Genomic DNA, 72,089 nt, shown 5'->3' with positions numbered 1-72,089 from the left:
CCCCCCCCCAATTCCAAGGGAACCTTCACCACTCTGCACAGGAACTCTGAGTTGTCTAATGCAACTAGTTGGTGATGAACATGGGGATCTATCTGCTCTTCAGACACCAGGTGATTTCTCACAGTAGTCATGCTGGCTCCTGTGTCTCTCAGAGCTTCGACCCTTTGTCCATTGATGGTCACCCATGGCCTGTACTTTAGTATTCTCAGGCACAAGGGTTCTCTGGACCATCTTGCTGTCCCCTACTGAGACAAGGGTCAACTCAGCTGGCTCCCACCCACCTGGAACCAACTCCTTCACAAGCTCTACACTGGCCATACCCTGTGGCTGAGCACCAGTGGGTGCCGGTGTCCTCTTGGGACATTTGGGATTCCCCCCTCACAGGACCCACCTGGTCACATGCATAATGTTTGCGGGGACCCCACTCTCCAGGTTTCCCTTTAAAAAACCATGGCTTCCTTTCAACTGGGGGCTGGGAATCCTTACCCTGGGAACTAGGTTGGGCGCTTTTAGAAAACTCTCCCTGTTTACTCTTACCCCCCCACTTCTTCTGAGACGGACTCTGCCCACCATTGGCGTGGTCTCACCATACCTCTTTTGGACCCTGGTGCTTTCCCAGTGATCCGCTTCCTGCACAAGCTTCCTGGGGTCAGTCAGCTTGTTGTTAATCAGGTGCTGGCGCATCTCTGGAAAACAAAGACTGTACAGGTGCTCCCAGGCAGTTAAGTTGTAAAGCCCCTCATTAGTTGTTACATTACTGCCCTTCACCTAACCATCCAGTGACCTGCAGAAAGAGTCAACACATTTTAGCCAAGTTTGGGATTCTTTCTTTTTGTAGGACCTAAACTTGTCCTTGTACTTCTCGGGGTGAGACCATACCTTGTGAGTAAGGCATCCTTCATGATACTGTAGGCGAGTCCCTGAGGATCCCATTAGGATGACAAGGTGCCCCTCCCTTCTACCACAAGTATAGATCATCCTCCCTCTTGTAATCCTTAACTAGGTCTTTGGGAATGTGCACCCTCCTCCCAGGCTGCACTGTGATACTGCTTCCACCATCTCGTCTGGCTCCAGTGATCTAGTTTCTTCAAACTAAGCTCATGAGCCAAGAGCATCTTTTTCTCCTCAATGGCAGTACAGGTACCTATACTACGCCCTAATGGCTGTCTTGCACCTCCTCGCCCTCAATCTCCTCCTCATTGTGCCCCTTAACATCCATGGCTGTTAGGCAGGCCCTCAGTGCCTTTTGCAGCTCCTCCTTCCTGGTGGAGCTCCTAATGGGACAGGCAAGCTCCTTACTGAACTGTTTCAGTTGAACAACTGTATAGCTCTCTAGCTTCTCAAACCCAAAAACATCTCCAGCTGGTGTATCCCCGGATTGAGACATTATGGCAAGTCAAAAAAGTGCAAAGTTCCAAGGCAGAACAGAGTTCCCAATGAGAAGTTCAAAAGTCATAAAATGAAAGTGGTATGTGGTTACGTAGTGGTCTGCACTGAAAATAGTAGTGTACACTTAGTCACTGTATGCCAAGTACGAATACAAGTCCAATCCTCACTTCTGAGCACCAATGTTACAAATGGGGTCTTTGGTTGGCAGTCAGGATGTCCCCTGTCCAAGCAAGAACCCTCAATCTAATCAGGACAAAGGAGAAACACACCCGTTAATCCCCACTCACCCCCTTGGTAGCTTGGCACGAGCAGAAAGGCTTAACCCAGAAGCAATGTGTGAAGCATTTGGACCAACACACACAGTAATACAGTGAAACACTACAAAATGGACATCACATATGTTTAGAAAAATAGTACATATTCATCTAAATACACAAGACCAAATATGATAAAAATCTACAGTGCACAATTAAAAATATGACTTTAGCAATTAAAACACAAAAAAGGTGCCTAGAAGCATCAATGCTGCAATTTAATGTTAAGTGGCGTCATGAAGGAGTTGTTTCCCTCAATGCAACTCCACTGGTGCTGTTTACGGAGTCACACAGGTACAGTACCTTAGCAGTAGTGTGGAAAACAGGCCGGTGCACAGAGTCGGGGAGTGAGGAGTCACCGGATCAGAGGCGGCATTGGTACCGGTGCTGCGAGGCGAAGGAGCTGAGGCATCATGAAGAGGTGCCAGATCCTTGCTGCGGAGTGGATGAAGTGAGGTGGCATCTATTGCGAGGAGTCGGACCTTGGGCACCTCAGGCAAAGTCGAGGTCCGGCGATGCTACGATGCTGCAGGGCAACTTCACGGTGTCGCGGTCACAACACAGGGTCACCGGTGCTGCGATGGAGTCGGGTTTCACAAACGTCAGTGATACGACACTCTGATCTTGCCAGTTCTAGGGATGGCAGCGGCATCTGTGACGCAAGGCCTACGATCTCTGAGGGGTTATCGCGCTTCTGCGAGGTCCACGGCTTCAGGTGCAGGCAGCGTCACGGGTTCTGTGCAGCGCATCCACACGAAGTTGCACGCGTCATCCAACATTGTTTCACAGGATTTTACCAAGAATTCACTCTCAAGGGCCCAGGAAGTGGAATGGCATCCTGTAACTAGCTAGAGACCACAGCATGCAGGCTCAGAGACTGTTTGGTGAAGCCTTTGCTGTCACTGAGGCTTCAAAAACAGGAGGCAAGCTCAGTCCAAGCCCTTGGAGATTCTTCTCAATCAGGATGTACCACAAAGTCCAGTTTTTGTCCCCTTTCACAGGCAGAAGCAGCACTGCAGGATAGCCCAATAAAGCACAGTCACAGGCAGGGGTAGAACTTCTCCTCAGCTCTTCTCCTTGGCAGAGGTTCCTCTTGAATCCAGAAGTGATCTTGAAGAAATCTAAAGTATGGGATTTTGGGTCCACTATTTATACGGCTTTCTGCCTTTGAAGTTACCCAACTTCAAAGAAAAGTCTCTGTTATTTACAGGATCCTGTCTTGCCCAGTCCAGGCCACATACGTACACCAGGGTGTTGGAGACTGCATTGTGTGAGGTCAGGCACGGACCATTCAGGTGTAAGTGGCCACTTCTCCCTCCACTCTAGCCCAGATGGCTCATCTGAATATGCAGGCTATACCCCAGCTCCCTTTTTGTCACTGTCTAGAGGAGATTCACAAACAGCCCAATTGTCAGTCTGACCCAGACAGGGAATCCACAAACAGGCAGAGTCACAGAATGGTTAAAGCAGGAAAATGCCTACTTTCTAAAAGTGGCATTTTCAAACTAACAATCTAAAATACAATTTCACTAAAGGGTGTATTTTTAAATTGTGAGTTCAGAGAGCCCCAAACTCCATATTTCAATCTGCTCTCAAAGGGAAACTGCATTTTAAGAATATTTAAAGGCAGCCCACATGTTAACCTATGACAGAGATAGGCCTTGCAACAGTGAAAATCGAATTTGGCAGTATTTCACTGTTAGGACATGCAAAACACATCAGTACATATCCAACCTTTAACATACACTGCACCCTGCCTATGGAGCTACCTAGGGCCTACCTTAGGGGTTCCTTACATGTATAAAAAAGGAAGGTTTGGGCCTGGCAAGTGGGTACACTTGCCAGGTTGAATTGGCAGTTTAAAAACTGCCCACACAGACACTGCAGTGGAAGGTCTAAGCCATGTTTACGGGGCTACTCAGGTGGGTGGCACACTCAGTGCTGCATGTCCACTAGTAGCATTTGATTTATAGGCCCTACACATCTCTTGAGCACTTTACTAGGAAATTACAAGCAAATCAAATATGCCAATTATGGCAAAGCCAATTACACATACAATTTCACATAGGAAGCACTTGAATTTTAGAACTGGTCAGCAGTGGTAAGGTGCACAGAGTTACAAAAACAGCACAAACAGAGTCCAGCACACAGCAATAACCTGGGAAGCAAGGCAAAACGTTAGGGGAGACCACGCCAAGGATGCCAGGTCTAACATAAATATACCTTAAAGTAATCCACCCAGAGGTCATTGGGGCCTGGGGTTTTGCACAAATGGAGTTGCAATAAGACCTCCCCAGCTCCTCGCAGGTGATGTCCTTGTTCAGAAAGTACCGGTCTTGGTCTGACAGGAGACGCATGGGCAAGTCTCTCACAAAGTCTCAAAGGGCTTCAAGTTTTTCCATGTGTGGTCGATCCTTAGCGGCATGTAGTAGGCAACAAAGCATTAGGACAATAGCCGCATCCTTTGTGTGCCTGACTCCCATGTCATCCGTTTTATATGCAATAGATGTGGGGAGTACCATGTTGGTGCAGAGCCAGTAGATGGTCTTGGAGGTCTTGTCACCCTACTGACAGATAGGGCTCTGTATAGGGAGCCAAGCCATTCTGGCCTCATCCATAAGCAGTTGGCAAAGTACTTCTTGTTGGTATAGCGAGTCCCTCAAGATGGTAGGGGAGTCGGACCCCACTTGGGCTGCCTCCAGCTTGGCTATGTGGGTATCCAGGTCAGTCATTTCTTGTCGGTGCTTCTCATGTCTTCCTGAGACATAGCAAATAATATTGTCCCAGAAGTTCTCCAGTGACTTTACCATATCTCTATTAGTATCTATGTATCTCTTTATGTAATATGGCTGTGAGTCCTGGCCTCAGCGTCCTGAAGCCACAAAGCTTTAGTCGCCAATCCAACCATGAGGGCCGTGGATCAATATGCAACTGTAATTCCAAGGATGAATGGTCTAAACGACCACAAGCATGTACATGGATGCCTTGCACCCTGTGGCACTCTGAAGCAGGTATAAGGAAGTAGTTGAGTCAGGAAATTACTCTGAGGGCTCCAGAGTAAAATGTATAGCCCGGTTCTTCTTGATGCAAACCTTACCACATATCTACCAGCCCTATGACCTCAATAAATTGAGTGAGGAGGGTTAGCGACTGGTTGGCACCTCCTGTTCTAGAGATCTGGTACAGTCCCCAGTCGGCCACTCCTTTGAAGTCTCCCCCAAGAATCCAGTACATTATCTGGAATTGTATCAGTAAGGTCACCAAGATATGTAAAAAACGTATTGGTGAGTGATGGAGAGGCATATATGACAACTAATGCAATGGGGTGTCCATTGAGAAGGCCCGATATTACTAGATAGCAGCCTTGGTTATCTTGTAATATCTTATACACCATCCTAACATGACACCAATGCATTAGTATGGCCATTTCCCGTGACTGTTCCTCTTGACCCCTGAACAAAGCCTGCAAGGAACACCTGGGTGCATCCTATATGGGCAAGGAAAGGGCACCTAGTGCCCATTAGGTGGGTTGCTTGCAGAACGAGCATATCAGCTGTATAGCAAGTGGCCCATCTCAATACCATACCATGCTTGAAGGGGTCCAGTATCCCATTAACATTTTAGTACAAAAGACTAACAATGGAGTATCAGTGTCAACCTGTGTTGCCATTGGGACTATCAATGCTGTGTCTAAGGTCAGGTGGTGTAGGCAGTCTGGGCTCAATGTCGGATCAGTCCATGTACGTCTCTGTCTGGTGTAGGTGTAAAGAAAACAATAAAACAGTACCTCTTGAACATGAAGTACTTGTCATGGAATAAACTAAGAACTGTCACCAACTGAGTGACCAAACCCCAACAGTGTTCCTTTGTACCATTCCCTCAGCATCCCCAAACAATTACTCACAAATGAGAAAAATGAACGTAGAAGGAAACAAAGGTCGACGTGGGACGCCTCATGCCCCATCCTCTCTTGTGTCAAGATTGTAGTTCCAAAATGGGCCCAATTATTGAAAGAATGTCAGGGGACTGGGTTTCAGATGAAGCTAGGAAGCACCCGATGCGTTAAGTCGGGGTGCAGGGACCTCAAACGGTAGGGCTCCAGATCATCCTCCAGTCCAGCTACAGGATGGCGCCTTCTCCTCATGCACCGAAATCGACGCAGCAACTGCCCCATCCCCAGCTCGCCCTTCTGCACTGGAACATGTGGGTGAGGAGGGCACGGCCCATGGGGGGTAGGCTTCACCTCTGGCCATGTCCACTGAAATCAAAGAAAATCATTTAATTTTGAAAAATCACTTTCTGCCATGCCAGAAAGAACATCATGTATTTGATCTGCTGTGCTCACAGTTTCTGCTTAGCTGCAAGGAAATTGCATGCCTCTTGTTGAATTTTGAGCATGTAGTCAGGGAAAATCAGCACACGGTGTACTCGCATGTCACATTATACTGTAGCCAAAAAGCCTTAAGAACATTATTCCAGTCACCAAAGTTAAACATATGGGGACCCATGGGGGGATACAGGGCTCCCAATGTCGGTGTTTGTGCCAGGGACCTGTGCCTCTTTTTTGCTGCAAAACAGGGAGACTGCTCCTCCTTCACCACCCAGGTTTTCAGCAAGCTAATCATAAATTGTGTGGTTGAGGTCCCCTCCACATCATCAGGGACCTCCACAATTCATATGTTATTTTGTTGCGATTGACCCTCTGCATTTTCGATTTAAGGTGATGCACAGTTTTATGGAGTTGCAAAACAGTGGTATGTAGGGTATGAAGCTTGTCCTCTGTTGTCAAGATACTGCTTTCAGCTTCTGTTACTCATGCTGTAGCATTGCGCAAGTCTTGCTGTACTTGGGAAGCATCCACTTTTAATTCACTCATTATCTTTCTGGGTGTCACTAGCCCTCAATTGTTTCTGACCAGAATTGTCGGTCATGGCAAGGGTTCTCCCTTTGCAGATCAGGTTGCCCCTTAATCCCTTTGTGATGGGCTTCAAAATAGAATCAGGGGTAGGCCTCCCCCACTCGCCAATGCAGTTGAATGTCACATTGGCCCCCTAGGGCACAGCCTCCCCTTCGGAGTCGGGCAGCTATTGCTGTATCTCCATTGATATTTCCAGCACAGCCCCAGGTGCCTGAGGGTTCACATCAATTTACAGTGTCTCTCTGTGGCAGTCTACCAATGAGAGCCCAGGGCGGACGCCCACAATACTAAGTCACTACCCAGGTGAGTTGTCACTTCGATCTCCAGGGCTTTTAGGGCCTCCTTGTACCTCACCTGCAAGCATTGTTCCTTGGTCGAGAGGCCTCCAGGCACATCTGCTCATTTGACACCCAAGGCCGATTTCCAATCGTGCATATGCCAGATTATACATCATGCCATTGCCCTGTTCCACTTTGGGCCCCTTTGTCGATCCTGGGCCTCAGCCCCTGGCCCACCACCTGGCTGTCTACCATCTCTAGAGGGGTGGGGTGGGGGCTTCTGTCCTGACTCTCCCATTCTCTTCAGGCCCTTTTGTCATGGGCCTCAAGGGTCACTGCTGCCCCTGTGATGCCTACCTCTTATTCAAGGGAGGCCAGCTCGCCGGTGTAAGGGCATCACAGGCAACACTGCTTTAAGACTTTAATCTGCATAAGAGAGTAAATTAGGTACTATTTCTAAAAGAGTAAAAACAGCTCAAGTGCCCATTGTTGCAAAGTTGACAAAAAGGCAACAACAAAATTCAATGTATTATTTACAGATTTTTGTGCTTTTGATTTTTATAAATAATTCACAAGTGGCTCTGCCTCACACTTTAAATACCTAAGCAAGGTTACTGATGATTTAGATTTGAATTGATTTTGTACAGCACAAAATAGTATCATCTAACAAGCATTAATTATGTAACTTGAAGTCTTGATCATTCATACACCTGGTTTTGTTGCATTTCGTGGCCGGGTTTCTGTATTATGTATACAATGTTTAAAGAGAATGTATGGACAGTGTTGAATGAAGTGTTATGTACAGAAAATGTGCTTACTTGTTGTACAGTAGGTTTTGATTTTTATAGTTGGACAGCCTTGATAATGTGGAAATAATTCAGTGAGTGAAGCAAGTATCAGCTGTTAGAATTTATAACTGGTTTTAAAGGAATATAAGGACTGTTGCAGGAAATTCTGCTTTTCTGTTTGGTCACTGCACATTTATCAAATTTTGCTGGACATTATATTTTTGATAGTTTTGAAAGTCTGTGCCCTCTACCCCTAGTAATCAGTAGTAAAGTACCTGTGTTCCTCCCACTTAACAATGGTCAAATTGGCATATTCCTCACTGGTATATGAAACTTATATATGAGTCCCCAGTATAGGGTTCATGTACCCATGGCTTGTAATTAAGTGTCACTATTGGAGTGCAGCCCCTATCTCACCATCCACTAGAGTGACATTGCAAAATATGGCTTCAGACCTATGATTATAGCTTGGTTGTGGCAGTGTAAACACTACAATATGTCTTGGCAAAATAAACTCTATTGACAAGTTGAAACCTCCCTTTTAAATTTTAGTAAGTCACACCTACATAGGCCTTGTAGTTCACAAGGCATGTTGCATGGTATTTGGTAGTCCATTGATCAGTAGTAACTGCATTCCCTGAGGGCAAATTGTGGGCATAAAAATGGCAACCTTGTAATCCAGACCACAGATCACATCTGCACTGGAAAAGAATGGAAGAAGGACTGCCCTGTTGTTCCCTGGACCGGGCAAAGAGAGTACTACACCTGCTGCTCCTGGGCTAGCAAAGAGAGATATCTGAGCCCCAGGCAGAAGATGTGACCTCTAAGAATCAGTCGGCTGACTACTTGCTCCAGCACCACAAAAACTGAACAATCCGTCTTGGCAGAGTTGGTAGCCACAACTGCTTGTTCACCGCTGCTCATTGAGGCGTACCCTGGTGACAAAACCCTGATGCTCAAAAGTTTTTCCCAGCCTGCTGGACCCTGGAAAGTCGTCAAACTGCAGTATGGCTGCTCAAGATAGACACTAGGCGCAGTTATGTGGAACCACTGGTTTCCTGTGACTGGAGATGAGTAGAACAGTGACAACTGTTTTTGGCTGGACCTTGCCTGGGCTTTGAGGAACAGTGACCTCTTCGCCAAAGCTGCCCCACCAAGGGGAAGTCCAGGACGACCCCAGTCGATCAGATCAGCATCCCCAGCATGTCACACTAGAAATGAAAGGAAAACAGAATGTCAAAACAATTCTTTTGTATCCACTGGCTTATGGCTGGGAAAACTTACATTTGGACTACCAGACGTATGTCACTGTTTTTACATATAACACTAGAGGCTCACATGAAAATAAATGGGATTCCTAAACAATTCTTGAGTATCTACTGTCTGGCTGCTGGATAACCCTACTTCTGTTATGACAGAATTCTCTCTCAGTGCTTTGTGGGTATAGTGACTGCCCCAAACTGGATTTTAGTGTTAGTTGTGGGAGGACAGTAGGATTACCATAGGACGCTCCCCACATGCACCCCCAATCATCAGATCCAACCTTTAGTGTGGCAGCAATTTTTGCCATCTTGAAAATGCCCAACGTGAGTAGGGTCGGCCCCAGGAAATTATACCCCATTTGTTAGGATGGGCCCAGGAGTCATTCTTACCTACTAGTCCATGTAAGGCATAAATGTGCCATCTCTAGGCACCCACTTTAAAACCCTACTGGACCTGAGGAAAATTAGAAGAGGACTGACTTGCAAAGATTGCTGAAGGACTAGACCTGCTCCCTTTGGACCCAGGCAAAGAAGTGGACTCCAAGCATCATAAGGCTGACCTTTTGTTAAAGCAACAGGAACACAATAAGTTACAAGAGACATTTTCCTGCAGCTACCCACCTAACCAGTGGCTACGGGACCTAGCAGAAATCCAGATGTTTAGATTGGGACTTAAAGGGCTAGAGTCAGAAGGTAAAGTCTTTGACCACGATGAACCTGGCGGATGTATCTGACCAGTGCTCCATCACAGTCAGCGTTAAACTGCACCTAGGTTTCAATCTACTGCGATCATTCACAATCATTGGCACTTTATGCTTCTTTGTGCTGTTTATACCTAAAATTAAAACAAAATCATGTCTCCAGTTTCCAATTATTAGATTTTTTTCCATTTTGTTTATTAAATTTTACTCTATGTGTCTAGTTTGCTTTTGGATTTTTATTATTTTGAATTTATTACTGTTTACTGTTTTGGTACTGTCTAAATTCTTTACACATTGCCATAGGTTAAGTCTGTCTGGTCTGTGCCACAGCTACCAGGGATTGAACATGGGATGATTTAGTAGCTTTGAAGCATCACCTTCACAAGGGCTGTAAATATCATTTCGGGAGGCTGACTATCTACCTCAAATAATAATCTAATTTCTTTCAACCAATTTGGTTACACAGTGCCTCTAAAAAAATTCCAATTGTTCTTTATCTAATTTGCACTTCAGTGGGTAAAAGGTGCATCACGTGAGTAGTTGAAGCACTGGGCAGTTGTGCTAAGCATTGCCCTACACACTGATTAGTTCAACTCAGCCCTAGTAAGTTTGTCCAACCTTATAGTAAAAAGGTCTCAACTTAAAGGTTTTTATATAATGGAGATGCTAAACTCTCACCAAGATAGCGTGGTCTGCTTCATAATAGAGTCCTCCATCTAAATGAAGCTGTAGAAATTCCTGTTTGTAAACTGCAAGCTGGGACAAATCCTCCTATCTTCAGGAAGCTCCTAGAAACGTGGCTTTCTAACATCTAGCCCTACTGTCACTCTTCCTTTCATGTTTGTGTCATTGGCCTTAGTCTTTTATATATTCTCACAGTGCCAAGTAGCTCTGTGTATCTGCACTGAATAAACAAAAATAACCTAACATAATTCTGGAAATCCCATCTAGGTTTGGACCTATATCACAGCAAACTCACCACTTTATACATATTTATCTTTAGGTCTGTGGTGTATATTGAAGAAATATTAGCCAAATTCCACATTGTACTAAATCTCTGTGGTGAGCAATGAACCAGAAAGATATACACAGACGGAACTGGAGTGACACTCATAGGTCACTTTCCACTTTAAAAATGTGCAAGGGTAGACTTCAGATACATTTTTATTCTGCTTCCCTTTCATATTATTGAAACTAGATAGGAGTCACTATGTTGAACTCTTTGTGTCAATTTGGTGAACCTGTTTCTGCCACAAGTATGAGCCTACACTGTTCTTCAAAATATCTACTGTAAATTATTGTAGTTGTTATGTATTGTTTCTTAATAAGTATTCACGAAAAATAATAATCTGGTTTGTATCTGATGTGCACATAGATCCCACTACTTCAAAACATCATCCAGGAAATACAAAAACAGAGGTTCAATATTAAGGAATGAAAACATTTTCAGTCTATCAGAGTGTGGCATGCACATAATGAACCCTGAATCGATTTTTGTTCTTGGTTAATTAACTAGAGGGAAAAAGTAGGGTCAGAAACCCATCCAAATAAAAATATACGCCCATATTTATACTTTTTTAGCGCTGCATTTGCGCCGCTTTTTGACCCAAAAATGGCAAAAACGTACAAAATACAATTGTATATTGCAAGTTTGCGCCGATTTTGCATCAAAAAATGACGCACATGCAGCGCTAAAAAAGTATAAATATGGGCCATAGTGTTCCTTCAGTTAAGTTTCCCACCCTCATAGGGCTGACCTAAAACCATCTCACATCTTTACATAATGAAGCATGCTTATGCTTTATAAACATAACCATGCATTATCAGGTGACAGCACATGAAGATCTCTAAATATGTCTGGTGGTCAGCTGCCAGGGCCATGGAAAGTTATATAGGAAACCCACCAATTTTTAAACAGCGTTAAAGTTTCTGCTCTGAACTTTCTTTTTAGACACTTCCCCTCTATTCAGAACCCTCGGGATTAGGACTTCTGTCCTTTCTAAAGAACCAGACTACTGTCTCATTTCACTTAAGAAGAAGACCTAGTTTTAGAAAATGTGGTATGGTCATCATTATGATTTTCTAATATGCAGAGCAGAGATGTTCACTGGTAAAGTATCTCAAAGAACTAAGGGCCAGATGTGTCAAAGGATTTTACCCATTCTTTGTCTATGGGAAAATGCTTTAGTGCATATGGCCCTAAGCTCCTTCTTAGAGATCAGCTAGTCAATGGTTTGAATTCTGACAGACAACTCAGTCTTTCACCCTTTTTGATCAATTAAACAACATTGAGGTGTGTAATAAAACATCTTTCATTCAAGCACCTAGAGATAATTCAGTTGGTGGTGGGGGCTTTATGAATAGTAACAGTTTTGTTCTAGAGTGTGGTCCTCACAACAGGGGCAGTACAACACTTTACGACAAATTAATTAAGAATAAGCAATAGAGGGGGACATTTACAATTTGTTCATACAAAGCAGCACAGCAAAGGAACTTGCTGTGCTGCCTTTCGTGAGAGGGAAAAAGCAGAAATGCTCCATTTTTAGGAAGGTGTTGAGCATTTCTGCTCTCTGCTTGTGTTGATGCACTGTGTGCTGTGTAGCACCAAAGCTGAAACCCTTGCACAATAGTGTAAGTGTGCCTGTGTTACAAATGAGATTGTTTTTATTCAGGAAGGGGCACCTTCCTGCACAAAAACATTCCCTAGACGCATATTTGATTTCTATGTGCACCACACAAAAATAACATTATTAATATGCATGGATCAAACCATTCAATTATTACACATGCAAATATGACATTTGCACTCTATTAATAGATACTGATTCTACTGTTTGAGTTTTCTCTTATAGGTGGCGGCAAAACATGCGCTGTGAGTGAAGCACTGGAGAAGAAAGACTAGGGGCCTGATTTAGATCTAGGTTGTATTACTGTCAAGCCACGTTGGTGGCAGGACCGAAACAAACATCAAGTCAGCAGGTATTTAGATGTACTGCGGCTAAGAAAAAGACCACCACAAGGAGTGTGCTCTGTCGTGCCAGCTGCATCCCACAAACAATGCAGCAGATTTCAATGCCAATGAGTAGGCCCTCCTTCGCCGTCATGACAGTAACATCCCGCTAAACCTGTTTAGATCATACGGTTGTGCTGGCGGTATGTCAGCAGCGGGCCCATGATGGCAGGAGTTCGTCACAGAACCTGTTCGGTATAGTACTATTGCTGTGGCCATTGATTGGATGCTAGCACCGCACACTTGTTGTATGTTGGACAAATCTGAACACCTGCAAAACACACTATAAAACACACTCCATTTGAGACCATGGTCCTTTGCCATCACACTGCAGCACAGTTTCTTTTCTGTGTTTCTCTCCCTCTGTGTTATTTTGTCAATATCATATTTAATGGATTATCCTCCATCTTTTTGGGAAACTACTTTAGTTTTTCACAATATTTCACTACTGAAGGGAGGCAAAATCCCAGTTTTTCAGAGGGAGAGTTGTCTGTCATGGATGACATCATAAGAGTAGAGCAACAATAGTTTGGAACACAAGTCCACAATACTACCATACCCCAGAAGAGGAAAATTTGGTTTAGATTAGTTGACAGAATTAAAGCTGTAGCTAACAATTTGCGCACACAGGAGGAGATTAGGAAGAGGTTGAATGATCTGTGGGGGAAAGTCCGTTCACTGGCCTCCAAGCATTACCTGGGGGCCCAGAGGAATGGTGGTGGTTCTCCCAGTGTCCAATTATAACTCTTTCCCTGGGAGGTGAAGGTCTTGCAGATCCTACATCCTGAAGGCTTGACTGGCATCCCTAGTGGAGTGGAGTCTGGTTACACTTAGCAATGTCTCAACAATCATAAATGGAGCCCTGCCCTTAAGTGTGATGTTTAGAATGCTGCAACACCCTTAGCAAAACAGATATATCTAAACATGACTCCACAAAATATATTGTGTCATACCAATTACTAGCATCATGGTTATAGCTCTCCTTTTAACAATGTCCTATATGTATAGTCAGATTGTGTGTAGTTCCCAGTAGTAATTCCTTGCATTGGCTCTGCCCCTTGCTTTCTATCAGTGTATGCTGTTGTTCAAAAACAGGTCCAAAGCTACATCCATTTTCACAGGAAAGTATAGTCTTTTTAAGTGGTATTTCCTCCTATTCACATCATACTCATATGTGTGTTCATGTTGCAAATGTGTGTTCATCTCCATTATAGTCATTGAAAGTTATATGTTTAACTTACTTTTCAAAAAAGTATTGTCTATGGTGTCAACAGATGGCTACAACTACCATGATTCTCTGACTCTGAAAAACAATAGTGCAATGTAATGTTGTTCCACCGAAAAAAGTCACAAAAACTAGTGCATTTGACTGCCACCATGTCATGCTATGGATTAAGATGTCATATCATTTGTATCCCCACCATGCTGACATCTGCTCATAGCTACATTGAATTGATGGGAATGCTTACATAATTCATTGTATTTTGAATCCTAGATTTCCAAAAATGTGTTGTGGCATGCTGAATAGAAGTAGTAGCCACACATGTTAATTTGTACTGTCCATATAATGACCAATTACAGTTTTATTTGTAATATGAACCACTTTGAATCCAATGTATTGCAGCCTGCTAGGTCTTGGAATGGTCCACTACTCCATTATTTGGAATGGTCCAGTACTCCAGCCTCCTTACCACTATGTCTATCACACGCAACCTACAAATCTGAAATAACACATTTGCATTTCTGGACATCTCTACAAGGTCAGCCCTGAAGTTGTTATCTGTGTAAATCAGGCTGCATGTGTAAAATAATAAACATCAAACAAAGGACTAAAGAGTTAATCACTCTCTTTCTAGTTTTTAGGTTGGCCCTTTTGTAGAAAAAGACACATAAAATGCACAATCTATATATTAATTACATATTCTTTGCAACCTTCATAGGTTCAATGACCCGCCTGCCAGCCAAGTCACCTTCACTCCAGCCTAGGCACAAGCCGTCAGTGAGGACTCCACTGCTGTAAGTCCGGATGATCAGGAGCCAGCTGGTCCATCTGATCCCTCTGGCCAGATAGCTCCAGTGAGTTTCCCCTCGCCCCACACCCACAATTCCCACCTCAGCTGTAACAGCACCTCAACATGAGGACACTTTCACTCCCTGTGTTCCAAGGAGATACACACCAATCCTGTGCCCCACAGTCCTGGCTGCTTTTGAGATATCAACAACACAGTCCCCTGTTATGCTGGGACCCAGTGGGATGGGAAACACTGCTTCAAGGGCACAGAGTAGTGAGAGTAGGGGTTGTGGGAGAAAATGTGTGGGGCAGTCAAGTGAGGCCACTGGGGTCTTTGTGAGCCAGACCACCATTGACCAAGTCTTGGAATAAGTATAACAGTCCCAAGACAGGTTGTAACTGAGCTCTGGGCAATCAAGGAGGTTCAGAGGGAGCACATCTTAGAACTACGGAATTACAATAATAGAATGAGCTCCCTGACTTTTGTGTTTTTTTACATCTATCACCATTTGTGCAGGGCTTTTCCCATTCCATCTGCCCCTGTCTGTGGTCCTTCCACATCTGCCAGCCACAGACAAGGAGGCCCTGCCACATGAGGAGCCTGCTCCTCCCACCCCAGTCCCTGCATCTATGCCCCCCTCCTCCTCAGAGGGGATGGTCACCCGTACCAGCTGGAGAGGATGGCAAGACTAACACCTCCACCTCCAAGAAATGCAGATCCTAATTTCCTCAAGTGTGTATCTACCATTCACTCTGTGGACTTTTTTATGGACACATTTACCTATTCTGAGGACAGTTGGATTATTTGTGGTCTTTTATTTGTCATGTCCTTCTTCCACCATCGTGTTGTCAAATCTTGTGAACATTAATTTGCCAAAAGAAATTAGAAATGACAAAGAGGTAAAGTGTTATCCTATTTATTCAAAGAAAACAAGTTCAAATTAGAATGGATTTGGAACTTACATATGTTGGCAACAAGTCCTTGAAGAAATTACATATGGGTTTCAATAACCGGGCCTAACCCCAATGGTCTGATCCAACCAAGACTTTGCCACTATGGAGAAAAGGGAATATGTGATGGGATCAAATTAAGTAGGCAAACTATCACTGATGCATGACCTCAGTTGGAGCCATACATCCTGCCCTCACAATAGAAATCCTAGATCAACAACACCAATAGTCTACATCATGGCAGAAACAACATTTGAAGCCACATGACCATTACAGGGCCCTGTCGCAATATCTGGTGCAATGACACATTCACCCTTCAGTGGTGTGCTAACAAAACGTTCTATCAACTATGAGGAGACACAACAGCTACCTTACTGTCGACAAATTGAAGATTTAACCATTGTGAAAGAAGAAAAGTATACTAGGGCTTGACGTACACACGTGGTTTGAGCACGCCAAGTGGCACATATTGCCTTCATGGCAGCATCACACAGAAACCAGGTCTGATACAATCTTCTGAACTTCCATACTATCAGAGTGCAAGTTGTGTCTGTAAAAGATTTGTCCATTCCAAGTGGGTGTCTGTCCCAGGATCAACACAAGTTCACTTTGCACTTTCAAACAGCAACATATAACCGCAAATGTTGCTACTTTGAAATGTCCAAATGAAGATGACATGGTGAAGGACCCTGAAACAAAATAACAAGGAAAAAATATTTGTATTTCATATTAAAGCTAACTCAAATGACAAGTTATGACGACACACATACTTAGCACAAGCACAGTTAATCTCTGTCAATGACCACAGTACTCAAAGTAAGGAAAGTCTGATACAATAACATCTTTGCCTTGGACTTTCCTCCACTGACCATTCCTACCAAAATACCATAGGAGACTGATATGTTTCCTATGTCACGAGTTGTTCTGCCATAGGAGTTAACAATGTGTAAAGGTAAACTTACACCCAGGTGAAGAAGTGGTCAATCACATCTTAACGTAAGTCAACCTCTTCTTCTTCACCGCTGTCACCTTTATTGGGCATTTCACAATCTTTACCTGGGGGCTCATAACGGTGTCCCTTCTCTGCAATTACATGGATGTTCCTCCACAGGGCGATCTTTTTGACAATGCAGCAGGTTACTGTGATTTGGCACACCTTATCGGGTGAGCAGAGGAAGGCTCCACTAGTCTTGTCCAGGTACCTATACCTGGCCTTCAGGAGCCCGAAAGCCCACTCCACTGGCCTCCATGTTCTTCCATGGGCCTCACTGAAGCAGACTTCCCCTGGCATTGTTGGATTCCACAGTGGTACCATTAACCATGGTCGGTTAGGATACTTTGAGTCTCCTACATGGAAGCAACACATCAACAGATTAATCACATATCAAGCCACTGTCCCTTCCTAAACTAGGATTCAGGCAAAAGATCATCAAGTCATATTGTACTTACCAACAAGCCAGGCCCTCTCCAGTTTAAGTTGTGACATCTGCATGGGCATGGTGCTGTTCCGTAATACGAATTAATCATGTGTTGACCTAGGGACGCAGGCACACACACTGGAGCTGTATATCTGGTAAGCAGACAACTTGTATATTGATGGAATGGAAGTTCTTCCAATTGTGGTAGACCTGTTCCCTTGCATGTGGTGGCACCAAGGCAATATGCATGCCATCTATGACTCCACCCACATGTGGTAGTCCACACACAGCATGAAATTCTCCCTTGATGATGGCCAAATCCTGTGGACATGGGAATTGCATGTAGCTGTTGATGCGTCTCCTCAAGGAAGTACGGACTTCCTGTAGAACACCACTGAAAGTTGGCAGTGGCTTGCCCTCAGATACTACCACAGTGTATTGAAAAGTGCCAGGGACAACAAAATGCAGTACTGCCATGAGTTTCAGGGTTGGATTCATATTGTGAGGCAGGAGATCAGTCTTAAACTGCTGACACAAATCCAAGATAATATGCATATTTAGCTGAAATTTCTTGATGATGTCCCTTTCCTCCATGGTGGCAAGGTCTGAAAAGAGCTGGAGCGCCTGAGGTCATCGCCTCCTCCCCATGGCTGGGTTCAGATGTCTGTAGGTATGAAAAAGAAAATATCAGCTACAATGGTCACACCATACTTTTAATGTCAACACACATCTGAATTCTTGATAAGAGTAGAAATAGAAATGTCATTGGGTAATACATGTACACACATTAACATCAAATTTTTGGTCCTCAACTAAAATGTATTATTTGCACATCATTCTTTTTCAAAATGTTTCATTAAAAATACTGCAAATGGAGGTAGTACTTCCCTCACTGCACTTTCCGTGTCATATACAGTTACGGTTCACTTTTATTGTGTTATATATTGCCAAGAACAGTGTTGTTCGCATCTGACATTTAGAAATACAGTAGCCTCCATTTTGAGTGCTGGTGAAGTACTAACAATTGAAAAATGCACAGCCTCACACCCTAAAATGTCAGCTGCCTGACCTTTCCATCAGGCAAATGGAGGTAATACTTCCCTCAATGCACTTTCCGTGTCATATACAGTTACGGTTCACATTTTATTGTGTTATATATTGCCAAGAACAGTGTTGTTCGCATCTGACATTTAGAAATACAGTAGCCTCCATTTTGAGTGCTGGTGATGTACTAACAATTGAAAAATGCACAGCCTCACACCCTAAAATGTCAGCTGCCTGACCTTTCCATCAGGACATGGCTACTCGACGACCATTGGCAAAAGTTGACCGCGTAGTAGGTGGTACCCTTCACAACGGTCTCTGCCATAGTCTAACATGTGTGATGGTTATGCACCAAAACCAATGGCTGTGTTCATATCCATCACAGATAGCGTCTGGTGTGTACTTGTACGTCACAATGTGAATAAAGTTCACTTGCCTCCTGACACTGCAGCCAATGAGACCTTCTTGTTTTTATACTGCTGTTGGAACTTACCTCCTGGAGCCAGGATGCCGGGCAAAGGAGGTGACAGGGCCCCTGCGTTCCGCACAGAGGAGCTGAAGCTCCTTGCCATGGAGTTCAAGTCCCGGTTCAGCCAGCTCTATGGGACCCCAGAGGAACAAGTACATGGCTGATTGGGGAGTGTCTGACTGAGTAGCCTCTTCCTTTTTGATCCAAAGGCTATTTTGGTCCTTTTGTTAATGGGAGAGGTGTTATGATTCGAGTTGACAGAATGATTTAGCTGGGACAAATCTTTTTTGCCACTGTCTGAAATGTCTGCGCATGGGAGTGTTAAGTCACCTGAAATGAGACACTGTAAGATGGGTCCATGTAACTCACACTTGCTGCTTCATCAGACATACTGCAGGCCACTACCAGTAGCTGGTAGACAGTGTAGCAGCAATATGAGTGATATCATACAGCCATTGTTAAAATGATAGTGATTTGTAAAAAATAATTTGAGGGTCTGGAGTTGTCTGATGCTGTCCTGTCAAGTGGGATTCTAGCCCACATAGTGTAATAGGGTGCTCTGTATGGTTTCAAACTGTCATTGAGCCACATATGGGTAAACCTATTCCCTGTGATGCAAGTTCAGATGAAACTGGCTCACAATCGTCCATCCCAGTATGTCCCATTCCAACACACACTTGTTCATATATCCCCCAAATCCAAGATCCCACTGACACATAGCTGCACTTCTATACTGCCCTCCGTTCCTGTCTGTGATGCAAACCATGGGGAGTTTAGGCGTGCAGCCAATGTAGCAGTGTATGGGGTTATGTGTATGGATTGCATGATGCTTGGCCTTTAGTAGTTCACAATGATTTTTAGAAATCAGGTGTGGATCCCTCAACAGGACAGGTTTCGTTGCCCGATGTTGTAGGCCTGCTTTGGAAACGTGATGAGCTAGAAAGTGTTGAAGGTGTTCATAGGATTCCTTTAACTTAGTATTTCGAAGCTACCTCTAAATTTCTTTGGAGAAAATGTAGCTACTGTTTGGGAAATGCATGTGCGTAATGGCTAGTACGTATGTCACAGCAGTACTGCCAAACAAATTCACTCAAAATTTCTGTTCGTGTTCTTTTCTGTCATCAATACAGGCCAACGCCCATCAGAAGTGGGAGATATGGAAGGCCATTGAAAAGAAGGTGCGGTCCCTGGGGGTCGACAAGTGGCGCAGCATGCAATGTTGGAAGAGGAGGGAGAGCCTGCATCTGACGACTTGAAAGTCTGCCGAAGACCAAGTTGGGCAGTCCTCCCAGCGATCCAGGCGGATGACCCACACCCTGACCTCCATAATAGCCTGCATCCTTACGGTGGCCTATTCAGAGCGTGATGGGTAGTTGAGGGCTGTTGGACATTGCCCTTCTTAGGGGATTTTCCATAAACATTTTGCTTTTTGTCCTCCCAGTTTTTTGCTGACTCTCTTTGCGAGGCCTTAGGACTCTGGGCACTTTCTCACTGTACTGCAGTGGGAAAGTGTACAGGCCCTTCCTACCAATGCCAGGAAGGGGCCCTTACATGACTGGTTGAGGTGTCATACCCAAGATTGCCCTGAAAAAAGGTACACAACATGCCCAGGGCAGGTACAGCTCTGGCCACCAGTGGATGCTCCACTGAGTGTGCTACCCAACAGAGTAGGCTGACCAGTATGTGTACACTTGCACATTGGTGTTCTCATATATACACTGAGCCTGGCCCAGCTTGCCAGGATATGCACACTTGCACATTGGTGTTTTCATGTATATAATGAGCCTGGCCTGGCACAACTTGCTAACATGTGCACATTTACACAATTGTGTTTTCATATGCATGCTGGACCTGGCACAGCTTGCCAGCCTGTGCACATTTCCACATCGGCATATATATATTCATATATGTTCTGAGCCTCTCACAGCAGGCATCAATGCAAGCACTTGCACCTTTGTGGTGTTCTTATAACTTGTGTCCCGCCTGCCCCTGCAGGAGTGTGCGTGCACCAGGGTAGATGAGCCCAGGGAGGGAATAATATCCATATGTGTTTTTACTACCATTGAGAGCTGCCCATAGTTTAATATGGATTAATATGGGGGAAAATTGACAATTAATCCTAGCTGCAATAATGGATTGCAGTGGAGCAGCCTCATAATGTTTACTATCATTGGAATCACAATGACAAACCCTTTCCAAAGAAAAAGGTGTCTTTGTCAGTAAAGCTTTGTAAATACTTCTTCTAGAAAGTAGGCATTCATTTCTATGTTCTAAAACCCCTTTGTGTGCTTTTTAATTCAGCTTCATTCCTCTGCAGGCAGGGGAAAAACACATCTGTGTATTCCCCAGAAACAGCTATAAAACGTGGGCAACTGGAATGACAGACCTCAGACATTTGAGGGCCTAGCTGTATAGATTAGCGGGAGGAGTTTTGACATTTGGCCTCTTGGAGCCAGATTACAAAAGATTAAGATTGGCACTCCATGGCTCAGTGGCAGAGAGGACTGAGATTTAAGGGAGGGATCCGTGGTTCAAAGGGGAACCCTTTGAACCACCCCCAACTTCAGAGGCACACTTCAGGTTCACACTTCAGGTTAAGGTTCAGGTTCAGCAACTCAGAAATATACTTGCAGGAACGCGGGACAGAGACCCCGAACTGTGTGGTGCTCACTGCTAGGGGAATCGGTTTTGCACAGGAGTATTTTCTGTCCTGGGAAGAGACCACCACCCCTTCCTGAATCATGGCTGGCCTGGGCAAACTGCTTGCTGCGCTGTGGCACTCTGAAGTGTGCTCTCCAAGGGCTTGTTGGCTTGCTCCCTGTTCTTTTTGGTGGTATCAGGAAGATAAAAGACCTCCTGCAAGGGACCTACATCTTCTACCTGTGTAATCTAGAGAGCGGTGCCTTCCTACCCGCCTATGTCGTCTGCTGGATTCTATCAGGTAGCAGCACTGTCAGCGTAAAACTAAGTAATTGTGCCTGGAGACTGGATTTGCCTGGTGCGAGCCTTCTATGTACTGCCCACATTCAAAGAGTGTTACCCTTCATCGTGGGGCCATGACACACATATGTGTCTGATTGGTAGTGAGCAGATTATGCGGTTGCAGGGCCCCGCATGAGCCCCTTTTGTTGAGTGTGCCCCGCCTCTACCGTGCAACACCTGTGTGCATGCTTATTGTGTGAGGTGTCCGTGTCACTGCTTGCGACCCTCAGAGGTGGGGGAGTACACAGAGCAGTGCCGCATTCTACCTCATGCAGCACTGATGAACTTGCGTATCTATGTGTGTGATCGGATATGTCTGGTGCTGCTCAAGCCATTGCGCACCAGACATTGTACCTCATTCCATAAAGGTACCGGATTGGAACTAATCGTGTGTTTAAAATTCTCTGGTGCCTTTCAAGTCATGACACACCAAACGCTGTGCCTCATTCCAGGGAGGCATTGGTAGCTTTTTGTATGCAAGCGGAGTTTGTCTGTTGCGACTTAAGTCATCATGCACCAGATGTTGTGCCTCATTCCAGGGAGGCACCTCATTGGTAACTTTGCGAGAGACATCAGAATCATCTGGTGCGACTTAGGTCATCTCGCAACAGACATTGGGCCCATAACAGGAGGGCACAAAAATTCTAACTCTTTGAGGGTGAACTGAATTGTCTGTTGTGCCTCAAATCATCGAACATGCAACGTTGTGCCCCCTTTCAGGGAGGTGTAGATTTGGTAACTCTTCATGTGCAACCGGAATGCCTGGAGCAGCCCAAGTCATCACGTCTCCGGAGTGATGCCTCTGTTCCTGGGAGGTGTGGAATTAGTAACTATTTGTGGATTGGATTGTCTGGCTTGGCTGGGCACCACTGTGAACAGCGTGTGTCCCAAGCAAACCTCCCCTCCGTGTTTTGCAGACTGGGGCCCACACCAGAAGGCCAGTGTGGATAGCCCCTGAGTGAACTTCCCAAGTTGTGGTCAAACCTGCATTTGTGGACTGTTGCCTGGTCAGCCATTCTATCTTTCTTCCCCCCGCCTTTGCCCTGGGATCCTAAATGAATGTAACCACCAGGCGCGAGCGGCCTACTATCCAGGGGAAAGGTTTGTACATCTCTAGCTCTTGGGGGTGGGAAATAGTTGGAGGGTGGAAGAAGGTTTGGGTCCAAGAGTGGTCCGCAAACTCAATGACAACTTACCTGCCAAATGTCAAAGAACCGCATCAGGGTGCTGGAAGCGAATGTGTGTGAGTGCATGTATACTAGCCTGCCTGATATCCGTGGCACCGCGTAGCAGTACAGAGCAAATATGTGGGAATGATTGCCTGGGATTGACTACACCGCACAATGAGGGTGCTGTGCACATTGTTTACTATGACATTTGATATTGAAGTTTACCTGTGCGGCCTAGGCCGCACAGCTATTTTAAAAGTGCTGAGATTCTTTGTATGTACAACCTACTGCTATTATTGGGAACTGGGGTGCATCCTATAATTGTTTGATATTGAATTGGAGTGATTGCTGGGGTGGGTCTCGTGCTGCCAATGTGCAATGTGGTGGCACTGCATGAAGGTGCTAAGAGGGAAGTTTTTTTTTTTTTTTTCTCACGTGTACATACTGCTAATGTTGGATTAACACAGTTGGGCAGAGTACTACTAGTTACGTTTCTAAATATGATTGATGCCCAGATTTAGATGATGTTAATGTTGTGTTAATTAATGTGTGTGTTGAATACAAACTTTATTTACATCATCATGTGTGAAGTCTCTTTTGTGATGCTTAGTGTAATTGTGTGATAGTGCTTTGCCAATGCTTTACACATTACCCCTGTCATAAGCTTGACTGCTCTGTGACAAGCTACCCAAGGGTGAGCACCGGTTATACAGTGAGTGTAATCATCCACCCTTAACGCGAGTGGTAGGTTCTGCCTAGCCTCATCAAAACAGAACGTGCGGTCCCCAACGAAGGTCCAATAACAGCATCAAGGGGGTAAGTCATTATTTGTGGATGTTGTTATTGTCTAATCTTTTTAATTTCCAGCAATGTTGTTTGTCATCAGCATTATGGTTAACACACATCCAAAGGATAAGAGGATTTCTGGGAGTGTAGGTTAGACAGTGTCTGATACTGTGTGTGGTGTATTTGTTTGTACAGAATTTTACCAATAGATTTCTCAATACAAAACAAGTACTGTTGTGAGCAGATACATGGCTGCATGTGAACAAACACATTTTCTTTATGTCGTAAGTGACAGTTGCAGAAAATATGCCCCATGTCATGATGGGGTCAGGTGGGATGCTTCATAACAAGTGTGAGTCAGTAATGTAGGCCCCATTATTGGTGACTATGGCAAACTGCACAATTCTAATGCAGTTGATATGTGAGGCATTACATAAGTAAGTTTGGCTATGATAATATGAGAATGTGCATCTGCACCAAATGGACTGGAATTCTGTGTACAGTGGCATGATTCAAAATCTGTTACATCTTTGCAACAAGTTTCTCCTGCAAACTTCTAGTCAGCAAGCTCTATTGACTGCAACAGACAGGACAGTGTCCACATTGGTGAGAGAGTCACGTGTCCCCAACAACGTTCTGGTGTTCTTAGTTCTGTTCAGAGAAGAAATAAATGATGGAGAGCAATGTGATACTTCAAGGGGCATTTGAAGATGGAAAGTTAAATCATGTAGTATTGTAGTGTCCCATCTTGAGAAGACAATTTCTAACCCAACACCTGGCCCTTTGTGAAATGTGAATACATTTTAGCTCTGTCCTGCAGTGGTTCAGAGATATCTCAAGGCCTATGTGTTTTTTCATGTACAAGTGTATAAGTGACAAAGGCATACATGATATTGGAGGTGGCATGGGGGATTACTGCACTTTGCGCAGAAGTTGTGTGTTGAACATTAATGTCCAACTGTAGTAGCACAGATACCCTCAAACTGTTTTATCTGTGTTTACAGCATCATCTGGGCAAGGCAAAGGTGACAGGTGCCACATTGGCGTGGGTAAGGAGGCAAGTGGGAATTGGGTGCGGACACCATAGACACAGAGGGAACACGTGACCTGTGGCATGGAGGGTGAGGGGACTGGCACCAAGGCCACAACTAACTTTACATCTTCTTTGGTGGCCTCCAATGAAGACCAGTACCCAGAGATGGCAGATCCTGGAGTGACCGTTACAACTGCATCATCATCCATCTCCCACATTCCAAGGTCCACCCTCCCTATTGGTCCCCCCAATTGGCCGTAGCTGCCCCCCTAAAAGGGGCATGTCACCTTCACTGCGGGTACTTTCACCCCTGCCCTGGTGTCTCAGGCTGTGCTCACTGAAGAGGTCTTATGGACTATCGCTGTATGCCAGAATACACTTCTGAATGGCATCCAAGGGCTGGCTCGCCAGACCAAACAGATGCTGGTGTACCTGGATAGCATTCACAGTGCTCTGTCTGGCTTACAGCGGTCATTCAAGGGTCTAGCCTCCTCTTTGAGTGTAGCATCTCACCAACCCCACCCTTGTGCCCAGACTTCCACCCTTCTCCATCCAAAATCCGTCATCCCAGCCCTCTCCCAATCACAATCAAACATTTGCACGCACCTACTACAACAACCACAAGTAGCACATCCCAACACAGCAAAAAACACAGATACAAACATGCAGACACCACACACACCACCATTACCACAAGCATACCCACAGGCATCACACCCACCACGACAAAAACACACATCCCCACCACCAGCACAGGCACAACACCTACCACTACACCAACACCCACATGCAGCACAAACACACCCCCAGTCAGCACACCCACCATGACACAAACACACAACCCCACCACCAGCACACCCAAAGACACAACACCCCCACAGACCACAAGTCAGCACACCCACCACCACACTCGCATGCACCAGCACACCCAGACACCACACCATTGCATACCACAACCACTACCCACACACACACATACTGAACCCAAATACCCACACTCACCTACCCAAAAGGCAATCAGTAAGAGACACAAATTTAAAGATACAGCACATACACCAGACCCTCAAGTACCCACAACTTCAACACACACATGCCCAACAGACACAGCCACTCTTTCTACCTCCCAACCTCAACTCGTTCCTGATCCTACCTCTTTTCCTAAAGAGGACCTCATATTTGCCCTGGCCTTGATTCCTTACTCATCCCAGACCACGACACCCAAGCATCTTCAGAACCTTTCCAAATCCAAACCTACCCCTTCCAAACCCAAATCAACCCCTCCCAAACCCAAAGCCACCCCTCCCAAACCCAAAGCCTCCCCTTCCAAGTCCAAAACCACCCCTCCTAAACCCAAGAACCCCCCCCCCACACCAAGATCATTGAGGTACCTGCTCTCCCCATAGATGACCTTTCCAGAGGAGGTTTATTTTGGTAGTGACATTAGGAGGCATATTTTGGGCATACACCCTTATGATGGACTGATGGCCCAGTGCCTTTGCTTGTTTATTTGTTATTTCCTTGATTTTATTTATGAGAGAAGTATCTCATTTAGATAAATGTTTTGTATTTTGAAAATACCTTTGTCCTGACCTTATTTTGTGATTGTTACTAATTGTTTGCTGATGCTGTTTTTTCTGCTAATGTGTTTGCCATGCAGTTGCTTTCATTTGTGCCAGTGACAAGCACAGGTGGTATATTTTAGATTTATTTTCAAAACATAGATTAGTTCTGTACCTTTGTTATAGACATATTCATTTTGGTGCAAGCATACATCTTGGTACTGGATTCACACCAAAAGTATGTGTGCTTCTGTTTTTGTGACTGGTGAATGCATATTTGTTTATTTTGACATGATGTGTCAATAATATGCATATATGCATTACACAGGGAACCTGGCACTTTACAGTTAAATAGGATGTTATGTTTGTGATATATTCCACACATCAAAGGGATTTGTGACCTTTATACATCTCTGCCATGTTTGCAGTTTACCAGTCAAACTGGTAGTGCATTCTGTGTACACACACCTGTTGCCATGAAGGCAGATTTGTGGTTGCTACTTATATCTTGAGGTGTGTTCTGATACATTTTCTGACTACAACCTTACACACTTAAGCATTATGCAGCATTATTGTGGTGTTTGCACAAATTATTGAGCCATACACAAGTCCAGTATTACTGTGAAGCTACAACTTCTAGGATAGCAGGCGTGCCTCTGACTTACCTTCTGTTCTAGCAAAGAAGGTTTTGGTTTCCATCTTGGACCTGGTCCAGGAGCAACAGCAGGACTGGTAGCAGTGGGATCATGGCAGCAGGAATTGTAGAAAGCATTAAAATAGTGAGTTTTGTGCTTAAATAGCTCCCAATCCGCCAACTCAGGTGTGGAGGTTTAGCCTCCACAGTTGCATCAGCTGGAATGCACATCATGATTAGCTCGGTGGGAAAAGTGGCTGTTGTCCAGCCACCAGCCACTTTTGCCTTTGGTGCCGTTGACTTGGGTGAAGATTCTTGCCAGTGACCGCAGACCATCGGTAGTCTTTTACCTATATTTTCAATGACAACTAAGGACAGTGGGTGGACCGTTATGGCAGCGGGCAGGTTTACAGTCGAAAAGTCGACAGAGGGACCATTACTGCCAACATCTAAATCAGGCACTAAGTGATGCCAAATGTAAGCTGTTATTGGTTCAAGCAACAAAAGTTTCCTCAGAGAGAGGAATGAGGTATGCGGGTAACAATAAATGTTAAAGAAATGAAAGAAATCCACCATACGGAATAAATAGTACAGCAAATATCATTTGTAGTCCGTATTGAGGATTGCCAGCTGTGGAAAATGAAATACATGTGAAGGATTTGTTTCTCAAACAGGACTACATGGGAAAGCATTGCCCCCAACCTCAAAGTCCCTGGTTTCCAACTGCAAGGTGCAATCAACACTCACAGCTCATGTCCACAGCAAAATCTTCAATTCCAAAAGGCCTTTTAAATAGGCACAAGGGACAGAATTCACAACACCAACAGGAGAAAAGTCCATTTCATCCAGCCAGCCTCAACTACCTCTGTTTTAAGTAACTCCACTATTCTTTACCCACAGAAGAGTTCTGTAGAGAAGTTCTGCAGGGGTAACCAGACTACCGTGGTAAGGACCTAGCTCCCTGCACCCTTAGAAGTCTGTGTCTTATGGTTTTGATACATATGCTCCCTTGTCTCTTGTGGACCTAAGTAATATGTAGATGCAGTCAATAGCTTCTGCTATGTTTGAAAAGTCAACAATGACAAAGATGTATGCCCTGACAGAGTTGATTCTCTGGGCATCCAAAGGGAATATGATATGCAACAGTGGACAATCACCAGAGTTTTAGAAAAAGCAGGTTGCACCAACCCATGGGCCATGGAAACTGTTTTTGAAATAGTCCAGCAACACTGAAATAGAGTACCATCACTAATGTGGCAGATGGTGGGATTGAAATTTGCAGATGTATGTTGAGGTGTAATTCTCCCCAAATAGTAATTGTCAGTATCCTTCATTATCCATGGGAAAGCAGGGGTTACAGGACCTCAACTGTAGGGGCTTTGGCCTATTACGACTCATGGTCTGGGGACTGACCTACTGCTGCACTGTTAACTGGGCACCAACTACAGCCTTTCTGCACTTGACTCTTAAGGTAGTGAGGGCAATTGCCCAAAGGCATCTCAGTGGGGTGGTATGGGATGGAGTAGAAACTCAGAACAGTAAATGCTATCAAGCCTTGTGCTTTCCTTTATAGAAGAAAAGAAGTAGGAGAAGGAGATCCCACTTTCTCCGGAGGTTTTCAAGTACAGTTCCTATCATGTTGTTTAGGGTCATGTCAAAGCGTTCTGCCAGCATACTGGCCTATGGGGGCACACTGTGGCTAGTGGTAGTTCACACCAGATGGGATGCACACACTGTGACAAGTGGTAAGTCATGCTGGCTTGTTCTACATATCTCTAATGTAGGAGCAGATGAAGGTTGTTCCTCTGTCAGAAATTGCTGTCTTGGGAAATCCAACCACTAAACAGATCTCTAGGAGTAACTTCACAACTACCTAAGAGGTTGCTCTTTTCAGGGGCACCACCCCTCGATGCCTGGTGGCATGAACCACAATAAACCAAGATATCCGTGCTGCCTCGTGCTGAGAAATGGTCCCACAGACCAACTATGTTAATGTCTATCCCCTCTAGAGGCACACCTACTAAAGGCAGTGGCACCAACTACTTCCTTGGTGACGTATTCACAAGTTTTTTTCTGAAGTCTAGCAAGCATAAGGTAGAACACCTCCCGGGTACGTCCTAGATCAGTGAACAACCTTGCAGCTCTGGCAGTGACCCAGACTCCAACACATGGTCCATTTTGGGGGCCTGATCTTCCTCTCTTTTTGGGGTGAGAGCAGTGGGTGTCACAGCCTGTACCTTCCCACAATCTGCCCTGGTCTGATCACTGGTTATTGCAATCTGGAATGCTCACAGTCCCCTCCTGAGATTGGCGTGCAGAATGAGCTCTAATCAGCATTACTGACATGATTCAAGCCTTTAATATAAACTTCCAGCCCTGGGACTAGGCAGACACAAAGAGATCACAGCCTAAAAGACATACAGAACCATGTTTCTCATACACTCCTACATCAATTGTGGTACTCTCACTATTAGCCTCTAATTCAACCCTGCCAGGCAGGTATACCATGCTGTCTCCACTAGCTACCACTCCTGTGCTCATGGTGCCAGAGGTAATGTCCTCAGGAGTTAGAACCTCCTCTCAACTATAGGCCTGTTACCACCTATAGCCCTCAGGAAAGGAAACTTCCTCCCATTTATACCAGGTTCCAGCACAAACCCTTTGGTGTTTGGGTGACTCCTCCTCATCAGATCTGGGTCCCTATCCCAAATGTCCAGTACTACTAAATTGAGTGTCATATTGCCTCTCCGGTCCCCCCTTCTACAGAGAGAATGCTGCTAACTATGAAACAGTTGGTGCCCAGTTATCAGTGCTATACTTCTTTATTGTGCAATATCTCTGGTAATCCCCCCACTGGCACCTATAACAAGTCATGGAGTTGGAGAGGGATTCAATATTAGCAGAATTAGCCCTTTCGCCTTCAAAAATGAGCACGCTTCTCCTCTTCTGAGGCTATCCACTTGCACTCCAATTCTCTCTTCATTACTTTATCATGCCTTTTGCTTTCCAGCTATTCTCTCTCCTTATTCTTACCCTACTGGGCCCATTCCTGCTGTCTATCTCAATTCCTTTCCTCTTGTTCCTGTCAAGTTACTCTCAACTTCCTTCTCAAACTCCCTGACCTTCTCTTATTCCCCAGTCTTTTTTTTAAGGTAAATCAGCTTTATTGAAATCAGAAACATCCAAAGCTTATATTAACAGTATTTAATGTTAACCTCAAAGATAACATTTTAAGTGTACAAAAAAAATGAGAAAGCTGTTTAACATTTTAAAAGTATTGGGTGGTAAACAAGGAAAAACAAAAAAGGGAGGGAAAAAGAGTTAAAGGAAAAAGATCAATAAAATAGAAGAAAGTTACAATGTATAATAAAAAAATAGAAAAACATTAGATATATTTGAAAACTTATAGTAAAATTTGAGATGAAGTAAACCAATAAAAGAAAAAGCAAACCTTTTTATGGAGGTTTAAAATTTTCAGCTAAAGTACAATTAGTAGATTTTCAAGCAACAGTATCAAGGTAACCAATACATATCTCTATTAACCGAGGGACAGCATAAAGAGGTAAATGTAGTATCCAGTCTATGATACTGACAAACATTATTCCACCAAGCTTTGTAGGAAATATTAGAGGAATTTGTCCAATTAAGGGTAATTTGCTGAAAGGCTAAAGCTAACCTCAAGTTATCAACATCTGAAGCAATATCCTCAGATAAACTACCTAAGAAGAGAGCAGAGGGAGTTAATTGGGATCGTAAATGAAAAATTGAGGTGAGCTGACATCAATTTTTTCCCCAAAAGGAGGTAGCAGGAGGGCATTTGAAGAGGATATGCATAAGATCCCTATTTTGGGTGTCACATCACCAACAATTTGAAGTAGAGGATATAGAAAATGTATCTATGGTGGAGGGGGTAAAAAATAAACTATGATAAAGAAAAAACAATGATAGTGAAGTAGAAGCCAATCTAGAAATTTTATATGACCTATGCCATGTCTTTTTCCAGAAAGGAATAGTCCAGATATATCACAAATCCAATTCCCATTGAGATTCAATTTTAGATGTAGGCCTTGTCAAAAGAGGAGAACAAAAAAGATTGTAAATATTTGATGCCTTGGGAAAAGAAGTAAGAAAGGAAGATAAAGATGAGGGCAACAACGAAGAAGGAGCGAGAGTTGACAATGAAAATAGGGTGTCAAAAATAATATTGATAAGGGGAAGATATTTAGGCATGAAGGAGCTAGGGCAATTAAATAGTTGTTGGAATTGTGGAAAAAAATGTAGTGTCAATAGAGAATGCTATACCTTTTTGTCTTCAGGATTTCCACAATAATGGCTTTTTATTGATAGTAATGAGTTTATTATGACAAATAGGGGAATTTAGAAAACTTGTAACAGCACAATATAAACATAATTAAACAAATGAATAATACATGTAATCTCAAACGTCTCTTTGCCTGTTCCTTTATCTCTCTGTGTACCTTTTTCTCAGATATTGTAATTTTTCTGCTTTCACATGTGTTACAAAATCAGTATACCTCCTGACAGCCTCCTGTGATATAGCTCAAGCATATGGGCAAAGACATTCCCTCATATATATGAAATGCAAGTAAGTGAAGGGATTGGTCAGAATGTGCATGTCATTGTCCGTATTACAGAAGGTGTGGCACAAGTCTCTATGTCTGCTTCTGTGATACAAAGATTTGTCAGGGGAGCAAATAGCAGATGCAAACTCCCTTGCATCCCGCTGACACTTTCTATAACATGGCCCCTAGATTGAATAATTACTCTCTTTCTCGTCACTTCTGACCTTAAAAAGTGGCAGAGAGAGCATGTTATCTATTTAGTGGTTTATAAGGCTGCATATAATGAGTACCTATTATGACACACTAGCCATGATCTCTGGCTCATTTCTCTTTAAAGGCTAGTTACAATCAATTAGATTCCTGGTGCTTTCAGACACTTTCAGTTTCTTGTCCGTGGATGTACAATACTAATGGAATGAATAATTCTAAGTAAACACAAATCAGCCCTCACCTCACCTAGCAGTTAATGGGGCTATAATACTAATAAGACTGCAAAAAATGTCAACCACAGTTTTTCACATTGTAAAGGAATCAATGTTATTAAAAACAAATCCAACGGTGGAAATGCATTCTATGTTCTATGTAGGAAAAGTGCTATTCAACCATTTAATGGATTTTAGAGTATATGAGTCAGGCTGTTCAAGGTTTTCTACATTTGGTCACGAAGCAAAATAGTTGCTCTATGGAATATACATAGAAAAGGATTAGTAAGTGACTTCCATCTACAGTATTAGATGTCCACCTTCCAGGGTGTCCCTTCTTTCTATCCGTGCTAGAAGTCAGTCTTTGTAAAACGGTGCTACTGTTTGACTCGGTACCCTTTCAGTTGTCATAGGAATCCATACAAACTTTCTCAAATTTCACAGGGCTTTCTCTGATGTGCTAATGCATGCCAACCCAGGCATGTCCAGATGTGCACAGATTATTTGTACGTGCCCTTGTGCAACTTGCCTCTTTCTGTTCCTCCTATGCCCGTGCCCTACTTTTTATGTTGATGCTGCATGACCAATAGCACTGCAGCCCTGACAATAAACAGGACACAAACAAAAGGAGCAAAAATAGACATCTGCAGAGAGACACAGAACAAGTGGCCTGGACACCTCTGTGCATGCAAGATGGATCAGCTTTCCAAAGCCTATTGTTTGCTGGTTTTAGATTTTACTTTTTACAGTTGAAAATTTCCAGAAACATCTGATCACAAGAGAAGGTGAGTTGACCAGTTCTGTCATCAAGTAAACCTCAGTAAAACTCTTCTTAGTCCCATAGACTGCTTAGCTTCAGTGGCTTAATTGTTGTTCTTGTAATCTCCACACTGAAACTTTGGAATGTGAAAGAGTGAATTGATTTGACAAGTTTGCATGTAATATCCTCCCCCAATCCATTTTCTTCTGCACTCTCGAGGTCGGAAGTGTTATGTGATGTGGTAGGATAAGATGAACAGTGGCCTGGAGGATGAGCAGAACCAGGTTTCTATGAGTGTAATAGCGCCAGGTGTATTGGATAAGAGCAAAGATGGATGGTGCATTAGAGATAACAGAGAAGGAGTTCAGCTTTGTTCTGATTTGGAAGAGATGGCTTATTGCATCTTTGACTGTTTATGACATTTAGGGCAAGATGTACCAAAATTGTATCCAAGACAGGTATTGAACATTGCACACTGAGTGATTTACGAAATGGAGATGCAATTTGCAGAGCCATTTTTCTACTTATTGGCTGCACCACAAATCGTACATTTGCAGAAGGTTCCAAAACAACCTGCCCATTTAATATTAATTTGACAGGTCACCATTTCCTACCCCATGTCATTGTCACAAATGAAAGGATGGAGGCCTTATGGTCAGCAAGTCCTCCGTCTCTATATTTCCCTTCCGAAACAGAAACTATTTTTTAATGAAGGCTGCATCCCCCAAAGGGTCAGCTGCTGCTTCAAAAATGTTCTGTTTTGGGAAGATATCAGAATGAGCAGTCAAACGTCTTTTAGGTTCCCCTCCCACAGATAGCACTCCTGACTCTTGTTGCACCACACTCAACACTCCTACTCCTAAAGAACCCAAGATTGCTTGTCACAGAGAGGTGGAGAATGTCATTTGTGTTCCTATGGTCTAGCTTCAGCTTGTTGTCAATCAATTCATTAAGTGGTCTACAAAATAGATTATTTGAGGCCTAGTAAGTAGTGAGTGCCTCTAGTAAGCAGTAAGCATGTAATTATGTCTCTTGTAAATCATGTAGTTGAGTATTTCTATGGAGAGTCACTTTTTGTGCTGTTGTTTTGGTGTAGCTGGACTGGACCATGAAAATGGCTGACAAAGGGAGGCTGTATCGGATGGTGATGGTGATGGTGACTACCAGGAGGGGTGTGGGTATTGTCCCTAACAATATTTTGGCCTGTGTCAGTGTAGATTTGCTCCAGGGTATGGTCATGACTATCTTAGATTATGCTAGTATCATGCAGTCTGGTTACAGTCCCTAGGGGTTTGTGAATGATAATGGGAAGGTAGGAGAGTGGAGGAGGCTGAGTTAGCGGTGTAGATGTTAGGTCTGGTGTAGAGATTGGAGGCATGATATACGTGTTAGCATCTGTAGCTATTATAGATCATTGTAGAACCTTAATGGCCTTCAGAGTATCAAACATTTTAATCAAGACATGCAGATTATTATCCAAGGGTCAAATCAAAGCCTTCCCATTTAAATAGCCAGAGAAGCTTAGCTCACATTTTTGGCTATAGTAACTGTAGGAAACTCTTTCTGGTGCACTAAAAAAAAGTACACCGTACAGAGAGTCCAGTGGATCCCAAATTGGTTTGCAGAGGCAAAAGTAGATAGGACTAATGCTCTATTTTTATGATAGTGTGGGCAAACAGTTAGGCTTATCAGAGGGTAGCTTTACTCACAGAGGCAATTAATGAGATACACACTCAAAGAATAATTCTGACACCAATTTAGAAAAATGACACATGTTATATATGTTTCAAACCCAAGAACTTCACAGTCAGGTAATTACACTTTAAATAATAAATACTTTTTAGATTAAAAAATCAATACAATGCAATTCTCAGAGTTCTTCAATATTAACCTAGGGAGGAAAACAATGTTCACAAAATACACAGTTAATGACTTACAAGGCCAATCCCAGAGAGTAAAAGTTAGTACTGGGCACTGATGAGAACCACACCAGCAGGTCGCTCCTGGCAGCATTGGGGAGGCCGGGTGCAGGGGCGCAGTAGGACATCGGGTTCCCAATGGTTTTCAATGGGAGCTGGTCCTTGTGACAAACAGGCTACAGACTCTGGCTAGGAAGTCAGTCGACTCTGCAGCCATTTTAGTGATACCTGTTGGGTTGTTAATTTTAGCAACTAGGCCTGCTGCCTGTGCCCTTTAGGCTAGTAATGTTTCATTTTATTTTATTTTATTTTTTCAGAATTATCCACATTTGTGGTGATGTTTTATTTTTATTTAGCTTGCTGTTCTTTTGCCTAGGAAAGCATTTACATTTCTTAGCAAAACATTTGTTCACTGTGCTTTCTCCAAGGCTGCAGCGAGATAGGATTGCTGGCACAACTGGTACACGGCCCCTCTCACATTTCACAGAAACGTATGGATTTTTCCGTGGGGACACTTGTCTCAAAACACTAGCTCTTTTATTTTTAAAACATCTTTTTGTCCCCCACATGTTAGGGGGAGGTTCCAGCCAGATGGCCACGACTACATGCTGTCTGATTTCCTTACAGCTGCTCACTGAGATTACCTGTTCCCTGGCCAATATGGGGATGGTGTCTCACTATATAGACTCCTTTACTACTGTCATATTCAGGTATGGGGGATGATGTCTTCCCGGGGGTTCCGGAAGTGGAGATCAATCAATCAATCAATCATTGAATTTATAAAGCGCGCTACGTACCCGTGAGGGTTTCAAGGCGCTGGTGGGGGGGGTGGGGGGGGAGAGCTGATGTTATTGGTCGAAGAGCCAGGTCTTAATGAGTCTTCTGAAGGTGAGTAGGTCTTGAGTCTGTTGCAGGTTGGGGGGAGGGTGTTCCAGGTTTTGGTGTCGAGGTATGAGAAGGATCTGCCGCCGGAGGTCTTTCTTCGGATGCGGGGGGATGACGGCGAGGGCGAGGTTAGTAGTGCGGAGCTGACGGGTGGGGGTGTAGAAGCTGAGTCTGTTGTTTAGGTAGGATAGTCCGGTGTCGTGGAGCGCTTTGTGAGAGTGGGTAAGAAGCTTGAAAGTGATCCTTTTGTCCACGGGGAGACAGTGAAGGTTTCTCAGGTGGTGGGAGATGTGGCTGTGGCGGGGTACGTTGAGGATCAGCCGGGCGGAGGCGTTTTGGATACATTGGAGGCGTAGTAGGTCTTTTGCTGGGATGCCTGTATAGAGTGCGTTGCCGTAGTCCAGCCTGCTGCTGACGAGGGCCCGTGTCACTGTTCTTCTTGTTTCTGTCGGGATCCACTTGTAGATTCTGCGGAGCATGCAGAGTGTGTTGTAGCAGGAGGAGGAAACTGCGTTGACCTGTTTAGACAAGGTGAGGGAGGAGTCGAGGATGAAGCCCAGGTTGCGAGCGTGGTCGGACGGTGTCGGCGGGGTTCCTAGTGCGGTGGGCCACCAGGAGTCGTCCCAGGCGGAGGGGGTGGGTCCGAGGATGAGGACCTCCGTCTTGTCCGGGCTCAGTTTCAGACGGCTGTTTCTCATCTATTCGGCGATGGATTTCATTTCCTCATGGAGGTTGGTTTTGGCGGTGTTGGGGTCTTTGGTGAGTGAGAGGATGAGTTGGGTGTCGTCGGCGTAGGTGAGAATGTTGAGGTTGTGATGTTGGGCCACTTGAGCAAGGGGGGCCATGTAGATGTTGAACAGCGTTGGGCTGAGGGGTGAGCCTTGGGGGACGCCGCAGATGATGTTGTGGCTTCGGAGCAGAAGGGGGGGAGGCGGACTCTCTGGGTTCTGCCGGAGAGGAATGAGACGATCCAGTTGAGGACTTTACCTTGAATTCCGGTTTAGTGGAGGCGTGATTCCAGGGTGCGGTGGCAGACTGTGTCGAAGGCAGCAGATAGGTCCAGGAGGATGAGGGCTGATATTTCGCCGTTGTCCATTTGGCATCTGATATAGTCTGTGGCGGCGAGAAGGGTGGTTTCGGTGCTGTGGTTTCGTCTGAAGCCGGACTGGGAGAGGTCTAGGATGCCGTTGTCTTCGAGGTGGCTGATTAGTTGTGTGTTGATGATTTTTTCAATCACCTTTGCTGGGAAAGGGAGCAGGGAGATGGGTCGAAAGTTCTTGAGGTCGTTGGGGTCTGCTTTGGGCTTCTTGAGGAGGGAGCAGATTTCGGCGTGTTTCCATTTTTCAGGGAATGTCGCTGTTTCGAAGGAGATGTTGATGACCTTCCATAGTTGGGGGGCGATGGTAGAGTCGGCTTTGTTGTATACGTGGTGGGGGCAGGGGTCTGACGGAGATCCTGAGTGGATGGAGTTCACGACCTTGCGTGTCTCTGTGTCGTTCACGTTGGTCCAGGAGGTCAGGTGGTTTGCACAGGTGGAGTGTTCGGGGGTGGGGTCTGGCATGGGAGTGGCATCAAAGCTGTCGTGGATGTCGGTGATTTTCCGGTGGAAGAAGGTGGACAGTGCTTTGCAGAGTTCTTGGGATGTCGTTGATGTTGGCGCTGGGGTTGGAGAGTTCTTTCACGATGCTGAAGAGGTCTTTGCTGTCGTGTGCGTTGTTGTCCAGGCGGTCTTTGAAATGGGATCGTTTGGCTTGTCTGATGAGTTGGTGGTGCTTGCGGGTGGCATCCTTGTGGGCTGTGAGGCTGTCAGGTGTGCGTTTGAGGAGCCATTCCTTTTTTAGCTTCCGACAGTCGCGTTTGGAATTTAGGAGCTCGTCAGTGAACCAGGCAGCTTTTCTTCTGGCTTGGTTGTCGATGGGTTTTTTGAGTGGCGCGAGGGTGTTGGCGCAGTCGTTGATCCACAGGGTGAGGTTGGTGGCGGCGGTGTCCGGGTCAGTGGAGTCGGGGGTGGGTTCTGGGCGAGGGTGTTGGTAAGCTGGTCTTCCGTAACTTTGCTCCAGCATCGGCGGGGTGGTTGTTGGGTGCGGTGGTGCTCGGTAGGTTTCTTGTAGGTGAAGTAGATGCAGTGGTGGTCGGTCCAGTGGAGTACGGTGGTATGGTTGAAGGTGACGTGGGCGCTTGAGGAGAAGATGGGATCAAGCGTGTGGCCGGCGATGTGGGTTGGTGTGTTGACGAGTTGTCTGAGGCCGTGGTTGGTGAGGTTGTCGATCAGGGTAGTGGAGTTGGTGTCGTTGTTGTTCTCCAGGTGGAAATTTAGGCCCCCGAGGAGGATGTAATCAGTTGAGGTGAGTGCGTGGGTGCTGGTGAGATCAGCGAGGGATTCGCTGAATGGTGCTTGTGGTGTGGGGGGTCTGTAGATTAGCGTTCCTCTGAGAGTGGTGTTGGGGTCGGTATGGATGCGGAAGTGTAGGTGTTCGGCGGTGTTCGGAGTCGTCAGTGTGAGTGTTGACCTTGAGGGAGGATTTGAGGGCGATGGCTATGCCTCCTCCGATTCCGTTTTTGTGGTCCCTGCGGATGATCTTGTAGCCATCCGGGATGGCTATTGCGATGTCGGGCGCCGAGGAGTCGTTCCACCAGGTTTCAGTAAGGAAGGCTACGTCTGGGGCGGTGAAGTCGAGCAGGTCCCAGAGCTCGTTGGCGTGTTTGCGTGCAGAGCGGGTGTTGTGGAGTATGTAGTGGAGGTGGTTAGTTTCGGCATGCGAAGGGTCCGTGGGTGTTCCTTGGTGAGGACTGGGAGCATGCTGTGATGCGGCCGGGGTTGAGGGCGTTGAGTTGGTCTGCCGTGTAGCGGCATCTGGAGGTGCAGGGGTCTCGTGGACCAGCGGGGGTGGCGCTGGGCACGGTCCAGGCGCGGACGGGCGCAGAAGGCTTGCCCTTGGCGCACTTTTGGCACACCAGCTCCACACCCGCTGCACAGCCACGCCGCTGCTGGCATAAGAGGAGGGGAGGGTGGGGGTGGCAGCTGGGAGGCGGGAGGGCCTGTCCAATGGGAGGGCTGGGGGGAGGGGCCAAAGGGGACGCAGCGGCGGGAAAAAAGGCAAAGCAAGCGGTGAGAAGGAGGGAGGAGGCCTGAGGGGCCGCAGGGGGCGCAGCAGTGGGAAAAAAGCAAAAACGGGATGGAGCACGGAAAGGCGGAGCGGGGAGCGACCTGCCTGCAGTAGCAGGGTCAAAGTAGCAGGGAGATCAGGGCTAATCCTACTGTACTCTAACATAGAACATTAGTAGTGTAGGTAGGAATCACACATTTTGCATAATGACAGTATGGTGGGAATTTGCTTGTGTTTCACTTTTCTTGTCACCATTTTGTTTCTAGTATGTTTCATTGTTGGAAATGAACCTTTCTGCAGGGTCATCCCAAAACTTTTTGCCTCCTTCCTCCTGTTTTTTCTGACTGGTTTGTTTTGGCTTTAGGACTATGGGCACTTTACCACTGCTAATCAGTGCTAAAGTGCATGTGATGTGTGTAAATTGTATTGGTGATTGGTTTATCCATGATTGGCATATTTGATTTACTAGTAAGTCCTTTGTAAGGTGCACTAGAGGTGCTAGGGCCTGAAAATCAAATGCTACTAGTGGGCCTGCAGCACTGTATGTGCCACCCACATGAGTTGCCCTGTAAACATGTCTCAGACCTTCCATTGCAGTGTCCGTTAGTGCAGTTTTGCACTGCCAATTTGATTTGGCAAGTATACCCACTTGCCAGGCCTAAACCTTCCCTTTTCATACATGTAAGGCACCCATAAGGTAGGCCCTAGGTAGCCCCATGGGCAGGGTGCAGTGTATGTTAAAGGTGGGACATGTACTGATGTATGTTTCATGTCCCAACAGTGAAATACTGCTCAATTCAGTCTTCACTGTTGCATGGCCGATCTCTCTCATAGGTTAACATGGGGGTTGCCTTTAAATATAATAAAAGTGTTGATCCCCTTTGAGAGCAAATATAAATTAGGAGTTTGGGTTCTCTGAACTCACAATTTAAAAATACATCTTTTAGTGAAGCTGATTTTTAGATTGTTAGTTTGAAAATGCCACTTTTAGAGGGTAGGCATTTTCTTGCTTAAACTATTCTTTGACTGTGCCTGTTTGTGGATTGCCTGTCTGGGTCACTTTGACAGTTGGGCTGTTTGTGAATCCCCTCTAGACAATGAGACAAAGGGAGCTGGGGTGTATCCTGCATATCCTGATGAGCCATCTGTGCTAGAGTGGAGGGAGGAGTGGTCACTTACACCTGAAAGGGCTGTGTCTGCCCTCACACAATGCGGTCTCCAGTCCCCGGGTGTATTTCTGGGGCCTGGCAGGGGCAAGGCAGGATCTTGTGAACAACAGAGTCTTTCCTTTGAAGTAGGCCTACTTCAAAGGCAGAAAGGGGTATAAGTATTGGACCCAAGCACCCTGTAAATTAGATCACTTCAAGAATTGAAGAGGAACCTCTGCCAGGAGAAGAGCTGAGGAGAAGTGTTGCCCCTGCCTGTGACTGTGCTTTGTTGGGCTACCCTGCAGTTGCTGATTCTGCCTGCTTTGTTGGGCTATCCTGCATGTTAGACCTGACAGCCTTAGGGTGGTCATCCCCCAACTTTTTCACCTGCCTCCCTCCACTTTTCTGACACTGTTTTTGCTGGTTTTAGGACACTGCACACGTTACCACTCCTTACCAGTGCTAAAGTACATATGTGCTCTCCCTTAAATCATGGTTACATTGGATTCATACCCAACTGGCATATTTGATCAACTTGTAAGTCCATAGTAAAGTGCACTACATGTGCCCAGGGTCTTAAGATTGAATGCTACTAGTGGACCTGCAGCACTGGTTGTGCCACCCACATAAGTAGCCCCTTAACTATGTATCAGGCCTGCCATTGCAAGGCCTATGGGTGCTGTTTCACTGCCACTTCAACTTGCCATTTAAATGTACTTGCCAAGCCTTAACCTCCCCTTTTTCTACATATAAGTCACCCCTAAGGTAGGCCCTAGGTATCCCATAGGGCAGGGTGCTGTGTAGATAAAAGGCAGGACATACACCTGTGTATTTTATATGTCCTGGTAGTGGAAAATTCCTAAATTCGTTTTCTATTGCCGTGAGGCCTGGTCCTTGCATAGGCTAACATTAGGACTAGCCTCATATACTATTTGCTGGTTTATTTCAAGCAATGTTGCAGGTCATCAGCATTATGGTTAACACACATCCAAAGCCCATGAGAAATTCTGGGAGTGTAAGTTAGACAGTGTCTGATGCTGTGTGTGATGTATTTATTTGTGCAGAGGTTTACCAATAGATTTCTCAACACAAAGCAAGTACTGTTGTGAGCAGACACATGGCTGCATGCAAAGAAACACATTTTCTCAATGTGGTGAGTGACAGTTGCACAAAACATGCCCCATGTCATGATGGGGTCAGGTAGGTTGCATTCTCCATCACAAGTGTGAGTCAGTAATGTAGGCCCCATTATTGGTGACTATGGCAAACTGCGCAATTCTAATGTAGTTGATATGTCAGACATTACATAGGTAAGTTTGGCTATGATAATATGAGAATGTGCATCTGCACAAAATGGACTGGAATTCTGTGTACAGTGATATCATTCAAAATCTGTTAAATCTTTGCAACAAGTTTCTCCTGCAAACTTCTAGTCAGCAAACTCTATTGATTGCAACAGACAGGACTGTGTCCACATTGGTGAGAGAGTCACACGCCCCCAACAACATTCTGGTGTCCTTAGTTCTGTTCATAGAAGAAATAAATGATGGAGAGCAATGTGATACTTAGAGGGACATTTGCAGATGGAAGGTTAAATCATGTAGGTATTGTAGTGTCCCATCTTGAGAAGACAATTTCTAACCCAACACCTGGCCCTTTGTGAAATGTGAATACATTTGAGCTCTGTACTGCAGTGGTTCAGAGATGTCTCAATGCCTATGTGTTTTTTCATGCTGTCAAAACCCTTTTTCATGGAGATGTTGTGTGTTGAACATTAATGTCCAACTGTAGTAGCACAGATACCCTAAAACTGTTTTATCTGTGTTTACAGCATCATCTGGGCAAGGCAAAGGTGACAGGGCCCACACTTGCGGGGGGAACGAGGCAAGTGTGCATTGGGTGTGGACACCACCGACACTGAGGGAACCAGTGACCTGTGGCATGGAGGGTGAAGGTACTGGCACCAAGGCCGCCACTGACTTTACCCCTTCTTTGGTGGCCTCAATGAAGACCAGTACCCAGTGTTGGCGGATCCTGGAGTGACTGTTATAACTACATCATCTTCTGTCACCCACATTCTAAGGTCCACCCTCCTTATCGGTCTCCCCAGTTGGCCGTAGCTGCCTCCTAAAAGGGGCACGTCACATTCACTGCAGGCACCTTCACTCCTGCCGTGGTGTCCCAGGCTGTGCTCATTGAAGAGGTTGTAGTCCTCTTATGGACTATCGCTGTATGCCAGAATGCACTTCTGAAAGCCAACCAAGGGCTGGCTGGCCAGACCATCCAGCTGCTGGCGTACCTGGATAGCATTCACAGTGCCCTGTCTAACAGCGGTCATTCAGGGTCTAGCCTTCTCTTTGAGTGTAGAATCCCACCCACCCCAACCTTGTGCCCAGACTTCCACCCTTCTCCATCTAAAATTCCTCAACCCAGCCCTCTCCCAAGCACTCCAATCCTCTCTTCTTTATTTTCTCCTGCCTTTTGCTTTCCAGCTCTTCTCTCTCCTTATTCTTATCCCACTGGGCCCATTCTTGATATCAATCTCAACTCCTTTCCTCTTGTTCCTGTCAAGTTACTCTCAACTTATTTCTCAAACTCCCTGACCTTCTCTTATTCCTCAGTCTTTTTTTTTTTTTAGGTAAATCAGCTTTATTGAAATCAGACACATCCAAAGCTTATATTAGCAGTATTTAATGTTAACCTCAAAGATAACATTTTAAATGTGCAAAAAAAATGAGAAAGCTGTTTAACATTTTAAAAGTATTGGGTGGTAAACAAGGAAAAACAAAAAAGGGAGGGAAATAGAGTTAAAGGAAAAAGACCAATAAAAAGAAGAAAGTTACAATGTATAATAAAAAACTAGAAAAACATTAGATATATTTGAAAACATATAGTAAAATTTGAGTAAACAATAACAGAGAAAACAAACCTTTTTATGGCGGCTTCAACTTTTCAGATAAAGTACAATTAGTATATTTGCAAGCAACAGTATCAAGATAAGCAGTAAAAGGAAACCAATAGATATCTCTATTAATCGAGGGACAGCATAAAGAGGTAAATGTACTATCCAGCTTATGATAGTGACAACCATTATACCACCAAGCGTTGTAGGTAATATTAGCAACCTACCTAAGAAGAGTGCAGAGGGAGTTAATTGGGATTGTAAATGAAAAATTGAGGTGAGCTGATGCCAAACTTTTCCCCAAAAGGAGGTAGCAGGAGGGCACTTGAAGAGGATATGCATAAGATCTCTATTTGGGGTGTCACATCACCAACAATTTGAAGTAGAGGATATATAAAATTTAGCTATGGTGGAAGGGGTAAAAAGTAAAATATGATATGGAAAAAACAATGATTGTCAAGTAGAAGCCAATCTAGAAATTGTATATGACCTTTGCCATATCTTTTTCCAGAAAGGAATAGTTCAGGTACATTCCAAATCCAATTGCCATTGAGATTCAATTTTAGATGTAGGCCTTGTCAAAAGAGGAGAACGAAAAAAATTATAAATATTTGATGCCTTGTGAAAGAGGTAAGAAAGGAAGATAAAGATGAGTGCAACGACGAAGAAGGTGGGAGAGTTGACAATGAAAATAAGATGTCAAGAATAATATTAATAAGGAAAAGATATTTAGGCATGAAGGAGCTAGGGCAATTAAATAGTTGTTGGAATTGTGAAAAAGAAAGTGGAGTGTTATTAGAGAACAAGTGTTTGGAGATAAGTAGTAAGATCGTAGAAGAGCACAAGTATGTTTAAGTAGCAGGGAAGAAATAATCTAAATATTATAAGAAAAGGATACCACCGCTCAAGGAACAAATGGTAGAAGAAAAGAACATTCAATATCCAACCATAAGGGGGTAAACAGAGAACATGACAAGGAAATTCATCTAGAAGTTTGCCATAAACAGAAAGATTTATGATAAAGTTGACAGTCAGGGAAGTTGGCTCCACCTTCCTGTTTAGAATAACAACATTGACTAAGAGAAATTCTAAGGGCCAGATGTAGGTAAGGTACAAATTGCGACTTGCAATTTGAGAGTCATAGCGACTTGCAAATTGCAACTCGCAATTCACGATGCAGAAAGGTGTCTCAGACACCTTCTGTGACTCGCTATGGGGTCGCAAAGACCCACCTCATAAATATTTATGAGGTGGGTCGCAGTTTGCGACCCCATGGCGAGTCTAGGCACTTACGGGGATGGTGGCCTGCTGGAGACAGCAGACCACCATGTCAGTGACTGCTTTTAAATAAAGCTGTTTTTTTTTTCTCTTTGCATCCCATTTTCCTTAAAGGAAAACGAGCTGCAAATAGAAAAAATACCGAAACCTTTTTGTTTCGGGTTTTTTCAGCGTAGGCAGTGGTCCATAGGACCACTGCCTGCTCTGAAAAAATAATTTTGTGAGCATTCACAAAGGGGAAGGGGTCCCATGGGGACCCCTTCCCGTTTGCGAATGAGTTACCATCCACTTCAAGTAAGATGGTAACTGCGAGTTGATTTGCGACCGCTTTCGCGGTCACAAATCAACTCGACATTGCGGTGCGAATCGCAAATAGGAAGGGAACACCCCTTCCTATTTGCGAGTTGGAAACACATTTTGCGAGTCGGTACCAACTCGCAAAATGTGTTTCTGCATCGCGTGAGGCCTTTTGCGCCTCGCAAAATGGCGTTTTTCACCGTTTGCGAGGCGCAAAAGGCTACCTACATCTGGCCTTAAGTTCCTTATTGTTCCAAAGGAATTTAGATAATCTTGAATCAAGTTGTTTGAAAAAAGTTGCGGATAGAGGGATCGGAATCGTGAATAGAATATATAGAATGATGGGAGAAATCATCATTTTGATAGAATCAAGTCAACCCCACCAAGATAAATATAAAGGATTCCATAACATAATGGATCTGTCAATCTTCTCTAAACAATCAGATATATTTGCTTCAATGGACTCCTTAGTGGAAGAGGTAAACCAAATACCTAGGTATTTAATCTTGGACGAATTACAATGAAAGCCAGTAATAACAAACGGTTGTCTAAAACATAATTTAGTTAGAGGGAGGATTTCAGCATACCCTGAGATCAAGGAAAAATCTGCTATCTCCTAGAGTAGAGTCAGTATCGAGAGTTCAGGATTCAAAATATATGAGTATGTCATCTACATAGGCAGAAAGTTCCAAATGTTTCTTACCATATTGGAAACCCTCAATTTTAGTATTGTTTCTAATATGGGATAAAAAGGGCTTGAGGGCTAAGCTAAATAGCAGAGGAGATAATGGACAGCCTTGACGAATGCCACAACGTGATAACAACTATCTAGAAATGTTTCCATTAACCAAGACCAATGCCACTGGAGATTGTTAAAATAAGGAAATAAATTAGATGAAATGGGAATCTAAACCACACCAAAATAAGGCCTTTGATAAAAAAAGACCAGTCTATTCGATCAAATGCTTTCTCAGAGTTTATGGAGATTGCTGGTAAAGAGTATGAACGAGTGGATGCTTCACTAAGTATATTAAAGAATGTTCTAGAATTATCAGAAGCAAGTCTATCTTTGATGAATCCGATTTGTTCCTTACCTATCATTGCAGGCAAAAGGGGATCAAGACGTAAGGCTCATAATTTAGCGAAAATTTTATAATCTATATTAAGCAAAGAGATTGGTCTATAGTTTTTCCAAAAAGCATGGCCTTTACCTTCCTTTGGGATAAGACATATAGGGGGTCATTCTGACCCTGGCGGTAATTACCGCCATGGCGGAGGTCGGCGGTAGCACCGCCAACAGGCTGGCGGTGCACCGCTGGGCATTCTGACCGCGTCGGTTCAGCCGCGGCCAGAAACGGAAAGTCGGCGGTGTCCCGCCGACTTTCCGCTGCCCTTGAGAATCCTCCATGGCGGCGGAGCGCGCTCCGCCGCCATGGGGATTCTGACACCCCCTACCGCCATCCAGTTCCTGGCGGTTCTCCTGCCGGGAACAGGATGGCGGTAGGGGGTGCCGCGGGGCCCCTGGGGGCCCCTGCAGTGCCCATGCCAATGGCATGGGCACTGCAGGGGCCCCCGTAAGAGGGCCCCAAAAAGAATTTCAGTGTCTGCCTAGCAGACACTGAAATTCGCGACGGGTGCAACTGCACCCGTCGCACCTTCCCACACCGCCGGCTCAATTCTGAGCCGGCGTCCTCGTGGGAAGGGTGTTTCCCGCTGGGCTGGCGGGCGGACTTTCGGCGGTCGCCCGCCAGCCCAGTGGGAAAGCCAGAATGACCGCCGCGGTCTTTTGACCGCGGAGCAGTCTTTCGGCGGGAACCGCGTGGCGGGCGGCGACCGCCGTCCGCAGCGGTCAGAATCACCCCCATAGTAGCTTCTTGAAAAGTTCCCCCTGTATATCCTAATTTCGAGAAGAACTTAAAAAGCTGTAAAAGTTTGGGAAGTATGATATTTGAAAAGTGGAGGAAAAATTCCACCGTGAATTCATCCGGACTAGGAGTCTTACCTTTTTTGAGAGAACGAATTGCATTAAAAATCAGTTAAAGTCTTATTAGGATTTGGAACTTTGTTCAAATATTAATCTATCACTAAGGGGCATGGCATCAACTCAAGAGTATAAAGAGTTTGATAATATTTGACAAATGCAGCTAAAGCTAAAATGTCATCATCTTTAAAAAGAGAGTCCCCTGCTTCAGTACTTATAGATTGCACTGTATGACGTTGCTTTCAAACTTTTAAATAGTTATCAACAAGTTTGCCTATTTTATTTTGAATGCCACAACGTGATAACAACTATCTAGAAATGTTTCCATTAACCAAGACCAATGACACTGGAGATTGTTAAAATAAGGAAATAAATTAGATGAAATGGGAATCTAAACCACACCAAAATAAGGCCTTTAATAAAAAAAGACCAGTCTATTCGATCAAATGCTTTCTCAGAGTTTATGGAGATTGCTGGTAAAGAGTATGAACGAGTGGATGCTTCACTAAGTATATTAAAGAATGTTCTAGAATTATCAGAAGCAAGTCTATCTTTGATGAATCCGATTTGTTCCTTACCTATCATTGCAGGCAAAAGGGCATCAAGACGTAAGGCTCATAATTTAGCGAAAATTTTATAATCTATATTAAGCAAAGAGATTGGTCTATAGTTTTTCCAAAAAGCATGGCCTTTACCTTCCTTTGGGATAAGACATATAGGGGGTCATTCTGACCCTGGCGGTAATTACCGCCATGGCGGAGGTCGGCGGTAGCACCGCCAACAGGCTGGCGGTGCACCGCTGGGCATTCTGACCGCGGCGGTTCAGCCGCGGCCAGAAACGGAAAGTCGGCGGTGTCCCGCCGACTTTCCGCTGCCCTTGAGAATCCTCCATGGCGGCGGAGCGCGCTCCGCCGCCATGGGGATTCTGACACCCCCTACCGCCATCCAGTTCCTGGCGGTTCTCCTGCCGGGAACAGGATGGCGGTAGGGGGTGCCGCGGGGCCCCTGGGGGCCCCTGCAGTGCCCATGCCATTGGCATGGGCACTGCAGGGGCCCCCGTAAGAGGGCCCCAAAAAGAATTTCAGTGTCTGCCTAGCAGACACTGAAATTCGCGACGGGTGCAACTGCACCCGTCGCACCTTCCCACACCGCCGGCTCAATTCTGAGCCGGCGTCCTCGTGGGAAGGGTGTTTCCCGCTGGGCTGGCGGGCGGACTTTCGGCGGCTGCCCGCCAGCCCAGTGGGAAAGCCAGAATGACCGCCGCGGTCTTGTGGCGGGCGGCGACCGCCGTCCGCAGCAGTCAGAATCACCCCCATAGTAGCTTCTTGAAAAGTTCCCCCTGTATATCCTAATTTCGAGAAGAACTTAAAAAGCTGTTAAAGTTTGGGAAGTATGATATTTGAAAAGTGGAGGAAAAATTCCACTGTGAATTCATCCGGACTAGGAGTCTTACCTTTTTTGAGAGAACGAATTGCATTAAAAATCAGTTAAAGTCTTATTAGGATTTGGAACTTTGTTCAAATATTAATCTATCACTAAGGGGCATGGCATCAACTCAAGAGTATAAAGAGTTTGATAATATTTGACAAATGCAGCTAAAGCTAAAATGTCATCATCTTTAAAAAGAGAGTCCCCTGCTTCAGTACTTATAGATTGCACTGTATGACGTTGCTTTCAAACTTTTAAATAGTTATCAAGAAGTTTGCCTATTTTATTTTGACCCCCATAATAGCGGGCACTACTGCGTAGGAGAAAAGAAAAGGCATTATCCAAAGAGATTTATTCAATTGTAATTTTGCTTGAATAAGTTCTCGTAAATTAAGGTGAGAAGATGAAGAATAATAATGATGCTCTAAACATTTAATTTTTAGAAGTAGAGATTAATGTTGTTTGCTATAGGTTTTTTTTCTTTTTAGAAACAAAATCAATTATATGTCCACCTGCTGCAGCTTTAAATGAGCCCCATAACACTTGAGGGGAAATATAATTAATTTTGAGGAATTCTTCTGTAAAAGCATTAAAAGATGAGAAAAAAATAGAATCAACCAACAAAGAGCTGTTAAATTTCCATCTATTAGACTTGGGATGTACCTGGAGTAAATCAAAATCTGTAATAACTAGTGCATAGTCAGATAAGACAATAGGTTCAATGGAGGAACTAATAAGGTTTTTGGAAAGTGATTTTGAAATAAAAATATGATCAAATCTAGATGAGGAGCCATGTGGTGTAGAGTAAAATAAAAAGTCCCTATTATCAGGATTACATATTCTCCGTAAATCAACTAAATTACAGTGTGATAGGACTGCCTTAAACTGTTTATGCATTTTGTGAGGAAGAAATGTGACTGTGGATTGTCTGTCTATAGAAGGATCAATTATTTGATGACAGTCCCCTCCTAGGAGAAAGAAATCATCATTATATTGCATACATTGTTTAGTAATGCTAGGATAAAAAAGTTAGCCTGATTGAGTAGTACCATAAATGTTACCAAATTTTGATGTAGCCCCATTCATAATTTGTTTCACAAATAGTCATCTGCCATCTGAGTCCTGAGAAACAACACTCACTGATAATTTCTTATGACAAAGCAATATTACTCCATTTTTCTTTGTCAATGTAGGAGATGTAAAACATTACCTACCCATCCACGTTTAAGTTTCAGCGCTTCAGGTTCAGTCAGATGGGTATAAGGACCAGATCTGGATTGTATTTAACTAAATAGGATAAAATTATCTGTCTTTTTATTGGATTAATAAACCCTTTGACATTCCAAGAAATAACTCTGAATTTTACATTGAATAACCATATAGACAAATGAAAGGTCTTGTGAAATATTTAACTTAATAAACATATAAGGCACAGGGAACAAGAACATCAAAGGGAAGTAAGAGGGAAGGGAAAACAATAAGAAAAAAGATGGAAGATGATAAAAAATGGAACAAAAGGCAGGACATGCCAAATAATGATGACTGTAAAGGCATACCTGATGTGAAAGAACAGTAGGGTAGGGGTGGTGGCAGCACAGGGTGAAGTCGGCACAGCAAGGGAATGGAACGCACCTATGGATGAATGATACGAGCAAAGGTAATAATACAAAAAACGCCAGGTACCTGTAAAAAAGAAACAAAGATGTTAGCAAATAAGACATATGATAACATTAAATATATAAACCGCAAATGACGGACCATCAGCTGCAAATCAGTAAATAAGAGTTTATGATGGGCATGTTAGATGTGAACTAGTTATGCAGTCAACGTGTAGAAGGACTGGCTGTTTCCACTGAATTTATAGAGTGCATTCACATTCATAGAAAATCTCGAATAGCTGCAAGAGAAGTGTATGAAGACGGTTTGATATGTCACTTTTAACAATCATGGATGGAATAACCTAAAACGAGCTCCCAAATCACGAAGTTGTGGACCAAGGTCCAAAAATTCTTTCCTTCTGGCTGCTGTAGCTTATGAAACATCTTGTGAAATAAATATCTTGCTTCCCTGCCAGGAAATTTGCTTTTTGGATTTTGCTGCATTAAGAACTCCTAATAAGTCGGTGAATTCAAGAAAGAACATTATCACTCCTCTTGGTTTAGACAAAGAAGAAGAGTTCTTGTGGCATTGGCCTAAATTATGTGCCTTCTGAATGTCTGTACTACAGAAGATGGTAAGCCCACTAACTGTGGCAACAATGAAGCAAAAAATGAAATTGGGTCATTTCCTTCAAGACCTTCTGCTAATCCACAAAGGCGAAGATTATTTTGTCTGTTTCTGCTTTCCAAATCTTCAGAGAGTGTCTTCAATGTTGCCACTCCCTTCTCCAAAACTTTAATTTGATTTGTTTTGTCCCGTATATAACTAACTCTTTGTTTCAAAGCAGAAACTCTCACTTCCATTTGAGACCATTTTTTGTCTAAGTTTTGCATCCGAGAGTTAGTTTCTTCAATAAATGGACATAATGCACATTTTTCGTCAAGCACAAGTTCAAGAGAAATCGGTGGAAGAGATTTTACAGGAGAAGGCAGGTCTTGGTTGACTCTTTTATGAGTAGTTGTAGATATAGTCTGAGAGATTTTAGGTGAAGAGGAAGATGACAAAGACATCTTTGAAGTAGCAAAGGAAGATGTTGCAATGCAAGTATCAAGCTTTAAAAACTGTGAGAGTTTATTAGTTGGTGATAACTGAAGTAACAGAGGTTTATTTTTCTTTAATATACCCATATGATGCAAAAAACCTTCACTATGGAAGAGAACAATACAAGAACTCCACATATATATTGTTAAAACAGTGAAACCAGAAGAGGTCATGACAGAGTCAAGAGATTTTCTTATATTTGGTACCAGCAGCTGAAAGATATTAGTAAAAAAACATGTGGAAGTCCAATATATTAACAATAAATTACACGACTCATGTGAGGGCAAGAACAAACCACTCACTGAAAAAGCGTAAACAATCCAGTCAGATGTGCACCTTAGACTCGTGAAAACGTTAGAGTAAAGATGGCCGACGCTGTGAGGAGAATTTGAGTAATCATATTAAAGTCTTAAAAAGGAGCAAAGGCAAAACCCAAATACTTTGTAAGACTCACCAATTCATCCAGTGGCATTTAGAAAGGTCGTTCTGACATTAACCAGGCCTTTTCCCCCTCAGGTGCCAAGCCTTTTTTGGCTATTTGTGGCAGTTCGCGTTTAGGTCCTCATAACTTTTTGTCCACATAAGCTACCCAAACCACATTTGCGTCCTTTTTTTCCAACATCCTAGGGATTCTAGAGGTACCCAGACTTTGTGGGTTCCCCTGAAGTAGACCAAGAAATTAGCCAAAATACAGCGACTGATACAGGAATCATAAAACCCCATTTTTCAACACAATTTTGGCATTTTACTGGGACATACCCCATTTTTACTATATTTTGTGCTTTCAGCCTCCTTCCACTTTGTGACAGAAAAGTAGACAACATTTTGAATTCAGCAAGGGGTCATTTGTGTAGATCCTACAAGGGTTTCTTACAAAAAACTAATAACTGAAATAAAAAAATATTGAAATTGAGGTGAAAAAAACAACCATTTTTCTCAATGTTTTACTCTGTAACATTTTCCTGCGATTTCAGATTTTTTAAAGCAATATACCGTTACGTCTGCTGGACTCTTCTGGTTGCAGGGATATATAGGGCTTGTAGGTTCATTAAAAACCCTAGGTACCCAGAGCCAATATATGAGCTGCACCTTGCAATGGGTTTTCATTCTATACCAGGTATACAGCAATTCATTTGCTGAAATATACAGTGGAAATAGGTATTAAGAAAACCTTTGTATTTCCAAAATGGGCACAAGATAAGGTGTTGAGAAGCAGTGGTTATTTGTACATCTCTGATTTCAGGGGTGCCCATACTAGCATGTGAATTACAGGGCATTTCTCAATTACATGTCTTTTTTACACACTGTCTTACATTTGGAAGGAAAAAATGAAGAGAAAGACAAGGGGCAATAACACTTGTTTTGCTATTCTGTGTTCCCCCAAGTCTTCTGATAAAAATGGTACCTCACTTGCCTGGGTAGGCCTGATGCTCGCGACAGGAAACGCAACATGGACTCATCACATTTTTACATTGAAATCTGATGTGTTTTTTGCAAAGTGACTAGCTGTAGATTTTGGCCTCTAGCTCAGCCGGCACCTAGGGAAGCCTAGCAAACCTGCGCATTTTTTAAAACTAGACACCTAGGGGAATCCACAATGGGGTGACTTGTGGGGCTCTGACCAGGTTCTGTTACCCAAAATCCTTTGCAAACCTCAAAATTGTGCCAAAAAAACACTTTTTCCTCTCATTTCGGTGACAGAAAGTTCTGGAATCTGAGAGGAGCCACAAATGTCCTTCCACCCAGCATTTCCCCAAGTCTCCTGATAAAAATGATACCTCACTTGTGTGAGTAGACCTAGCACCCGTGACAGGAAATGCCCCAAAACACAACGTGGACACATCACATTTTCCCAAAGAAAACTGAGGTGTTTTTTGCAAAGTGCCTACCTGTGGATTTTTTCCTTTAGCTCAGCCGGCACCTAGGGAAACCTACCAGACCTGCGCATTTTTTAAAACTAGGCACCTTGGGGAATCCAAGATGGGGTGACATCTGGGGCTCTCACCAGGTTCTGTTACCCAGAATCCTTTGCAAACCTCAAAATATGGCTAAAAAAACACTTTCCACTCACATTTCGGTGACAGAAAGTTCTGGAATCTGAGAAGAGCCACACATTTCCTTCCACCCAAGTCTCCCAATAAAAATGATACCTCACTTGTGTGGGAAGGCCTAGTGCCCGCGACAGGAAATGCCCCAAAACACTATCTGGACACATCAAAATGATCAAATACAAAACTACCTGTTTTTGGGGGGGGTGTACCTGAGTTTTTGGTCCTGGCTCAGCAGCCATCTAGGGAAACCTACCTAACCCAGACATTTCTGAAAATTAGACACCCGAGGGAGTCCAGGGAGGTGTGACTTGTGTGGATCCCCCAATGACGTGTTACCCAGAATCCTCAGCAAACCTCAAATTTAGCTAAAAAATCCCTTTTTTCCCACATTTCTGTGTGGGATCACGGCACCGGGACAAATTTCCTACCACCCAATGTTCCCCTCAGACTCCCAGTAAAAATTATACCTCACTTGTGTAGGTGGGCCAAGTGCCTGTGACAGGGAAGAGACAAAAAAATGTTGAAATTGAGGGGGAACCAAAGCGGGTCTAAAAGGGCAGTTGGAAAAAAAACATTTTTAGGCTGACAAGTGCAGCAGAATTTTTATCGGTATAGATGGGACAATGTTGAGTGGTAGGAATTTTGTGGATTCCTGCAGATTCCGGAAGGTTCCATCACAAAAATATGTGAAAAATGTGTGATTTCCAGCAAAGTTGGAGGTTTGCAGGGCATTGTGGGTAAGAAAATGGTGCGGGGTGCATGTGAAGCACACCACCCTGGAATCAACCAGATGTTTAGTTTTCAGATGTATCTGGGTCTTGTGGATTTTTCTACATGGCAGCGTCCCAAAGTAAAAAATGGCCATACCCCTACCCTCTTATTTTGAAAACAAATCTTCCCTGGTCTCTGGTGGGCTTTCTGCTCCCCTTGGGGGCAGATGGGCCTTCCAAAAATGGCCGATCTGCCCCCAAGGGGGGCAGATGTGGCCAACAGTAATGTGCCCCCATGGGGAGTGACCCTTGCCCAAGTGGTAGCCCCCCCAAACAAAGCACACACATACACACACACCAATCCCTGGTGTCTAGTCATTTCTGCACCCCCTAGGGGCAGATTGGCCTAACAAAAATAGGCTGGTCTGCCCCCAATGGGGGCAGAAATGGCCTAAATACAATTTGCCCCCCAGGGGAGCGACCCTTGCCTAGGGATTCGCTCCCCATACATAAAAACATAAAGTAAATAAAAAAAAATATATATATATCCCTGGCGTCTAGAGGTTTCTGCCCCCCCTGGAGACTGATCGGCCTAATTGTATTAGGCCGATTTGGCTCCAAGGGGGGGCATAAAAGGCCTAAAAATATTTTGCCCACCCGGGGAGCGGCCCTTGCCCAAGGGGCCGCTCCCCTTATGCATAAGGATAATAAAAAAAAACTCCCTGATGTCTAGTGGTTTCTGCCCCCAGTCCTAGAAACAATTTGGCCCCCCAGGGAGCGACCCTTGCTGAAGGGATCGCTCCCTAAACATAAAAAGAAAAATCCCTGGTGTCTAGGGGTTTTCTGCCCCCCTGGGGGCAGATCAGCCTAATTATATTAGCCCGATTTGCCCCTGGGGGGGCAGAAATGGCCTAAAAATTATTTGCCCCCCTGGGGAGTGTCCCTTACCCAAGGGGCCGCTCCCCTTATACGTAAGTATATGATAAAAAAAATCTCTGGTGTCTAGTGGTTTCTGCCCCCCCAGGGGCAGATCGGCCTAATTATATTAAGCCAATCTGCCCCTGGGGGGCAGAAATGGCTTTGAAACAATTTTTCCCCCCAGGGAGTGACCCTTGCTGAAGGGGTTGCTCCCTAAACATAAAAGAAAAGAAATAAAAAAAATAAAAAAAAATCGTCTACGGGGTTTTCTGCCCCCCCTGGGGGGACATCGGCCTAATTATATTAGGCCAATGTGCCCCCAGGGGGGGCAGTAATGGCCTAAAAACTATTTGCCCCCCTGGGGAGCGGTCCTTGCCCAAGGGGCTGCTCCCCTTATGTCCATTCCAAACAAAAAAGGTTCCCTGGTGTCTAGTGGGCATTTCTGCTGCCCAATCGCATCGCGATCCGGCAGCAGAAATGCTTGCAGAGACATGAAAGGAAAGGAAAGGCCTTTCCTTTCCTTTCATGTCTCTGCTGGCCCCCTCCTCCCGAGTGGAAGACAAATGCTGAGCATTTCTCTTCCGCAATCGCGCTGTGGGAGGTGACCTCTGATGAGGTCAGATGTCACTGGGGGGGTCGGGTGGAAGGGAAAGCGATTCCCCTTCCAGCCCTGACCTGAGGGGGTGGCTCTCGGGGAGCGCTAGCGCTTCCCCTGAGTGCCAGTAAATGGACGTAATGGTTACGTCCATGGCGCCTCACAGGCGAAGCCATGGACGTAACCATTACCTCCATGGCCCTCAAGGAGTTAAATGTCGTTAAAACAGTTCTGCCATCCGAAACTCGTCCGACGATGCATGGAGCTCCATCTTCAGGTGGCCATCTTGGCTTGCGGTCCGAGCGCCCTCCCTTATTCCTCAGTATTATTAGCTTTCTGAAGGGCCAAATTCAAGTTTAGCTAGAGCTGTGTGTAGCAAGACCTAAGAATGGAAGGTGTTTGTTGTAGCTGCTCTCTTTCATACTCTGCACGACGGTTACAACATTAACTTGTAACAGCACAATATAAACATAATTAAACAAATTAATAATAAATGTCATCTCAAACGTCTCTTTGCCTGTTCATTTATCTCTCTGTGTACTTTTTTCTCAGATATTGTAATTTTTCTGCTTTCACATGTGTTCCAAAATCATTATACCTCCTGACAGCCTCCTCCCATGTCTGTGATATAGCACAAGAATATGGGCAAAGGCATTTCCTTATATATATGGTTTCTGCTATGCAAATAAGTGAAGGGATTGATCAGAATGTGCATGTCATTGTCCGTATTACAGAAGGTGTGGCACAAGTCTCTATGTCCGCTTCTGTGATACAGAGATTTCTCTGGGGAGCAAATAGCAGATGCAAACACCCTTGCATCCCGCTGACACTTTCTGTAACGTGGCCCCTGGATTGAATAATTACTCTCTTTCTCATCACTTCTGACCATAGAAAGTGCCAGAGAGAGCATGTTATCTATTTAGTGGTTTATAAGGCTGCATTTAATGTGTACCTATTATGACACACTAACCACGATCTCTGGCTCATTTCTCTTTAAAGTCTAGTTACAATCAATTAGATTCCTGGTGCTTGCAGATGCTTTCAGTTTCTTGTGTGTTGATGTGCAATACTAATGGAACAAATAATTCTAAGTAAATACAAATTGGCCCTCACCTCACCTACTGGTTAATTGAGGTATAATACTAATATGACTGCAAACAATGTCAATCACAATTTTTTCACATTGTACAGGAATCAATGTTAAGAAAAACAAATCCAACGGTCAAAATACATCCTTTGTTCTATGTAGGAAAAGTGCTATTGAACAATTTAATGGATTTTGAAGAACTGTGAGTCAGGCTATTCAAGGTTTTCTACATTTGTTCACGAAGCAAAATAGTTGCTCTATGGAATTTACATAGGAATGGATGACTATGTGACTTCCATCTAAAGTATGAGACGTCCACCTTCCAGGCTGGCCCTCCTTTCTATCTATGCTAGAAGTCAGTCTTTGTAAAACGGTGCTACTGTTTGACTAGGTGCCCTTTCAGTTGTGAGAGGAATCCATACAAGCTTTCTCAAATTTCAAAGGGCTTTCTCTGATGTGCTAATGCGTGCAAACCCAGACATGCCCAATTGAGCACAGATTATTTGTACATGCCCTTGTGCAACCTGCCTATTTCTGTTCCTCCTATGCCCGTGCCCTACTTTTTATATTGATGCATCATGACCAATAGCACTGCAGCCCTGACAATAAACAGGTCACAAACAAAAGGAGCAAACAGAGATCTTCAGAGAGACCCAGAACAAGTGGCCTGGGCACCTCTGTGCATGCAAGATGGATCAGCTTTACAAAACCTATTGTTTGCTGGTTTTAGATTCTACTTTTTACAGTTGACAATTTCCAGAAAAACCTGATCACAAGAGGAGGTGAGTTGACCAGTTCTGTCATCAAGTAAACCTCAATAAAACTCTTCTTGGTCCCATAGACTGCTTAGCTTCAGTGGTTTAATTGCTGTGCTTGTAATGTCCACACTGAAGCTTTGGAATGTGAAAGAGTGTATTGATTTGACAAGTTTGCATGTAATAGCCTCCCCCAATCCATTTTCTTCTGCACACTCGAGGTCGGAAGTGTTATGTGATGTGGTCGGATAAGATGAACAGTGGCCTGGAGGATGAGCAGAACCAGGTTTCTGTGAGTGTAATAGCACCAAGTGTATTGGATACGAGCAAAGATGGATGGTGCATTAGAAATACCAGTGAAGGAGTTCAGCTTTGTTCTGATATGGAACAGATGGCTTGTTGCATCATTGTCTGTTTACGACATTTAGGGCAAGAGGTACCAAAATTGTATCTAAGACAGGTATTGAACATTGCACACTGATTGATTTACGAAATGGAGAGGCAATTTGCAATGCCATTTTTTTACTCATTGGCTGCACCACAAAACGTAAATTTGCAGAGGGTTCCAAAACAACCTGCCTATTCAATATTAATTTGACAGGTCACAATTTCCTACCCCATGTGATTGTCGCAAATGAAAGGATGGAGGCCTTATAGTCAGCAAGTCCCCGTCTCTATATTTGCCTTCCGAAACAGAAAATATTTGTTAATGAAGGCTGCATCCACAAAAGGGTCAGTTGCTGCTTCAAAAATGTTCTATTTTGGGAAGATATCAGAGTGAGCAGTCAAACGTCTTTTAGGTTCCCCTCCCACAGACAGCACTCCTGACTCTTGTTGCACCCCACTCAACACTCCTGCTCCTGAAGAACCCAAGAGTGCTTGTCATGGAGAGGCAGAAAATGTCATTTGTGTTCCTATGATCTAGCTTCAGTTTGTTGTCAAGCAATTCATTTAGTGGACTACAAAATAGATGATTTGAGGCCTGGTAAGTAGTAAGTGTCTCTGGTGAGTAGCAAGCATGTAATTATGTCTCTTGTAAATCATGTATTTGAGTATTTCTATGGAGATTCCCTTTTTGTGCTGTTGTTTTGGTGTAGCTGGACTGGACCACGAAAATGGCTGACAAGGAGAGGCTGTATCGGATGGTGATGGTGACTACCAGGGGAGTATGGGTATTGTTCCTAACAATATTTTGGCCTGTGTCAGTGTAGCTTTGCTCCAGGGTATGGTCATGAGTATCTTAGATTATGCTAGTTTCATGCAGTCTGGTTCCAGTCCCCCAGGGTTTGTGAGTGATAATAAGAAGGTAGGAGAGTGGAGGAGGCTGAGTTAGCGGTGTAGATGTTAGGTCTGGTGTAGAGATTGGAGGTATGATATACGTGTTAGCATCTGTAGCTATTATAGATCACTGTAGAATCTTAATGGCCTTCAGAGTATCAAACATTTTAATCAAGACATGCAGATTAATATCCGAGGATCAAATCATGGCCTTCCCATTTAAATAGCCAGAGAAGCTTAGCTCACATTTCTGGCTATACTAACTGTAGCAAGCTGGCTCCTTTTATGGTGCACCAAAAAGAAGTACACCGTGCGGAGAGTCCAGTGGATCCCAAATTGGTTTGCAGAGGCAAAAGTAGATAGGACTAATGCTCTATTTTTATGGTAGTGTGGTCTAGGTTAATCAGAGGGTAGTTGTACTCACAGAGGCAATTAATGAGACACACACTCAAAGAATAGTTCTGAGAACAATTTAGAAAAGTGGCACTCCCTTTTATATATGTTTCAAACCCAATAACTTCGCAGTCAGGTAATTACACTTTAAAGAATAACTACTTTTTAGATTAAAAAATCAATACAATGCAATTCTCATAGTTCTCCAATATTAACCTAGGGAGGAAAACAATGTTCACCAAATACACAGTTAACGACTTGCAAGGCCAATCTCAGAAAGTAAACGTAAGTACTGGGCACTGATGGGAATCACACCAGCAGGTCACTCCTGGCAGCATTGCAGAGGCTGGGTGCAGGGGTGCAGTAGAACATCGGGTCCCCAATGGTTTTCAACGGGAGCTGGTCCTTGTGACAAACAGGCTACAGACTCTGGCTAGGAAGTCAGCCGGGGACAACAAGCTTCTCTGGAGCCATTTTAGTAATACCTGTGGGCATGTTATTTTAGCAATTAGGCCTGCTGCTTGTGCCCTTTAGGATAGTAATGTTTCATTTTATTTTATTTTATTCTTTCAGAAATGGCCACATTTGTGGTGATATTTTATTTTCATTTATCTTGCTGTTCCTTTGCCTAGGAAAGCACTTACATTTCGTAGCACATTCTTTCACTCTGTGCTTTCTCCAAGGCTGTAGCGAGATAGGATTGCTGGCACAACTGGTACATGGTGTCTCTCACATTTCACAGAAACTTATGTTTTTTTCCAGCCGGATGACCACCATTCCTTACAGCTGCTCACTGAGATTATCTGTTCCCTGGCCAATATGGGGATGGTGTCTCACTATGCAGTCTCCTTCATTACTGTCATATTCAGGTATGGGGGATGATGTCTTCCCGGGGGTTCTGGAAGGGCAGATAAGGGCTTATCCTGCTTTGCTCTAACATAGAACATTAGTAGTGTAGGTAGCAATCACACATCTTGCATAATGACAGTATGGTGGAACTTTGCTTGTGTTTCACTTTTATTGTCACCATTTTGCTTCTAGTGTGTTTCATTGTTGGAATGGCCCTTTCTGCAGGGTCATCCCTAAACTTTTTGCCTCCTGTTTTTTCTGGCTTGCTTTTGTTGGCTTTAGGACTCTGGGCACTTTACCACTGCTAAAGTGCATATGATGTGTGTAAATTGTATTGGTGATTGGTTTATCCATGATTGGCATATTTGATTTACTAGTAAGTCCTTAGTAAGGTGCACTAGAGGTGCCTAGGGCCGGTAAGTCAAATGCTACTGGTGGGCCTGCAGCACTGGTTGTGCCACCCACATGAGTTGCCCTGTAAACATGTCTCAAACCTGCCCTTGCAGTGTCTGTTAGTGCAGTCTTGCTCCTGATGAGCTATCTGTGCTAGAGTGGAGGGAGAAGTGGTCACTCACACTTGTCCTCACACAATGCAGTCTCCAATCCCCTGGTGTGTGCCTGGGGCCTGGCCTAGGCAAGGCAAGATCTTGTGAACAACAGATTCTGATGGATACAACTACCTGTGGATTCCTCACCTAATGAATACTCCCATGGCGCCAGCATTCAACGGAAATCTTCTTCCTAGTCTCTGCACGTCGACGATGACGTCACTCTAGCCCACGCGACGCCGTCTGACGTCATACAGGAAATAAGAGGTCCTCGCCGACGTCAGTTCCCTTTTTTCCGTGCATTCGAAACGGTTATCTTCGAGGGAGCTACTGTTACTTTAGTAGTTACAGTGTATTTTCTGCTGCGTAGTTCTTCTCTGCGGTAACAATGTCTCAGAGAAAGTCGGGTTTCAAGCCCTGTCGAGAGTGTGGGGGCAAGATGTCCGTTACAGATCCTCACTCCGACTGTCTCTGGTGTTTGAGCTCCGAACACGACGTCGTGACTTGCGATTCATGTCAGCACATGAATCCGAAGGCCCTCAAAGAACGTGAGGCTAAGCTATTTCTGGCGAAGTCGAAGAGAAAAGAAAAACATCACAAAAAGTCTTCTTCGCCAAGGTCTCATCGGCGTCATCGAGACTCCCGGCGCCGTAGAGATTCACGTCGTCATTCCAGCAAGGAGACTTGTTCGAGGTCGCCTTCGGCTCGGCGTCGGAGGACTTGGGAGGTCAGTCCCACGGTCACGCCGCATCCATCGACGCCGTTGCCCTCTCCGGCGTCACCGACTTCGCCTGGACAAGCGTCTGTGGTTGAGGTGATGCAGCCTCTTGTGATGTCTCCGGCGTCGGGGTCGCCTTCGATCCAGGCACCTCAGTATCCGGCTTTCCCCACCCCTGGAGCCGATAGTACCGCATTTCTGAATGCGATGTATACCATCTTTCAGCAGATGGCTCCAGGAGGTGCTCCGGCTGGTCCTTCGGGGCCTTTGGCCTTTTCATTGGGTGATCCTGCGCCTCTTCGGCCGGCACCCTTTATGCCCTTTCTCCCTTTTGGGAATGTGGGCTCGGCGCCGGTGGCCGCTCCGGTGGCTTCAGAGGGATTGGCTCCGGAGGTTTCCATCCCGTCGATGTCGGGATTTTGTCCTGTGACTCCGGTGGGTCCATCGGCTCCAAGTTCTCTTCGTCCTGCTCCTTCATCGGCGCCGAAGCTGCCTGTGGCGCCGGATGCGGCGTCGGATGCTTCTGGAGATCGGCGTCGATCTTCGACTTCGGCAGAGGCCATGTCGACTACGCGTATTGAGCAGAGACTACATTCGAGGAGGCGTGCTCTCCGTCTTTTGGAAGAGCAGGAGTACCAGCGAGTCCTGGAGGAAGGAGAGGTTGAGGACTATGGTGATGGACTGCATGGTCTGGATACGGCCAGTGGGCTGGATACTTCCCCTGAGTGGGACCTTTCATCTCCAGGGGAGTATACGGAGGAGGCTGCTACCTTTCACGCGGTGGTGAGGAAGGCAGCTAACTTTCTGGACCTGCCTTTGCCGGTGGCAGAGGCGAAGCAGAATTTATTGACGGAGGTGCTGCATCCGGCCTCTGCTGCAGCAGAGCCTCTCTTGCCGTTTAATGAGGCTTTGCTTGATCCGGTGTTGGAGGTGTGGAAGAAGCCTGTATCTTCCTCGGCAGTTCATAGGGCTGTGGCCAGAAGATATCGGGCTGCACCATCTGACCCTGGCTTTCTTTCAAGACACCCTACGCCGGAGAGCTTGGTGGTGCAAGCCTCCTGTTCATCGAAATCAGCGCCTGGATCTTTCCCGACGGTACCTGGAGACAGGGACTCAAAAAAACTGGATGCGCAATCCAAGAAAATATTTTCATCTTGCAGTTTGGCGTTGAAGGCCACCAACGCAACTTGCATTCTGGGGAGATGTATCCATGCTCTTATGGATGATATTTCATCTTCTTTTACGGAGCTTCCCCAGGGACTCTTGGATGTTGTCTCGGACTTGGGCGTGGCTCTTCCTCCTCTTCCTTTCGGGGGAGGTTCCAGCAACCCGCCTCTTCCCACCCCTATAGATCATTTAGAGGGAGAGGTAGGACCCGCACCAGAGGAGCCTCTCAACAGCACTCTGCCTCTTCCTCGTCCTCTGGAGGGGTGCAGCAGGGAAAGCAGCCTTAGGCTTCCACCATTTCCCACTCACTCCTCTCCTGTAGGGGGAAGATTACGGCATTTTCTCCACAAGTGGGAGACTATTACAACGGACACTTGGGTTATCAGTAATGTGGAAAAAGACTACACCCTTCCCTTTCGTGAGTTTCCGCCCCCCCTCCCGCCCCACCCATCTTATTGTTCAGAAGAACATCTCCTGTTGCTAGAACAGGAGGTTCAAGTCCTCCTTTCAAAGGGCGCGGTGGAGTTGGTCCCAGAGCAGGAAAGGGGTTGAGGTTGTTACTCAAGGTACTTCCTGATTCCCAAGAAGGATGGTCGGTTGAGACCGATCCTGGATCTGAGGATCTTGAATTGGTTCCTCAATCAGGAAAAGTTCACGATGCTGACCCTAGCACAGGTGCTTTTGGCATTGAACAAAGAAGATTGGATGGTGTCTGTCAACTTGCAGGATGCTTATTTTCATATTCCGATACTCAAGTCACACAGGAAGTATCTCCGGTTTGTGGTAGGGTCGCAGCGCTATCAGTTTGCGGTCCTTCCGTTTGGTTTTACTTCAGCACCTCGAGTCTTCACGAAGGTGATGTCAGTGGTTGCGGCAGAGCTCAGAAGGAAGGGGATAGCAGTATTCCCTTACTTAGACGACTGGTTGATCAAAGCCAAGTCCCCGGAGCTTGTGTCGCATCATCTGCAGTCAACAACCCAGTTGTTGTTCGACCTGGGCTTTTCGGTGAACGTGCCCAAATCTCACCTGGAGCCCTCTCAGCGCCTCCTGTTCATAGGGGCAGTACTGGATACAACATTGAATTGAGCCTTTCCTCCGCCTCAGCGGGTTCAAGATATTCAGGAATTGGTTCCAATGTTTCTAAATGGAGCGGAAGTTCCAGTCCTCAAGGTCCTTCGTCTGCTCGGTCTGTTTGCCTCCTGCATACTGTTGGTCACGCATGCTCGCTGGCACATGAGGGCTCTTCAGTGGTGCCTCCGAAGGCAGTGGTCTCAACACAAGGGGGATCTAGAAGGTGCGGTCAAGATCTCCAGAGATGCTGCTGTGGATTTGAAGTGGTGGATTGCGAGCAACAATCTTTCACAAGGAAAGCCGTTCGCGCAGTCGCCACCAGTGGCCACGGTCATAACGGATGCTTCCACTCTAGGGTGGGGAGCTCATCTGGGGGATCTGGAGATCAAAGGTCTTTGGTCTCCAGAGGAACAGATGTTTCATATCAATCTGTTAGAGTTATGGGCTGTACGTCTGGCTCTCAAGGCCTTCCTCCCTTCCCTTCGTGGTCAGTCGGTGCAGGTCCTGACGGACAATACTACCACGATGTGGTACATAAACAAATAGGGAGGAGTAGGGTCATACCTTCTCTGCAGAGAAGCTCTTCGATTATGGTCCTGGGCAAAGGACCATCAGATTTGCTTGGTAGCAAATCATTTGGCCGGGGTCTTGAATGTACGTGCGGACAGTCTCAGTCGCCAATTCTCGGCTGACCACGAGTGGCGTCTCCATCCAGATCAAGTCCGTTTAATCTTCCAGATGTGGGGGTTTCCTCGGATAGATCTGTTTGCCACTCGGGAGAATGCGCATTGTCCGTTATTCTGCAGCCTCCAGTATCTGGTGCAGGAAGCATTGGGGGACGCGTTTCTGATAACTTGGTGCGACCAGTTGCTTTACGCGTTTCCCCCCATACCCTTGATTCCTCGAGTGTTGAGGAAGATTCGCCAAGACCGGGCCCAAGTCATCTTAATAGCTCCGGATTGGCCAAGGAGGGTATGGTACTCCGACCTTCTCCAACTCTCGCTGTGCCCTCCGCTCCGTCTCCCTCTCAGGGCAGACCTCCTCTCGCAGTCGCAGGGGCAGGTTTTACACCCCAACCTCCAGAGTCTACACCTACATGCCTGGAGATTGAACGGGGCAACCTGAGTTCCTTCTCTCTCCCGCCTGATGTAGTGGATGTTATATTAGCGGCCAGTCGACACTCCACTAAATCTATCTACGCTAATAGGTGGTCTAAATTTGTTATGTGGTGTGGAGAGAGACAGATTGATCCCTTACATGCTCATCTGTCGGACGTTTTGTCTTTTGCTCTGTCTCTAGCGCAGAAAGGTTGTGCAGTGGCTACCATTAAGGGTTATTTGTCGGCTTTGTCAGCCTTCATTTGTCTTCCAGACCAACCATCGTTATTTAAATCCCCTATTGTTCTCAGATTCTTGAAAGGTCTTCTAAATAAATATCCTCCAAAACCATTCGTTATGCCTCAATGGGATTTGTCCTTGGTCCTCACTTTCCTTATGGGGTCCCCTTTTGAGCCTATGCATTCTTGCCCCTTAAGGTATTTGGTTATTAAAACAGTCTTCCTGGTGGCTATAACATCTGCAAGGAGAGTGAGTGAGTTGCAAGCCTTATCGGTAAAACCCCCTTATACAACTTTTTATGGGGATAAGGTGGTGTTGAGGACCAAGGCTGCTTTCCTCCCGAAGGTTGTTTCACCCTTCCATTTGGCCCAGACAATTACTTTGTCCACGTTCTATCCTCCGCCTCATCCTTCAAAGGAGGAAGAGAGACTACATCGCTTGGACCCAAAGAGGGCATTAAGCTTCTACATTGATAGAACGAAGGACTTCAGGCTGGAGGATCAGCTGTTCATCGGATACGTGGGCAAGAGGAGAGGAAAGGCAGTCCACAAGAGAACACTCTCCAGGTGGGTTGTTCTTTGCATTAAAATCTGTTATTCTTTGGCAAAGAAGGATCCTCCTGATGGCATTAGAGCTCATTCCACCAGAGCTAAGTCGGCCACTTCGGCCTTGGCCAGGGGTGTTCCTGTAGTCGACATCTGCAAGGCCGCAAATTGGTCGTCGCTTCACACTTTTGCAAAACATTACTGTTTGGACTCTGAGGTCAGAAGGGACGGCCATTTTGCACGGTCAGTGCTGCAGGATTTCTTGGTTTGACCATTTCAGCACCCATCACCGGGAGTGGTACTGCTTTGGGACTCTATTCATTAGGTGAGGAATCCACAGGTAGTTGTATCCATCAGAAGAACGAGTTACTTACCTTCGGTAACGACTTTTCTGGTGGATACGTTAGCTACCTGTGGATTCCTCACGGTCCCACCCGCCTCCCCGTTGCCTTTCTGGTCTTACCAAGTAATCCTTGAGTGCGCTCCTCTTGGTCTTCAAGGTTGCAATAGATGTTGTATATATGGATACTTGTATATATTTATATGTATATATATGTATATATCTTTTGTGTATATACATGATTTGCATATATTTGGTTGTTTAAAAAAAAAAAAAAAAAGAGAGTTATATTAAATCTACAGCCATTTTATTGCAATGTTGTGTATTTTACAATGTTATGGGATGTTGCCTTGCTCTTTCATTGCATTGGGTTGTTATTCTCATGCACGTAAAAAATGTTGGTACTGACGTCGGCACGTCGGCGAGGACCTCTTATTGCCTGTATGACGTCAGACGGCGTCGCGTGGGCTAGAGTGACGTCCTCGTCGACGTGCAGAGACTAGGAAGAAGATTTCCGTTGAATGCTGGCGCCATGGGAGTATTCATTAGGTGAGGAATCCACAGGTAGCTAACGTATCCACCAGAAAAGTCGTTACCGAAGGTAAGTAACTCGTTCGTCTTTCCTTTGAAGTAGGCCCTATTGAGTCCCTGGGCCCTTGAAAGGTAATGTTGGCAGACTAAGAGCGTTGTGCGGGGACATTTACGATGCACTATCTGCAACGTGGCTGATAAACGATGCACTGCTGGCTTCACTGCTAAAATCAACACTCCACCTGCATCGCGGCTGGGAGACCAATGCATCGTGGCTGGAGAAAGTACGTGCAACACCCACTTGTGGCTGCTGATATCGACGCAAACTGAACGCAGCGCGGTTTCCTAACACCGTGAGACAGCATTTTCCACGCATCGTCCCTCAGTGTCAAAGTCAACCCGACTCTGCGTGGATCCGAGGTGCCCTGTCTGGAAATCAACACATCGCTCTCTGGCGAGGGAGAAAAACGACACATCGCTGACCCGACCGGAGAACAAACAACGCATGGCCTCCCCTGTAAGGAAGGAATTGACGCACTGCTGCCTTTTCCGATGCACACTCACCCATGCTGATTTATTTTTTACGCTAACCAGGTACTTTGTGCAAAATCATGGTTTCCATTGTTTTCTATGGCGTAATACTCTTATTCTTGTGAGAATTCATATTTTACCTTGTGTATGTTGGATTTTTGTTGTTTTGGTCTTGTTTGATTTAGATGAATATTACCTATTTTTCTAAACTGGTGTGGTGTCCATTTTTTAGTGTTTTCACTGTATTACAGTGTGTGTTGGTACCAATACTGTACACATTGCTTCTGAGTTAATCCTGCCTGCTTGTGCCATGCTATCAAGGGGGTGAGTGGGGGTTAACCAGGTGTGTTTCTCCTTTGCCCTGACTTGAGTGAAGCTCCTTGCTTGGACAGGGGGTAACCTGACTGCTAACCAAAGACCCCATTTCTAAATTTCATCATCCTAATTATTGGATTTCATGTTATTTTATCTGTTAGACCTGGCGTGGTCTCCCCCAACTTTTTGCCTCTACTTCCAAGGTTGTTGCTGTGTGCTGGACTCTGTTTTTTATGTTTTTCTTACTCTGGGCCCTTTACCTCTGCTGACCAGCGCTAAAGTGCAAGTGCTCCCAATGTGAAATTGTATGTGTAATTGGCTTTTCCATGATTGGCATATTTGATTTACTAGTAAGTCTCTAGTAAAGTGCACTCAAGGTGCCCAGGGCGTGCAAATCAAATGCTACTGGTGGACCTGCAGCACTGGTTGTGCCACCCAGATGAATAGCCCTATAAACATGGCTCAGACCTGCCACTGCAGAGGCTGTGTGTGCAATTTAGAAACTGCCAATTCTACTTGGCAAGTGTACCCACTTGCCAAGTCTAAAACTTTCCTTTTCATACATGTAAGGCACCCCTAAGGTAGGCCCTAGGTAGCCCCATGGGCAGGGTGCAGTGTATGTTAAAGGTAGGACATGTACTATGTTTTATATGTCCTAACAGTGAAATACTGTCAAATTTGTTTTTCACTGTTGCAAGGCCTATCTCTCTCATAGGTTAACATGGGGGCTGCCTTTAGATATCCTTAAAGTGCAGTTTCCCTATGACAGCAGATAGAAATTAGGAGTTTGGGGTCTTTGAACTCACAATTTAAAAATACATCTTTTAGTGAGGGTGATTTTTAGAGTGTTATTTTGAAAATGCCACTTTTAGAAAGTGGACATTTTCTTGCTTCAACCATTCTGTTACTCTGCCTGTTTGTTGAGTCCTTGCCTGGGTCAGACGACTGACAGTTGGGCTGTTTGTGCATGTCCACTAGACAGCAACAGAACGGGTGCTGGGCTGTAACTTGCATATCCTGATGGACCATCTGGACTATTCTAGATGGAAGAGTAGTCACTTACACCTGAAAGGGCTCTGCCTGCCCTCACACAGAGCATTCTCCAAACCCTTGGTGTGCATCTGGAGCTAGGCCAGGGCAAGGCAGAACTCTGGAAATAGCAGAGACTTTTCTTTGAAGTCGGGCAACTTCAAAGGCAGAAAGGAGTATGCGTATTGTACCCAAAACCCTATACTTTAGATCACTTCAGGGACTGAAGAGGAACCTCTGCCAGGAGAAGAGCTGAAGGAGAAGTGCTGCCCCTGCCTGTGACTGTGCTGTGTTGGGCTATCCTGCATGTTAGACCTGACAGCGTTAGGCTGGTCATCCCCCAACTTTTTGCCTGCCTCCCTCCACTTTTCTGACACTGTGTTTGCTGGTTTTAGGACTCTGCGCAACTTACCACTGCTAACCAGTGCTAAAGTGCATATGCTCTCTCCCTTAAAACATGGTAACGTTGGATTCATACCCATTTGTCATATTTGATCGACTTGTATGTCTCTAGTAAAGTGCAATACATGTGCCCAGGGCCTTTAGATTGAATGGTACTAGTGGAACTGCAGCACTGGTTGTGCCACCCACATATGTAACCCTTTAACTATGTCTTAGGCCTGCCATTGCAAGGCCAATGTGTGCAGTTTCACTGCCACTTCGACTTGGCATTTAAAAGTACTTTCCAAGCCTTAAACTCCCCTTTTTCTACATATAAGTCACCCCTAAGGTAGGCCCTACGTAACCCATATGGCAGGGTGATGTGTAGATGAAAGGCAGGACATATGCCTGTGTGTTTTATACGTCCTGGTAGTGGAAAACTCCTAAATTCTTCTTCGGCTGCTGTGAGGACTGCTCCCTCCATAGGCTAACATTAGGGCTACCCTCATATACTGTTTGAGTGGTAGATTCTTATCAGAAAGGGGTAAATAGGTCATATTTAGTATGGCCAGAATGGTAATGCAAAATTCTGCTTATTGGTGAGGTTGGATTTTATATTAATATTTTAGAAAAGCTCATTCACACCTGCACTCATCTGCAGTCTGAATGGGTCTTCTTGGGCTGGAAACTCAACTCGATTCCGACAAGATGGAAGTCCTCATCTTCGGCTCCACCCCTCCACATGGGATGACTCCTGGTGGCCTGCCACTCTCAGAGCTGCTCCGACTCCCACCGACCAAACACGCAACCTAGGATTCACTTTTGAATCCTCATTATCCATGACACAGCAAGTCAACGCCATCTCCTCCTCCTGCTTCAACACCCTCTGCATGCTCCGAAAGATCTACAAATGGATCCCCACCGAAACCAGAAGAACAGTCACCCAATCCCTCGTAAGCAGCAAACTGGACTATGGCAATGCCCTCTACGCAGGAACCACGGGCAAACTCCAGAAGAGGCTGCAACGCATCCAGAACGCCTCTGCACGCCTCATCCTGGACATCCCCCACCACTGCCACATCACAGGCCATCTGAGTGACCTGCACTGGCTCCCAGTCAACAAGAGAATCACCTTCAAACTCCTCACCCACACTCATAAAGCACTACACAACACCGGACCAGAATACCTCAACAGACGGCTCTCCTTCTACACCCTGACCCAGCATCTCTGCTCTGCCGACCTCGCCCTCGCAGCTGTCCCACGCGTCTGCAGAACTACAAACAGTGGCAGATCATTCTCACATCTCTCCGCCAAGATGTGGAACACTCTTCCCACCCACCTGCGTCAGACCAAAGACCTCCTTACCTTCAAGAGTCTTCTCAAGACCTGGCTGTTCAAGCAGTAGGAGCACCTCCCCCCACCACTACCTCAGAGCCTTGAGACCCTCACAGGTGAGTAGTGCGCTTCACAAATTCCTGATTGATTGATTTATTGAAGGGTGGAGGGGCCTGACACTTACATTTCAAAGACTAGTGGCCTGCATTCACACAGTGGACTGCCAAACCCCCGATTGGGACCCTGACGGACAGAACTGTACTGAAAGCAGACCTTGTGCACTTCAAAAGCACTCCTTAAAGGCTCCCCCACTTCAAAGGCATTTTTGGGTAGATAAACAGGGTCTCTGACCCCACAAACCTAGTCACTTCTGGACCTGAACCTGCAATCTGTCAAGAGGAAATGCCTGGCTGCCCAAAGGAATCATCTGGACTGCTTTGCTGAGAAGGACTGCTGCTCTGCTGTTGTCCTGCTGTCCTCTGACTTTGCTGAGAAGTGCTCCCCAAGGGCTTGGATTGAGGTTGCCTCCTGTTTTCTGAAGTGTCATGGCCATAAAGGAAACTCCTTGTGCGGCGAAAATCGATGTACAACCTGCCGGAAATGACGCACAGCTGTTTTTCAGACTGAGAAATCGCCGCACAGCTGAACTGGAACAACGCAGCCCGACTTTTGGGTATATAACCTGGGTCCCTGACCTCACCAACTCAGACACTTTCTGGGACAGACACTCTGAACCAGATCCTGCAACCTGCCAAGAGGAGCTGCCTGGCTGCCCAAAGGACTCACCTGGACTTCTTTACTGTGAAGGACTGCTGCCCTGCTGTTGCCCTGCTGCCTTGCTGGCCTCTGGTTCTGCTGAGAAGTGCTCTCCAAGGGCTTGGATTGAGCTTGCCTCCTGTTCCTGAAGTCTCAGGGCCAAAAAGACTTCTATTCTTCAAGGAAACTCTTTGTGCGGCGCAAATCGATGCATAGCCTGCCGGAATGGATGCGCAGCCTGGCCAGTCATGAAAGAATCACTGCATCACCAAACCAGAACAAAGCAGCCGGCTCCCCGAGTGGAGATCAATGCACCGCCTGCGTTGCTACCGGAACTTCGAAGCACAGCCATACCGGATCGACGCATCGCCAGAATGATGTAGACTGACTTCCTGCATGAGGAATCGATGCAGCGCCTGCCATGCGACAGAAACTCCATTGCATCGCCACACCGGATAGATGCAGCACCTATGACTTTGTTCTGCACGCCCAGCATTTCCTTGCATCATCCCTGGGCATCTAAGACCCCTGCATCGCAGTGAGGATCCAAGACTGTGTGCCGTAAATCGACACAAAGCCCCTGCTGCGTAGGAAGAATGGTTGCATTGTCTGTGCGCGTCAGGAAATCTGATTCACACCTTCCTTTTTCCACGCATCTCCTCATCTGTGGTCTTCGTGTGTGTAATTTTGACGCATACCAGGTACTTTGTGCAAACAAGTCACAATTGTTGATTCTTAAAGACTTAAGACTTCCTATTATTATAAAACGTGATGTTTCAACTTGTGCTTATCATATCTTGATAGTTTTGACCTTAATTTACTCAAATAAATATCTTATATTTTTCTAAACATGTGTAGTGTGGTTTAGTGGTGTTTTCACTGTGTTATGCATGATTTATTGCACAAATACTTTAGACATTGCCTTTCAAATTAAGCCTGACTGCTCAGTGCCAAGCTAAAAGAGGGTGGGCACAGGATGATTTGGATTGTGTGTGACTTACCCCAAGTAGGATTGTGGTCCCTACTTGGACAAGGGTGTATACCTCTGCCAACTAGAGACACAATTTCTAACACTGCAGTTGTTGCTTCTGCCTGAGAAAGGGGACAAAGACTGGACTTTGTGGTGGTTTCCTGCTTGAGAGGTATCTCCAAGGGCTTGGACTGAGCTTGCCCCCTGTTCTTAAGTCGCAGGGCCATCAAAGACATCCCCCACCAGCACCTGGAACCTCTGCTGAGACTTCTACCCTGCAAAGTGGTGTATAATTCAGTCACTGGGCCCTTGAGAGGAGAAGCTGGTGAAAAACCAAGAATAACAAAGGAAACTAACTTTGGGCGAGTCCAGACTGATGCAGCTGCCGGATCCCATGATGCTGCCTGCAACTGAAGCTGTGGTCCTCACTGGAGTGTGATGATCCCGCAGGCCCGATACCGCTGCAGCTTCGCTGAAGTCCGCAATTCCGTGGAAGTCGCCACAAAACATTGTGACCACCGGATATCGATCCCACCGGAAGTGCACGGATCCAATGCTTTGCACCGATGCCACCTCACTTCCACAGCTCCGCAGCTCCCCAGTAAGGCTCTGATGCCTCGCACTGACACCTCCACTCCACTCCGCAGCCCCAGAACCGACATCATCCGGATCCAGCATCCTCTCGATCCCTGACTCCGTGCACCGGCTTGTTTTCACATTTTCACAAAGTAATGTACCTAGGGGACTGACCAACTCCGTAACTAGCGCCAGTGGCATCACATTGTTGGCAGCAACTCCATCACGAAGCCGTGATAACACCAAATCAAAGCATTTGTGCTTCTAGGCGCTATTTTTGTGTTTAATCTTGCAAAATTAATCACATTGCTTGTGTATGTTGCATTTCTGTTGTTTTGCTCTTGTTTTACTTAGATAAATATTTACTATTTTTCTAAACCTCTGTGGTGTCCACTGTATTACTGTGTGCGTTGGTACAAATACTTTACACATTGCCTCTAGATTAAGCCTTTCTGCTCGTACCAAGGTACCACGGAGGTGAGCGGGGGTTAACCGGGTGTGTTTCTCCTTTACCTGACGAGAATGAGGGTCCTTGCTTGGACAGGGGGCAACCTGACTGCCAACCAAAGACCCCATTTCCAATATTATCTAAAGCACAGCGGATTCAAAAAACCTTATTGAACCATTCCCTGCTTCTGTTTGTCTTTGCATGTGTGGGACGAATGTAACTGAGAGAAAAGGATGAGATGTGATCCGCCACGATTTCTCTGAGAAGTCACATTGTCATGAACCCTGTTGCCACAAATCAATCCTTGCTGCTGACTGGCCAGAAACAGATTAGGCTGACAGCTGTCACAAGGTGTGGGATTGGACTCAGTTCCCCACAATTCAGGTGATGCTGCCACGCAAATCCAACAGCCTCATTAGTTCAATGAGAGTCATCGCGACATGGCTCCGCCAACGTTTGGTTAGGCACTGATTTTTGGATGCTCCTGAGTATCTCTGTCTCACCACATGCTAAAGGCCACTCAATATCATATAGGGAGACATTTGTGGTATTGAGGATTTCCTCCTCAGCTAGATAGGTAGTAACTACTTGATACTGTAGGTTGTTCAAGCTTCAACCTTAAAATATCAATCCCCATTTGGTGTCCTTATCTCTGAACAGGTACATTTACCATGGCGAACCCACAATGGGTGGTAATTTCAGTAAACATGCAACCTCTCCCCACTGCT

This window comes from Pleurodeles waltl, chromosome 5 (genome assembly GCF_031143425.1).
Source record: "Pleurodeles waltl isolate 20211129_DDA chromosome 5, aPleWal1.hap1.20221129, whole genome shotgun sequence".
Lineage (NCBI taxonomy): Eukaryota > Metazoa > Chordata > Amphibia > Caudata > Salamandridae > Pleurodeles > Pleurodeles waltl.
The sequence above is the reverse complement of the archived record's forward strand: the minus strand, read 5'-3'. Positions refer to the sequence as shown.